The sequence below is a fragment of the Harmonia axyridis genome, chromosome 5 (genome assembly GCF_914767665.1).
Source record: "Harmonia axyridis chromosome 5, icHarAxyr1.1, whole genome shotgun sequence".
NCBI lineage: Eukaryota > Metazoa > Arthropoda > Insecta > Coleoptera > Coccinellidae > Harmonia > Harmonia axyridis.
In genome coordinates, this window is record NC_059505.1 from 3,392,982 (window position 1) to 3,465,070 (window position 72,089).

The 72,089-nt window shown below is 35.5% G+C and overlaps 3 protein-coding genes and 2 non-coding genes across 5 annotated transcripts; all 5 read left to right on the top strand.

The window, feature by feature from the left end:
* The first annotated feature begins 1,897 nt into the window (after window positions 1-1,897).
* LOC123680214 (aromatic-L-amino-acid decarboxylase-like) lies at window positions 1,898-13,415 on the top strand. Its single transcript, XM_045618005.1, has 2 exons — window positions 1,898-2,602; window positions 11,928-13,415. Exons 1-2 carry the CDS (start codon window positions 2,288-2,290, stop codon window positions 13,326-13,328), a joined length of 1,716 nt encoding a protein of 571 aa, XP_045473961.1. The 5' UTR covers window positions 1,898-2,287; the 3' UTR covers window positions 13,329-13,415.
* An 800-nt stretch (window positions 13,416-14,215) lies between these two features.
* Window positions 14,216-14,287, top strand: Trnaa-ugc. The gene has a single exon. It is a non-coding gene; the product is annotated as a tRNA-Ala (tRNA).
* A 196-nt stretch (window positions 14,288-14,483) lies between these two features.
* On the top strand, window positions 14,484-14,555 carry Trnaa-ugc. Its single transcript has one exon. It is a non-coding gene; the product is annotated as a tRNA-Ala (tRNA).
* Window positions 14,556-15,129: 574 nt separating this feature from the next.
* Window positions 15,130-22,533, top strand: LOC123680382 (ATP-binding cassette sub-family F member 3). Its single transcript, XM_045618262.1, has 13 exons — window positions 15,130-15,356; window positions 15,409-15,517; window positions 15,579-15,750; window positions 16,047-16,166; window positions 16,221-16,315; window positions 16,396-16,659; window positions 17,229-17,432; window positions 17,519-17,701; window positions 20,860-21,033; window positions 21,087-21,261; window positions 21,345-21,525; window positions 21,959-22,179; window positions 22,272-22,533. Exons 1-13 carry the CDS (start codon window positions 15,284-15,286, stop codon window positions 22,428-22,430), a joined length of 2,130 nt encoding a protein of 709 aa, XP_045474218.1. The 5' UTR covers window positions 15,130-15,283; the 3' UTR covers window positions 22,431-22,533.
* Window positions 22,534-24,925: 2,392 nt separating this feature from the next.
* LOC123680161 (carboxypeptidase M-like) lies at window positions 24,926-31,879 on the top strand. Its single transcript, XM_045617928.1, has 7 exons — window positions 24,926-25,363; window positions 25,426-25,553; window positions 28,667-29,018; window positions 30,886-31,068; window positions 31,264-31,379; window positions 31,443-31,622; window positions 31,684-31,879. Exons 1-7 carry the CDS (start codon window positions 25,195-25,197, stop codon window positions 31,795-31,797), a joined length of 1,242 nt encoding a protein of 413 aa, XP_045473884.1. The 5' UTR covers window positions 24,926-25,194; the 3' UTR covers window positions 31,798-31,879.
* The last annotated feature ends 40,210 nt before the right edge of the window (window positions 31,880-72,089 follow it).

Sequence of the window (72,089 nt, forward strand, 5' to 3'; positions counted from 1 at the left end):
GGATTTTCCTGATAATTACTGAAGAATTGTTTGACAAGAACAATTTACAATTTTCTTAACTACCAGTTGTTCACCAAAAAAATTACTTAACTTTAACATCTGAATCTCTAAAACAAATTGTCCGCGGACCCATGTAATAGGACTTTATATCTTAAAATGATACGAGGAATCATTTTCGTCTGTACCTCCAATTTAGAAACACCCTGTCTAGTGCATCCGAAACTGATGTCTTCACAAATAAATTGCAAAATGAATGGAACACATTACTGAGATTCATCGACACATATGCTTGATTGTTTGAAATTAATATTTTGTATTGCTCTTTCTCAAAAGAATATATATATATATATATATATATATATATATATATATATATATATATATATATATATTAAATGGTAAAACACAGCAAGACAATTTCTCGATGCGAATAATTCATTTCAGTTCTTTGATAACTGCAGTATTAAAATTTTGTGACAAAATGCAAAAATCACAGATGGCAAAACAAGGGGGACGCCGACAAAGCGGGTAGATAAAGGAAAATAATAAACCTCGGACTTAGGCATGTTCGCAGTGCAATAAAAGTACTCATCATTATTTCTGATATTGTTATAAAGGGTGTTTTTAAAGGGTGAGTGTTTTTTTTTGGGACAACTTCTTTTGTCGTATTCGTTTTGATGAAAAAATGGATGCATTCGATGGAGCGAAGAGAATTACATGAGAAAAGTACACCTATCCAAATAAAGGGTGTTTTTTTAGAGCTATAGAACTTTGAATTGCAATAAAACAACGATGGATTATTCGATTGACATGAATTTTATGTATCCGCAATATAATCTTGTGGCATTACATTTTAAATATGATTTCTGGCATATGACCGCCACGGCTGGCTCGGATGTAGTCCAATCTGGACGTCCAATTTTCGATGACTTTTTCCAACATTTGTGGCCGTATATCGGCAATAACACGGCGAATGTTGTCTTCCAAATGGTCGAGGGTTTGTGACTTATCCCCATAGACCAATGACTTTACATAGCCCAACAGAAAGTTGTCTAGCGGTGTTAAATCACAAGATCTTGGAGGCCAATTCACAGATCCAAAACGTGAAATTAGGCGGTCACCAAACGTGTCTTTCAATAATTCGATTGTGGCACGAGCTGTGTGACATGATGGGCCGTCTTGTTGGAACCACAGCTCCTGGACATCATGGTTGTTCAATTCAGGAATGAAAAAGTTAGTAATCATGGCTCTATACCGATCACCATTGACTGTAAAGCGCACCTAACAGTCAGTTTTTCTGGAAGTAACGGTGTTTCGACATACACTTGAGGATTAGCTTCACTCCAAATGCGGCAGTTTTGTTTGTTGACGTAGACATTCAACCAGAAGTGCGCTTCATCGCTAAACAAAATAAAATGGACGTAGTGCGCGATACGTATTCCGCAAAGAAACATTATTTTCGAAATAAAATTGCACTATTTGCAAGCATTGTTCAGGCGTGATGAATTGCCAAACCAAACTGAGAATAAATCACTTGAAAGCTGTTTAATCGGTCGCCATCTTGAACAGTAATGCCAACTTAAAGTTATATACCTCGAAAAAAAAACACCCTATATAACACCCCTTGAAAGTCGGTACACATTCTTGACGCACCCTGTATAGAAATGTCATTATCGAGTATTCACAAATAAATGATGTGCTTTACTATTGTCTGAAGACTTTTCGTATAACACTTCAAATATAATTGAATACTTACTCCTATTTAAAATTGAAAATCAATGATCTTTAACAAAAATTTTAACCCCACCTATTATAATCGAGTCATACCGAGTAATCTCAAATATAAATATCATGTGATAATCAACATCTGCTTCGTTAATTTTTTGATAATGACCATGCACCGTAAATACAAAAGATCAGGAAAATGCGAAAGATTCGCAATGAAATCGAAGTGCGCTTGTTACCATCCTATATAAATCAATCAACACAATTCTTCAACACGGCAAGGAAGTATATATAACATCAAACACATTATAAATTTGTTTCATAACTCTCTGTCTTCTCTGAGTACGCGCAGGTTCATTCGATTGGTGAGGACAAGTTGCGTTGAACTTGAAGACAAAAAAGAAAGTATTTTATTGTGATCATATCGAAATAGAGGACCGGCAATAAATTTGAGAAAATCCGTGCAAAAATTTTAAAATCGACATGATAGGAAAGTGAACTGTTTGTTGTTTTTATAAAGTGATAATAAAATAATACGTGATAAGTTTTAACCGTTGTGGAGATGGATGTTGAAGAATTCAGATGCAGGGGAAAAGAAATGGTGGATTACATTTGCTCCTACCTGAACAATGTTGAAAAGAAAAGAGTTACTCCTAACGTGGAACCCGGATATTTGAGGAACTTGTTACCGGAAGAAGCACCGCAAGAACCAGAAAGTTGGGATGATATTATGAAGGATGTGGATGATAAAATAATGCCTGGGATAACACATTGGCAGCACCCTAGATTTCATGCCTATTTTCCCAGTGGTAATTCTTTTCCGAGTATATTGGCGGATATGTTGAGTGATGCTATAGGATGTATAGGATTTTCTTGGGTGAGTAAACAAATTCATAAACAACATATGAAAAATATGGATAATACATCCCTCAACTTTTCTCGAGAATATGATCCTAGAAACTTATTAAATAATGCAGTATGAAAAAAACTTCGAGTACTCATATAATATATATCCATTTTCAGAAACCCTGTTCAAAAGTGAGCAACATTTTTACCGAATGACGTGCGAAACTTAACCCAACTTTCCTATTAAAATAATAAGGGTGACAAATTCTCTGTAGAATTTATCATTTTACGTTTCAAAACACACAAGTACAAAATTTAAGTACCATTTCTTTCATTTGAGCTCCTTCAAAATTTCAAAATATGTATTTTATGAAGAGTTGTAAAACTAATGGAATTTTCATTGTGGAAACATTTTCAATTCGAGACAATCATTTTTTGAGAAAAATAACATTTTAAACCCGATGTATCCAATTTCTGACGATTCTGTCAAAATGAATGATTTTCCACGAAAAATAGAAGCTGATACCGGGTGATTTTTTTAGTTGGATATTTAAAAAATCTCGAAAAGGGGACCTCTTACGGAAAAATATTTCGAATAAAAGGTTAATGGTTTTGAAGGGAAAGTCCACTTATGCCAGAACCTCTTTGGAATTTTGAATAGGTACTCTTATTTTTTTATTGCAGATTCGTATTCTACAGAAAAAAAATTCAAAACTTAGGTACGGACAATTTTTCAAGATTCGTCTCAGATGGCTCTGTAATCGAATTTGAAATTTCCAACTAAAGGATCTTAATTTATCCCTTCCATTAATCATTTTAATATGAAATTTTAGTCGTAGATTGTTAACTGTTCGTTGGAACAGTGGAAAACATAAAGATGCGAATAAAGATAGAAGGCTTGACGGAGATTTCTGCTAGATTCCAAGTAATCTTCTTTTAATTGATACATCCTTATTAATTAATGGGTAGTCTATGGTTTTGATGCTATCATCAACTTCAAATTTCACAAGAGGATTGAAGTTGATAGTTCATTTTAGGGATTCACGGCTTGACTTGATTTTCAAGCTACTTGGCTTGAGTTTGACTCTATTTCAAGTCAAGCTCAAGTCAAGCAGTAGTTTTTCGATCTCAAATTTGAATAAGTTTCAGCAGATAAACTTCGTGAAGGCTGCTATTTTATAAAATTATAATGATTTTTTTCTCTGAATGTAAACAGTGTACTTAGGCAACAAAGCAGAAAATATAAAAAAATAAATGATATATTAAATACTAAAATGACATTTAAATTGAAGAGTAAACATCTGGAACTAGGTAACCTAGGTAATTGCACCAATTCACACATGCTGTAATTCACACCGTTTAAAATGTTATATTTGGTAGATATCCCAAATTGTGATAATTTTTTACTAGTTGTTCATGAAGGTTATGCGGAAATGATGAAGTTCTTGCTGAGTTTATAGATATATTAGGTATGCTCCATCTTTGGTGTTGTGATAGTAACGCAGAAAAAAGCAATTGAAGTTTATTTTTGTTGCTTTTCCTAGAATATCAATTCACCAGACCAAATTCACGAAACGTTGCCAGAAAGTTTTGACAAATTTACCCCTATAGCCAAAAATAATTTTTTTCCTGTGGGTTCATCTCAAATCTAAATCTTATATTTATGAATCCACTCACCTGGGGCATTCTAATAGTATATTCTGAAACAAGTTGCAGAATGGGCTCCTATTCCAACACGAATGCGAAATTCAAAAACGAGCGACAAATGAGCGAGTTTTGGAACGCATGAGTGTTGGAATTGCCTTCTGCAAAGAGTATTAGACGATATTTTCTCTATTTCAGTCAAGTTTTGTATAATATCGTTGAAATTCAATGAAAAGTTCAGAGTATACATCCTAGTGACATTTGTATTGTATATTGGCAGTTGGTGTGACTGTTACGAAAATTGACAGATTACGGAATTTCAATTTGAATCGTAAGTTTCGAATTTTGAGATAATTTATAATTACGCATGGAATTCATGAATTATGTCTGACGAAATCAATTCAACAGATATAAAAGAAATTGCGAATAATGTCGGAAATAATTTAACCAAATCCAAATTATATTATATTGACAATAATTGACGTGTGTTGAATTTTAATAGGATTGAATTGTAAACAACCACAAAACGAAGAGTGTTCAGAAGCCCCTAACTTCACTTCAATGCTTTCCTCAGTTTTGTTCTGAAAGCTACAGATAGGATCAGTATGATCGTTTTTAATGTAACATGATCTTTTAATAACATAATTTTGATGTATTTGGAAGAATCCATGTAAGTTGTCATTATTGGAAGGTCAAGCATAAGGAACTTAATTTAATTGAGCGATTTGCGTCTTCTCTAAGCCACGACATTCTTGACGATGTAAAGATTGTAAAGTGATTTAGATATGTGAAGTGAATTTTTTTTGGTTTGGGGAACTTGCAAGCCCGTCAGGTATAGAATTGTAGACAATTTTCAAGATCTCAGATTTAGAACAGAATGACGATCAAATTTACAACATCTCAAATTGAGAAAATTTATTTTAAATTGGAATTTCACGCATTGTAGGTATTTTATTGAACATCATGTGATTCAGAATGATGTTTCAAAGCATACTTCACTGGACTGATCATTCAAATTCCTTGAACAGATTCAAGTGCCTCATAATTGGTATTCACGGATGAATTCATGTGTAGTCGAAAAAATAGATTTCCAGAAAATCACTGACTTAGTTTTAGGAGGTTTTGGGATATGGTTCAATCATGAATTAATTGATGTCGGTGAGTTTCAGAAGTAATAGTCACTCAAGCAGATTCCTATTAGAAGAGATATTTGGAATAATTGCAATTTTCGTTTGAATTTTAATCCATTAAGGTCATCGTTAGATCAATCTGGAGAATCCTCCTTTATGAACTACACATCTTAGGCATTTCGAGAATTCTTGATTAATAAATTGACCTAAATTCATTGAGCACTCTAACTTCCTTGGCATGGAGCGAATGAATGAATCAAATCTTTTAGAAAATTTCAGACTGCAACACTCTTGTTCTTCCTTATTATATTGGAGAGTTGAAAGAGCAATAAAATTACTCCAATACACAAACATTGACTATTTAAAATTTTTTATGACTGAGCAAATATGTTGAAAGGATGGTGTGAATCATTTAATAAACAATAGTATAATTGGCCTCTCGGCCATATCAAATAGGATATTAAGATATTTCCAGACTCATAAATCGTATATTTCGTAACATCACACTTGAGATGCACCTAAGCATCTCTAGTAATCATAGCATCCTGATTTCTTCAACCTAGGACTTAATTTGACATCCTCTAAAGTGTGAGTTGCTGGAAAATCTCTATGATACCTATACTATTAGTATTTGAGCCTTCTCACAACATAGTGCAGAATTTTTGATGATCGCTCTATCGGAACTAGAGAAAAGTCAAGTAGAATATCGGAAAAAATCTTATATTTCAGTTCAGTCAAATTCCACCTAAATTAACTTTTGCATGTACATGTATAATCACAATTTCATGTTTTATGCAAAATGTTTGCAATATATTCGCATTTGAAAAAGGAATACCCGTTGATTTGTCCATTTTTTTGATTCATGACCTATAATTATCTTAATATGCGATCAAAAACTCATAAATTTGGACGGTATGATCTAACACGAAGTTTCTTTGGATAAGTATCTGTTTGCGAATGTTTATAATATGTATGTGCTGCATACAGTTATGTTTGCACATGATTCTATACGTTCTGAAGAAAATGTTTGCTGTGAGATTCTAGTCATTAAATAATTGAAGATACAGTCATATAAAAGAACCGCTGTCGCAATAATTGTCCATTTTCACAAGAACCATTAACGGTATCAGTACAATCTTCATTAAAATTTGTAACAAAAAAAAATATAGAAGAATATAGGGTAGTCCAAAAAGGTTTCATTGCAAATAGCCCGTTATCTTGACAGCTGTTACTTTTGAAGCTGTCGTCTTTTGACATTTGACAAGTCAAAACTACGCCATTACTAAAAATGGAAAGATAAACGCTTCAATACCGCTATGAAATTCCCTGCAAAAATGGTGAAAATTTTGAAATCAATTTTCGCAAAAGTAGAGCACTTTTGAGTTCTCGTGAAACCGGCTGGCAATAGTTAAACTGGTGAAAAAATTCGAGCTTTGAGACAAATTAGTAATGTGGAGAATCGAAAGCGTGTACGTATCTCAAAAACAACTGAGAATAATACTGATGTAGCCCGTAGTGTGGACGAAAACCAAGATTTCAAACTTCAATTGAAATCTATGTCAATCCTAAACAGTCGATTCAAGATCTTAAAGATGAAAATCGTAAAGTTATCGAAGACATACACCTGTGAATATCCGAGTGGGTCATGGAATATTTCATGAAAGGTATATGGTGCTGCAACCATAGCCGTGGCAACCATTTGGGTCGTTTTCCATCATTAATGGCATACCTTCCTCTTTACAATGAAATAAACATCGATTTATTTAGGAAAATATACTTGTTTGTTTTGTAATATGAAAATGAAACCTTTTATAGGAAAACCATTTATGAAAGAATTTGAAAGATTGTAGAATCCATATTTCATAAACCTACAAGTTTCAAAGACTAGATCACTCATCATCCTTTCTATCGAGAAATTAAGAAATCACTGTGTCCTTGGAGACATCAGAACTGTATATATGTATATGTGGTCTCAACGGGCGCAATTTGTGCTCAAATAAATGCTATTCTGCTTGAATATTCTTTGGTTTGCAGTTTCACGTTTTCGTGAGGATTTTTAAAACACTGATGGACGACAGACGAGGACTTTATAGCGGAAACATAATTGAACACTCTACTAACTCAACTGGTCATCGCACCTCGTAACTTACTCCACTGAACTCTCCTTTTCCCAGTTTTATACCTGGGTTACAAACATAAAACCATATTGTACACCGTGAATTTCTTCTTCCTTTTCTTATTATATTCAAAATGGCGACAAATGAAAGTGATACAGATACTAGCTCCCAAAAGGACGGTGAAAATAGTGATAATAAATGTCATTATTGTGTTAGAAAAGTTAAAGAAAGTGTAAAATGTGGCAAATGCGACAACAATTTCCACAAATCTTGCATGCTACGTGCCGCAAACCAAGAAAATGCAACATGTAAACATGAGATGGTCGAACCGAATACGGCGATAAAAATGCTTGAAATGGAAAATACACTTCTCAAAAGGCTTCTACAGGAGATGACAGAGAAAAATCAGGTATTGATGGAAAACAACTCCCTTCTAAGAGGAAAAATATCACAAATGGAGAACCAAAACATTCATAAAAAATCATATGCACAGATAACAGATAACCAAAATAACCCAGTTAATATCATAAACAAAACAAATCCCATAACCAAACCTATAATGAGACCACAGAAGGAAAATAAAACGGACAATCAGAATACAGATCCTTCAAAAGTATTTCAATCAACCTCTGTGAATAAACAACTTAACCTTAAAACGAAGAATGTAAACACTCAGAATCAAGAAACGATAAATAAACAAAGGGAACATGAGCTCACAAATATAGATGATGTGAACGGATTTAAAGAAGTCAAATATAAAGTTAATAAAAGACATAAAGTTAAAACAGGGACTGGAATAAATAATAATACAACATTCAAATCATCCAAATTGAATGAAGACAAAAAAGCCTGGCTGTTTATATCAAGAATACATAAAGATGTTACAGAGACAGATATAATCAAATTTATCGCCAATAAAGGAAAAGTGCAAGAGAATAAAATATCAGTGAAAATATTGAACTTGAGGAATAATGAAAACATACATTATAACAGCATCATGTTAGGTGTCCCTTTTGAAATGAAAGATATTGCATATGAAAACGATTTCTGGCCAACTGGAATAAAATACACAAGATTTGATTTCAAAAGGGGACAACATTTTTTAGACAAAAGACCCCCCATAAACAATCAACTGTAAATGATCAGAAAAAACAAAACAATCAATATAAAATCACAATCTTTCATCAAAATATAAGATCAATTGGAAATTCAACAGAAAAACTAGAAAAACTAACAGACGAAAACCCAGATATAAAAATAGTATGCATCTCGGAACATTGGAAAACGGAAAAACAAATCATGCATCACACCATAAAAAACTTCACTTTAACGGCTAAATATTGTAGACCACTAGGAGAACATGGAGGAACTGCAATATTTGTCAGAAATGACATAGAATCATGGGAAAGACAAGATATAGGGAAAATATCAAAAATAAAACAATTTGAGTGTGCTGCCATAGAGTACCACTTAGACCACAAAAAATGGATATGTCTTGCTGTATATAATGATGGAAATACAGAACAAATTACAACACAGTTAACACCTATTTTAGAAAAACTCACAAAGGAAAACTATGAAATAATAATAACAGGAGATTTCAACATCAATATGCTACAAGAAAACAAAACAAAAAGAGATTGGACGAACTTCCTAAAAACCTTCGGAATCGAGCAAACAATATTTGAACCTACAAGAATAACCCACTCAACATCAACATGCTTAGATGGTATTTATGTCAAAGTAAACTCTCCTTATAGCACAGAGATATTACAAACTCATATATCAGATCACCTCGCACAAAAAATATCTTTTTCACTCAATAAAACTATCAATTATACTCACATAAGAGCGTTATCTGAAAAAAACCTCAACGATTTAAAAAAATCATTATCCCAACAGAACTGGTCATCAGTTTATGAGTGTGATCAAAAAAACATTAATGAACAATTTAATATATTCCATAATATTTATCTTGAACACTTCAATAGCAGCTGTCCTCTCATAAAAATTCCAATAAAATCTAAAAAACACAAACCAAAACACAACAATATTGAAATTCAACAAACAAAACATGAGTTAGATATATTATTTATACTGAGCACTAAAAATAAAAAATTCTGGAATAAATACATAATAACAAAACAAAAATATGATAAACTGCTCACCAAAAACAAAACTGACAACTTCGGAAAACTCATAGAAAATTCAGACAATAAAAATAAAACAATCTGGTCCATTGTAAATTCTCTACATAAAAACAATTATGATACCCAAATTCCTAGGAAACGAAACATGGAAAATTTAGCAAATGAATTTAATGAATACATCTTACATGCTGCTACTAACCTTACTAAAAACATAAACCAGAAAAAAAGGCCAATGACATACACCAAAGCACAATATATATTTACAACACAAAAAATTAATGAACAAAATATAATGGATATTATCAAAAAGTTGAAAAATAAAACCTCAAGTGGAATAGATGAAATCTCAAACAAAACAATTAAACATACCAAAGAGGAAATAATTCAGGTAATAACATATATCATTAATAACTCTATCACAGAAGGATATTTCCCATCAAAACTTAAAACAGCAGAAATACGACCGAAATTCAAAACTGGTGACCCTGAAGATTATGGAAATTACAGGCCCATTAGCATAATCTCATCATTTGCAAAATTATTCGAACAGGCATTCTGCCAGCAAATAATGGAATTCTTCATATCAAAAAGACTACTTGGCTCAAACCAACATGGATGCTTGAAAGGAAAATCAACACAAACAGCAATATTCCAATTTATAAAAAGAATTATAGAAGCCTTCGAAGATTGTGAACTGGCACTAGGAATATTTCTGGACCTGTCCAAAGCATATGATTGTCTTGACCCAGAAATCCTCTACCAAAAACTTGAACACTATGGAATACAGGGAAACGCATTAAGATGGATTAAATCCTATTTCTATGGACGTACGCAGCAGGTTAAAATTCGGATAAATGGATCAGACATTAAATCAGAAGAACGGCAAATCAAGATGGGGATACCACAAGGCAGCGTAGCAGGGACAGTAATGTTTCTCATTTATATTAACGACTTTGGTCATATTTCTCTGATCGAGGACCGAACAGAAATAACAAATGTTCACTATGTAGATGATACAAACCTTCTAACAGTACAACCATTATGGCCTGATCTCAGGAGTATAACTGAAAAAATAATGCACTACACTGAAGAATGGTTAGAGAATAACAACTTAATACTCAACAAAACGAAAACCAAGATGATATTATTCCATCCAATACACTCTAATATAGAAAATCCTAGAAAAATCAACATAAACAAACAAGAATTCAAGATATCAGAACACACAAAATTTCTTGGTATATACATTGATGGTGATATGAAATGGAAAACACATATAGCAAACTTAGAAGACAAAATTGCATCATCATTGTATGCTTTCAGAGTAACAGCTAAATATCTAAATCCTGAAGTAACGAAAACTGTATATTATGCAATGATAGAATCAAAATTGAGATATGGACTGATATTTTACGGATCTGGAAACATACAATCCCTTTTCAGACTCCAAAAAAAAGCTGTGAGGTTAATATGCAGCTTGAATTACAACCAATCATGCAGAGGATTTTTCCGGCAGAAAAGGATATTGACATTATATGGCTTATACATACAAGAATGCATTCTGTTTATACATAAGAATAATGAATTATTTGAACAATACAAGAATCTGAAGGAAAGATATGAAACTAGAACACAGAATTATAACTATCCCAAATATAGACTAACAACAACCCAACAACAAGCAGAATACAGATGTCTACTATTATACAATCATCTACCAAATGAAACAAAGAACATCACAAACTACAAAATATTTAAGAAGAAAATATTCTCGATGTTGATGGATATGGAACCCTATTGCCTACAAGATTATTTAGGAAATAACTAGAAAATATACTACTTTTTTGACACTATTTCATTTCATTTCATGTTGTGAACTTGAGACGATTCTGAAATAAAGAGTATTTATTATTATTATTATTATTATTATTATTATTCTCTAAGTTGTATGCCTGCGCAATGGTATCATGGTACCTGCACTCTACTAAGGTTAGGGGAAAGATATTCTCTATTGTATCTTTCTGAGGACCTTAGGAATGAGAACGTTTTATAAACAAGTTCCACGAAAGACCATTGCTACACTAACGCAGGTACATTTATATGAAGTATTGTGACGACAAATTGTAGTCGCCACATGCTATCGATATGAAAGTTTAAACGAAGCTTGAAATGCGTATTTCTTTCAATTCTCGTATGAAAAAGGCTCAATTATATTCTGGTATATCTCAAACAATCCAACAGAAAGAGTGAAACATAATATATACGATAAAACAGTTGAATTTTCTCCGTTATTTATAAATTTCTTTTTTTTGCAGGCTGCCAGTCCGTCATGCACAGAATTAGAAACCATAGTAATTGATTGGTTGGGAAAAGCTATAGGCTTACCAAATCATTTCATCACTTCTTCCAGAGGAAGTACTGGTGGAGGTGTAATACAAGGATCAGCAAGTGAATGTATTCTAGTTTCAATGTTGGCCGCTCGAAATCAAGCCATCAAACATCTGAAGAAGAAGAACCCAGATGTAGAAGATAGTGCTTTCTTACCCAAATTAGTAGGATATTGCTCGAGAGAATCACACTCTTGCGTTGAGAAAGCTGCCAAGATACTGCTTGTCAATCTGAGAATATTGGATCCAGACGAAAACTGTTCCCTACGTGGTGAAACTCTCAGAGAAGCCATGAAAGAAGATGAAGCGAAAGGATTGTTACCATTTTTTGTATCGACAACTTTAGGAACAACATCTTGTTGCTCATTCGATAATTTATTAGAAATTGGTCCTATATGTAAGGAAAAACCTTGTACTTGGTTACACGTGGATGCTGCTTATGGTGGAAATGCTTTGATCCTTCCCGAATTGAAATATCTTCTAAAAGGTCTAGAATACGCGGACTCCTTCAACATAAACCCTAACAAATGGCTTTTAGTGAATTTTGATTGCTCCTGTTTATGGGTGAAATCGCGAAAAAGACTTACTCATGCTTTAGTGGTAGATCCATTGTACTTGCAGCATGCAAACGCAGATGAAGCAATAGATTACAGACATTGGGGTATTCCTCTAAGCCGGAGATTTCGGGCATTGAAACTTTGGTTCGTTATAAGGAAATATGGTCTAACTGGACTACAATCTTACATAAGGAATCATATAAAATTAGCTAAATATTTCGAGAGTCTTGTACTTGAAGATAGTAGATTTGAAATAATGAACGAAGTTAGATTAGGTTTAGTTTGTTTTCGCGTAAAAGCGAATGATACAGTCAATCAAAATCTCTTAGCTATTATCAACGCAGCTGGAAAGCTGCACATGATTCCTTCTATGGTTAAAGGGAAATATGTTATCAGATTCTGTGTGACCCACGAATACGCAAAACAAGAAGATATGGATGTAGCATGGTCGGTGATACAGAAACATGCTTCAAGACTTATTGATATGCGAAAAGAAATCTTTATCAGACCTCCTCTTACACGCCAAAAATCCAAAAGATTTTCCTTCACCAGAAGTGTTTCTAAAGAACTTTATAGAAGATCTATTAGCAAATCTAACTTGCACGATGGTGCTACACCTATTTTGATTGCCGATACTGATGATGAAAATGAAAAATACAATGATGGCATACTAAATGATTTGGTGAATTCTAACAACTTTGACGAAGATGATGAAGTGTTTATTAACTGCGAGGAACCTGATAAGAGAATTCTAGCAGCAAATTCAATATAAAAGTATTTATTTCAAAACTTTATTTTAATGTGTACAAATATATTTTGAATATTAATTTAAATGAACAATTAAAAAATTTTGAACCGACTTTTTTACTTTAAATCCTTGAACCCTTCACCCTTGTAAATCTTGATCAAAAAAATATTAATCGATCCTCAAATTAAGCACAGTACTTCTCGTAATGCTACCAAATTTAAAAATATTTACCTTTGTTTTTCTAGTATTCACCTTCAAAATATCATTTGAATAAAGTGAGTTGGAGTCATTAGGTTCTTCCAAAGACTTTTCAATTTATGTAATAAAAATCCAAATATCTCCAAAACGGTAGGTTTTGAGCATATGAAACTCCAAAAAAACTTGGGTTCTTTCATTCCGTGCAATCTGAAAATTCAATGAAACTGGGTGTTCCATAAGAAAAAACATATGTTTGGTCATTTACACTTTTTGGTACAGCCTGTGTATTTCTTAACAATTTGAGAATGTGGCTGTGACGAATCCTCATGATACTGTGTCGAAAAAAAATGAAGATTTCAACGTAAAAGAGCATCGCGTCAATGGTGGAACATCCTGTACTCAGTGGCGACGCCAGCTTTCAAAAACAGGGGTGGCCAATATAGGGGGCCGGAATTTTTTGGGGGTGCCAAAATAAAGCGAAAATATAGTTCTGCTAATCTTTTAGCTTTAGTCGCCACTGCCTGTACATAATATAGACCCAGATGAAAGTTTTGAAGAAATTCTATTGTACGATCACTGTTACCTACTCTTGTTTTATCATCCATTCCCAATTTTTGTGTGTCTATCTCAATGAAAGATGCTCTTTAACGTGTACTTTACTAGTACATATTTTACAATCTGCCAACGCAATTGTAGTAGTAGTAGTCAACATCGGGGATGTAGCTCAGTGGTAGAGCGTTCGCTTTGCATGTGAAAGGCCCCGGGTTCGATCCCCGGCATCTCCAAGAAATTTTTTGACCTTATCAAAGGAAATTCGAAAATAACATTTACAATTATGAAAATTTTTTGATTCATCTCTGATTGATTTCCTAGCCTTCAATTTTTTACATTAGCTAGCAGGGTAATCGATAATCAATAATATTTTGACATTTGAAAAATCCAGCACGTGCGAATGCGACTGTAATCCTTGCAGTCCACATCGGGGATGTAGCTCAGTGGTAGAGCGTTCGCTTTGCATGTGAAAGGCCCCGGGTTCGATCCCCGGCATCTCCATAAAATTTTTTGTCCTCGTCTATAGATTTTTTATAATTTAAGGGAAAATTTAAAGTAACCTTCATACATATTATTGTTGATGTATTATGTATTTGAGAGCCTTTCATTTTGTTGATATTAGCCGCCAGGATAACCGATAATCAATAATATGATTACCTGTGAATGCGATTAAATTATCTCTTGTCATTTGATATTTTACTTTTGATGTGGTTACATTTTACTAGTGATGTGGTAGGCATGCTTCGCTCAGTAAGGAAATAGCGTTGTAATAAAAGATAATATTCTTTCTACAATTATTCTATTAATTTGATAATATTGGAATTGGATGTGATTTATTAATCATCTCCTAGACACTCATACAGTTAAGTGGTCTACAAGGCTGCAATTGGCGTATGTATCAACAAGCGCTGAAATGCTCCTGACTGCACGATAGTGCTTTCCTAATTTTTCGTTTTTGAATCTTGGACTGATTCTGAAAAGTGTAAATGGTCAGGTCATCTGGACTGAAGTTTAAAAAAACTTCTTGAAATTCTATGGCGTAGAGCATACTAGATCTAAAATCGCTGTGGTTGCATACTTCAAAATCGGAACTTCGGAAGTCAAAACGTAGAGGTTATACAGTTATACTGTTTTCGTTTGCGTGTAAACGAACTTTTGATTTTTATAATTTATCCTATTGAACAACCTCTTATGTATCTATTCCAATTGAACGAATTTTGAAATAGAAAATGTCTACTTGCGGCGAATATATCAAGACTACATTTCCTCTTATAGACGATGATCTTAAACAATATGTTGAAGGTATGATTAATAATTATTTAGCTCGACAAATGGATTTAATGTTTTCTTTAAGATGTCCTGGAAAACGGAGTCGATGATTTTGAAAGTAGTGATGAAGTATTCGAAGCTGTAGGAGAAGTCTTGCAAGAAGTATCTAAGGACAAAACAGAATCTGACATTCGGTGGGTAGTATTACTATACCCTTACTTTTCCATACGATATGGTGTATTATTCTAATTTCAGAGATATATGTGAGAATCTTCTGAATATGTTGAAACCTGATCATGTGAATGGAACAACACAGAATTCTGCTCGTATTTTGAATGCTCCAGTCCATCTAGCTTCTATGGCTGCCAGATTAGAAAATAATACAGAAGTGAAAAGTATTTGGTTGATGCAGAGAGATGAATCTTTAGTATGTTTTGTTTTTCAAGTTGCCTTTACATGAATATTTCATTAATGACTGATAAATCTACTCAAAACAAATTAAAAATGGGGTTGGCTGTACACCATAAAAGTATATTGAATTTGTATTATTCTACATGATACATTTCATCCTCATGATAATATTTTCCTGAGGAGTTCTCACAAACGTCATTTAAAATATATTTTAAACTTCAATCAGAAACTATTCCTTCTGAGTTTAAAAATGCTAGTTTCCTTTCATTAATATAGTCCACAGTATATATAGATATTTATTGTATCTTTCAGAAAGTTGATGCTAAAAAATTGGAAAAAGCACAAGCCAAACTACAGGAAAAGCAAGAGAAAAGGTCTAAAGATGTAAAAGTTTTTGTTCCTCCAAAATTAGAAACTGCTACAGCTTCTCAGGTTAATATAATTAATGTATATCACCACTAAATTTTCTATAATATTTTTTTTAAGGTCACAAGCAAAAAAGAAAGTAAATTGGAGGCTAAGGGAATGAATAAAGCTCAAGATATTCGGATTGAGAACTTTGATGTCGCTTATGGAGATAAGTTAGTACCAAAAATATTTTCCATCAGAGATTTTCATTTGAATTTTATTGATTTCAACTATTACTATACTTTTTTTTTAGGGTTTTGTTACAAGGTGCAGATATTACACTAGCTTATGGAAGACGTTATGGTCTTGTTGGAAGAAATGGTTTAGGAAAGAGTACCCTATTAAAAATGATAGCTGGGGGGCAACTTCAAATTCCTTCTCATTTTTCAATATTGCATGTTGAACAAGAGGTCATAGGAGATGACACTCTTGCGTTAGATAGTGTTTTACAATGTGATACAGTTAGAGAAAATTTACTAAAAAGAGAAAAAGAAATGAGTACCATTATCAATTCCAGGTATGTTGACTATTCTGATACAATTCGCTTTATTTATATTGTTCTGTTTATTTCAAAACCTTGATGATTTTTACTTGTATGTTCTCTGTTAGTGTATTTAGCAGTGATATAATTAAAAATCTGGGTGAACATGTAGAATAGGTATATGACCTTGAGTCCCCCAAACCTACTACGTCAAAATGGCAGCTACGTTCCCATATCGTAAAAAATTAATCAGGTATTTAAAGTATTCCATAGAAAATAAAAATATTTGTTAGAAGAAGTGAAGGTTTTCTTTGCTTATTTCTTTCCTTCGTTATCACTGAGAACTAATTTGTTTTAATCTGGCAACTCATCTGTCAATTAGCCTTCATTTGAGAATCTCAAGGTCATATTCCTATTCTATATTTATACGAAAATATGTTCTTACAAAGTTTCCTCAGAAAGTACATAGCAGAGAACTTGAAAATTTATCTAATTTAATGTAGTATAAAAGACAAATTGTGGTTTGAAGTTAAACTTTAAAATCAATAAAATGGAATAGATAAAGAAGAAAATATTGTTGTTAAATCCTATTCAAAATCTTTCAGCCAATCTGCTGATCCTGCTTTATCTTCTGAGCTGACTGAGGTTTACAACCAGCTTCAAAGTATTGAATCTGATAAAGCTCCCGCTAAAGCCTCTATAATTCTGAGCGGTTTGGGTTTCACATCTGTAATGCAACAGAAACCTACGAGAACATTTTCTGGAGGATGGCGAATGAGGCTAGCTTTAGCTAGAGCCTTGTTTTCAAGGTGAGTTTTTCATTCCTCAGGTTGTATTTTTAGTGCAAAAATAATTTTTTTCAGAAATTCTTACAATTAACAAATGAACTTTTTAGACCGGACCTCTTACTTCTTGATGAACCAACTAACATGTTGGACATAAAAGCAATTATTTGGCTCGAAAACTATCTGCAAAATTGGCCTACTACTTTATTGGTAGTATCTCACGATAGGCATTTTCTAGAAACTGTTCCAACCGATATCCTTCATTTACATTCACAGAGAATCGATGCGTATAGGTAAGTCCGTTGGGTTTATGCTAATAAAACTATGAAGGTAAGAAATGAAACAAAAATGATATAAAAGTTCAATGCTTTATGACTATAAAGCATTGACTACCTGGTGACTACCTTTCTGTGATTTATATGCAATAATCAAAATTATAAAGATTACTATACAGAATCTATCATGTGGGTAAGCTCAAAAATTTAAACGCACCAACAAATTTTGAAGTTTGGAATAGGTTGAAAAACTAGAAGGATGAGATTTGGAACAAAAATTATGATGCACATTTCATTTTATGTTTGATTTGTTTAACGTTTTTTTTTTGGCTGACTTCCTCATGACTCTGTCGGACCTCTCATAAGCTCAGAGTTCTTTCATTATAGTTGATTATTTTCAGTTCACCGCGGGATTCACATTTCTGAACTAAATATACAGAATGTTCCGAATGAGATTGAATTATTGATATTGATGAGATCGATTAGGATGTGGTTTTTTCGGTTAAACCAAAATGAATAGATTGTCACATTCTAACAAAATCACTGTTTCAATGGAATTTGATCTATTTCACAAAAATAATGTAAATGATATCAGGCCAATTGAAAAGTCTCCGTTCTTCCATAGTAAAACACATTTTTTTGGCAAAATTCGATTTTATTATACAACATAGTTGCCTTCGAGGGTGAAATAGCGATTAAAGCAATCTTTCAACTTCTCGATACCATTTTTGTAGTATGATTTGTCTTTCGCTTCAAAATAGGCCTCAGTTTCGGCGCTGAATTCCTTTCCAGAGAGCATTCTTTTGCGGTCGGAGAACAGGAAAAAGTCGCTGGGGGCCAGATCTGGCGAATACGGTGGATGCAAAAGCAATTCGAAGCCCAATTCATGCAATTTTGCCATTGTTTTCATTGATTTGTGACAGGGCGCATTGTCTTGATGAAACAGTATCTTTTTTTTCAAATAGAGCCGGTTTTTAACGATTTCATCCTTCAAACGATCCAATAACGCTATATAATAATCGCTGTTGATGGTTTGGCCTTTTTGGATGTAATCAATGAATAATATACCTTGCGCATCCCAGAATACTGATTCCATAACCTTGCCGGCTGACTGTTATGTTTATCCTCTCCCAAAGAGAGGATAAACATAAAAGGCATGATGAACCGAATCCAAAATTCGGTTCATCATGAACGGTCCACTCAGCTGACATCTTCACAATGTCTGCTATCTCGATCAACTTCACTTAACGGTCATTCAAAATTATTTTGTGAACTTTTTTGATTATTTTATTGGTGACAGCCTCTTTTGGGCATCCACTGCGTTCGACGTCTTCGGTGCTCATTTCACCACATTTAAACTTAGCATATCAATCAATGATGGTTGATTTTCCTGGTGCAGACCCCGGAAACTCTTCATCAAACCAAGATTTTGCTTCAACTGAATTTGTCCCTTCAAAAAGCAATATTTTATCAGCACAAAAAATTATTTTTTCCATCTTTTTTTCAAATAACAAAAGTAGCTATACTCACAACGCATATCTCACAAACTAATTGTCGGACAAATTTTGACACGTATCGTTTGAAGGTTGGTACTAACTAAAAATTATATGGATTTAATATTAGCACCGCCATCTGTGTATCAGACCGGGGACTTTTCAATTGGCCCGATATTTCGTTATTGTAAATTTAAAACATGTCATTTTCTTGTTTTTATATGAGAATCCATGTTTAATGGATGTATTGATTCATAGAATATAAACTTCCAAGGTGGCTCTCTCGTGAAGTTAAAAATATGGAATATTCTTAGTGCCTGCTTTTACAACTCTATTATATCATTGTTGTAAGTAGTTGGCTACTGTTTCGAATACTCAAAACTAATGTTATTGAATTTTGTATACAAATTCAATGAACCAAAAGAAGGGTTCACCTTCCTTATAAATTTTTGATCTGTCTAGTGTTATGTAGTTGATCCCCTTTGAATTGTTGTATTCATAGGTACAACTATGGGTCGCAGTCAGTGTATCTATCTACTTTGGAACACTCGATGATTGCAAGTCCACATAAAATGTGGATCCACTAGAAAGGTAGGTCTGCCGGCCTCTCGAGTTGTTGTGTGTAAGGAATATGAGACTGATAACATTGATCTTAGTTGAGAGTTCTAGTTTTTGAACGAAAAAAGAAATCTGATTTCGAGAGACCTCCTTATCATTTGTTGTTAAATAAACAACAGATTTCGAAATGGGACACAAACAGAGCCTTAACACAATACAACGATTCTTCTAACTAGTACAAACTCTGAGTTTCTGAATGGTGCCACGGAGTCCTGGAAAGTTAAGATAATAACAGAGAAAAGAGAGAAACTAAATTTATTGATCTTGCAATCAATTGGCTATCAACCACAGTCTTCTATCCAGTTATTTACAGTTTTATATTACATATTAAATTAAAAATTATTACATAATAACATTACACATTCAAAAAGGAATTAATTTTCATACAATAAGATGGAACCTTCTACTTTCAAGAAAACTACTATCTGTATGATGGCAAAACCTAATGCTCATCCAAATAAGATATTTGTAAAAAAGAATTCACTCTTAAGAGGATCTAGAAATTAAGTCAGATAAGTTAGTTTTCCTGTTTAAGAAATGAATGAATAAATAAAAAAAAGGTCAGATGAGTTGAGAGTGGAGTAGCTATGAGTTACTGATATTTATATGTTTCAATTGAAACTATTAATGTTCAAACTACTTATCAAATCTTAACAGATTTCCATAAAGAACAAATTTTCTTTTCATGAATTATTGTTCTTTGGATTTTATCCTATAAACCCTGATTTTCAAATCCCACTGTATCAACTGGTTTTTTTATTGTCTCTTTTATTTGAAATTGATTGTTTATATATAGAAAACTCTTGCAAACAGTCTTAATAGTCTCCCCTCTGGTCCTTATCCTCGTGGTCTGTCACTTATTAGGAATTTATCGCCATATCTAAAAAGATTACCTTATTTAGTTGATATGATCTTGCTCTTCATAAAAAAAGCAATGTAACCAAAACATGTCTTCAGTTCTTAACTACCTGAATATAATAAGCATTCAAAATAGTATACTGGTACAAGTTTCAAACTGAAAATATGTTTAGAGATTTGTATTTTATTCATTTATTTTTTTTTCAGGGGTAATTATGAACAATTTGTAAAAACGAAAACTGAAAAGCACAAGAATCAACAGAGAGAATATGAAGCGCAAATGGCGCATAGGTCCCATGTACAGGAATTTATAGACAAATTCAGATACAATGCTAATAGAGCGGCATCTGTCCAGTCTAAAATAAAAATGCTCGAAAAACTGTAAGTTAAACAATTTGATGTGTTGAAAGTTTTGTTCAAATCGAAATTTTCAGGCCAGAGTTGAAACCAGTTGAGAAGGAAGTAGAAGTAACGCTCAAATTTCCTGATACTGAACTTTTATCACCGCCAATACTTCAACTGAACGAAGTTTCATTTAAATATAATAGCGATAGGATTATTTTTAGTGATGTTAACTTAGGTGCCACTATGGAGTCCAGAATATGTATTGTAAGTAATGGCTTCCGGATTTCATAGCGTTTATTACTTATTAAATTGAAATACTGTACTTGAAAATAATTTTTTTTATTTAGGTTGGTGATAACGGGGCCGGTAAGACAACACTACTCAAAATCATCATGGGTATATTAACACCAAGTAGTGGTGCTTGCAATGTGCATCGTAACTTGAAATTTGGTTACTTCAGTCAGCATCATGTGGATCAACTAGATATGAATGTCAATTCTGTGGAACTGCTTCAACAAGCATTTAAAGGTAAGTTAATGTAAGAAATATTATAAAAACAATTTTTTTTATTCCCGTCTGCCAGTGCCATAAGCTGTGAGTCTTTGGGTGAATTTAATGTATAACTCAAAGACTCACGCTGAATATACACATTTAGAAAGATAGGATACTCAACGGTATTCCAGAGAATACTCATGGTTCAGTAAAACAATGTTCTCCTTCAATGGCTAAGTGGGGATGGTCACCTGCGGCTTGATGGTAGAATTATTGAATTAGTTGCTCTCCAACCGTAGGATTTGTTTTAAGGCATTACCTCAAGTTCGAAAGTGACGAAAAATATCAAAGAAATATTATTTAAAAAGTGAATACTCTACATTGAACAGACTCGTCAATACGATACGAACATATTATTTTATTATTAATTTGAGGAACATATGTATCTTAAACGTATGGTGGATTTTAGGTAAACCTACTGAGGAGTATAGAAGACAGTTAGGTAGTTTTGGCGTATCTGGTGATCTAGCACTCCAAACTGTTGCCAGTTTATCAGGAGGTCAGAAATCGAGAGTGGCCTTTGCTAGTATGTGTATGGGTCGTCCTAATTTCCTTGTTCTTGATGAACCCACCAATCATTTAGATATTGAAACAATTGAGGCGTTAGGAAAAGCTATCACCAAATTTACGGTAAGCCCTTCAATTTATCTGAATCTGTACATTGATTGTATAAGCTGGTTCGTCTTTAAAATTTCAACCATTAAACCTTTTTTTTATTGTAGGGTGGTGTTATCTTGGTGTCTCACGATGAAAGACTTATTCGCATGGTCTGTAAAGAATTGTGGATTTGTGGCAATGGTACCGTAAAAAGTATAGAAGGAGGATTTGATGAATACAGAAAAATTGTTGAACAAGAACTTGAATCGGCCTCCAATAAATGAATATCATCTCTTGAAAATATACGAACACATAGGTTAAAATGAAAATATTAATTAATTTGTGTGAAATAATGTATATTGGTTTAACAAATTTATATGTACAAAACAAGTGTTTTATTGAATACTACCAAATCTTACCATGAAATGAGGTAAGGTTAAAGTACTTACTACAACCTACTAACCTCTCTTTTTTTGTGGAATTTGCATAGACATAGAAATTATAGTGATATTTTATGTCTATTTTAGTCGTTTGTTGACTTGTCCACCTGCTTCACATTTGTTTTGCCCTAATGTTGATAAATAAAATAAAATAGTTCTTTCAAATAATGATGGACCTCTTTGATTTCAACGCTTTCAGCAATGAGGAAGAAGAGATGCGGCGTCCAAAATTCATTCGGTCGAAACCCAACTTTTTCAAAGTTTATAGTGATAATGATTTTTCAATCGTTTAAGGATCTCCCTCAGAATCCGGCAAAACGTAGTAGATGAAAAAAGGGATCATATTGAACATTCTACTTAATGGTATCATTTTTTGAAATATGAATTTTATTTGTAAATTATGATTTGGTCAAAGTGACCAGGTGTTAACTCTAAATTTTTACATCAATGGAGGATAGCTGCCAACATGCCAGGTGTAAGCAAGTAGAGTTATCAGCGTTGTACATCATGAATAGACTCACGCCTGAACAACGCTTGCATATAGTGCAATTTTATTTCGAAAATAATGGTTCTGTGCGGAATACGTATCGCGCACTACGTCCATTTTATTTTGTTTAGCGATGAAGCGCACTTCTGGTTGAATGGCTACGTCAACAAACAAAACTGCCGCATTTGGGGTGAAGCTAATCCTCAAGTGTATGTCGAAACACCATTACATCCAGAAAAACTGACTGTTTGGTGCGCTTTATGGGCTGGTGGAATCATTGTACTTCTTCAAAAACGATGATGGCCAGAACGTTACAGTCAATGGTGATCGGTATAGAGCCATGATTACTAACTTTCTCATTCCTGAATTGAACAACCATAATGTCCAGGAGCTGTGATTCCAACAAGACGGCGCAACATGTCACACAGCTCGTGCCACAATCGATTTATGTCGAAACACCATTACATCCAGAAAAACTGACTGTTTGGTGCGCTTTATGGGCTGGTGGAATCATTGTACTTCTTCAAAAACGATGATGGCCAGAACGTTACAGTCAATGGTGATCGGTATAGAGCCATGATTACTAACTTTCTCATTCCTGAATTGAACCATGATGTCCAGGAGCTGTGATTCCAACAAGACGGCGCAACATGTCACACAGCTCGTGCCACAATCGATTTATTGAAAGACACGTTTGGTGACCTCCTAATTTCACGTTTTGGACCTGTGAATTGGCTTCCAAGATCTTGCGATTTAACACCGCTGTGGAGCCAATGTAAAGTCATTGGTCTATGCGGATAAGCCACAAACCCTTGACCATTTGGAAGACAACATTCGCCGTGTTATTGCCGATATACGGCCACAAATGTTGGAAAAAGTCATCGAAAATTGGACGTCCAGATTGGACTACATCCGAGCCAGCCGTGGCGGTCATATGCCAGAAATCATATTTAAAATGTAATGCCACAAGATTATCTTGAGGATAAATCAAATTCATGTCAATCGAATAATCCATCGTTGTTTCATTGCAATTTAAAGTTCTATAGCTCTAAAAAAAACACCCTTTATAAGGTGTCCCAGAAACGCCCTGTAACTCGAGAACGAATCTATATATCTATGAGATGCTTTCAGTGAGCATAGGATTTGGGCACCCTGTTCCTAATACATCGAAATGCATCGAATGGATTTGTAATTTCAATTTGTTCATCAAAAATTGTTTACAATATTTGTACAATACTTATAAGAGATTCAAGCAGAAGAGTGCAGGCTAAGTAAGCTTGTATACCACACTCTACAAAAACTAAAAGATGAAATTCTCCCTAAATATTTCATTCTGCTGCTCTAAATTTAATATCAACAATTAAAAGAAAGAAATCAACATTTGGTATACTTCTCTGAACCTATACCAATTCAGTACAATGTATGATTTTAGATTATGTCTGTTTCTTACTTCTCAAATTAAATGTCTCCTAAATGTAATGAACAACAAAAATCAACAATTCAACTTGTAATACCTATGTGAAATAGGTAGAAATTTCGGCAATGCCCATCATTTTCGAAAAATAGTTGAAGAATTTTCCATTTTGGTATATTGGGACGACAGTATGCGTAGACTTGAGAGATGTTGATTATTTTCCCAAAATTATTTGCGGTTCCTATAAAGAATTTTCACCTACAATAACTATCGAAACTTATAACCAAAAATTCTGATTGGGCTAGGGCCAAAGATAATAGCTGAAGATTATACTTTGTCGGCTATAAATACTCCTAATGTCCATCTGTAATGTATCCAGTGACATTCCATTATTAATGTTCACATCTTTCAGGTATTCATTAGGTATGAAATTTGCATCAGTTCAGTTTCATGAGTTCATGACACCGGTCATTTGTGCGTTAAAGATATAGAAAGTATAAGAAGAAAGTGAATTACTGTAATACAAAAAGGTCTTGACGTATTTTGTCTTATTCATTTTATTTGAACCGCCTATTGAAGCTGATAAACACAATTATACTAATTATTATGACTCTAACAACAATTCGATATCTTCTTTCTGTGTAAAATCATTTATTTCCCGGTCATAGGATCAGTTTAAGAATTCCTTGATTTATGTGGTGTAGTTCATGATGCGATTTTATTATATTCTGCTGTTATTGTTCTTTGCTCCAAGTGAAATCTTGAGTGGGAAATCGAAATATCACAGCAACAATGAGATTCTGGGTTTCTTAGATCGTTTTTCTGAAACATCTTCCCTCAAAACACATGTTTTTTCAATAGGAAAGTCGGTTTCAGGTGAATATATCTTCTATTAGTCAATTGATTCGTTAAGTTATGAATACTGAATTTATCTTTAGGGTTTCCTCTGAAAGTTTTGAGAATCAATCAACCAGGAAATAGGATAGGTGTTCCGAGCATTAAACTAATTGCAAATATCCATGGAAATGAAGTTGTAGGAAGAGAGGTTCTGTTGCATTTCATTCAGGTAAGAAAGATTTTCGAGTATCGAATTGAATCAATTTGAACAGTACAAGGAGTTTTCTCAGAAAGAATTGCATATTATTACAAATGAATATAATAGTTAATTAATAATTTTGCATTGAAAAACTCCAGGTCAACTTTTAATGTGCACCCCTATGTGAAATATGTTGAATTTTTAGGTTATTATTGTTGGATTTATCGTTGATATCAAATATTCGTAGAGGGTTTCGCGAAAAGTGGTTTGATTTTGAATAGCCCGCTATTTGGGCAGCCGTCACTTTTGAAGCTGTCATTATTTGGCATTTGACAAGAAGAAACTACGCCATTATTAAATATGGAATTTTATTAGGCTAATTGGAAAGTCCCCGGTCTGATGCACAGATGGCGGTGCTAGTATTAAATCCATATAATTAACCTTCAAACAATACGTGTCAAAATTTGACAGCAGTCCGACCATTCATTTGTGAGATATTGCGTTGTGAGTGTAGCTACTTTTGTTATTTGAAGAAAGATGAAAAAAACAATTTCGTGTGCTGATAAAATAATGCCTTTTGAAGGGAAAAATACAGTTGAAGCGAAATCTTAGCCTGATGAAGGGTTTCAGGGGTCTGCACCAGGAAAATCGACCATCATTGATTGGTATGCTAAGTTTAAACGTGGTGAAATGAGCATCGAAGACGCCGAACGCAGTGGACGCCCAAAAGAGGCTGTCACTGACGAAAAAATCAAAAATGTTCACAAATAATTTTGAATGACCGAAAAGTGAAGTTGATCGAGATAGCAGACATTGTTAAGATATTATCTGGACGTGTACATCATATCTTCACGAATATTTGTTCACGAGAAAGCTGATTGCAAAATGGGTGCCTCACAATTGATCAAATGCAACAACGTATTAATCATTCTGAACAGTGTTTAAAGTTGTTTAAGTGCAATAAACCTAAATTATTGCTTCGATATGTGACAATGGATGAACCATGGCTCCATCATTTCACTCCGGAGTCCAATCGACAGTCAGCTGAGTGGACTGCACACGATGAACCGAATCCAAAGCGAGATAAAACACAACAGTCAGCTGGCAAGGTTATGGCATCAGTATTCTGGGAAGCGCAAGGTATAATATTAATTGATTACCTCCAAAAGGACCAGACCATCAACAACGATTATTATATAGCGTTATTGGATCGTCTAAAGGATGAAATCGTTGAAAAACGGCCCAATTTGAAGAAATAAAGGTGCTGTTTCATCAAGAAAATGCGCCGTTTCACAAATCAATGACAAAAAATGGCAAAATTGCATGAATTGGGCTTCGAATTGCTTCTGCATCCACCGTATTCACCAGATCTGGCCCCCAGCGACTTATTACTGTTCTCAGACCTCTAAAGAATGCTCGCCGGAAAGAAATTTAGTGCCAATGAAGAAGTAATCGCCGAAACTGAGGCATATTTTGAAGCGAAAGACAAATCGTACAACAAAAATGGTATCGAAAAGTTGGAAGACCGCTATAATCGCTATTTTGCCCCCGAAGGCAACTATGTTGAATAATAAAATCGAATGTTGCCAAAAAAAAAGTATTTTACTATGGTAGACTGGGGACTTTTCAATTGGCCTGTTACATGCTTCATGTTCGTGATGAAGCACCTTTTCGGCCAGCAATAGTGAAACTTTTGTTAAAATTTGAGCTGTTGGGACAAGTTAGTGATGTGGACATCGAAACCGTGTGCGTCGCTCAAAAATAACTGACTATCTATTGCTACTGTAGCCTGTAGTGTTTATCGATTCCTAATCGATCTTGGGAGTAAGGCATTCTAAAAACGAAATTATACCGTATTTTGCAAAAAGACTTAGGTCTTAAGGCTTTAGATTTCCATCAACTCAAGATCCCAATCTCGTCGATGATCCGCAACGTCGTATATTCGCGAATTGGGTCCTTGTAGTGCATCAAAATGATCCGGATTTTCTCCGGAAAATCATCTTCAGTATTGAGGCCCATTTTCACCTCGGCATAGGCATAGGCAGAATTATCGCATTTGGGGCTCGGAAAATTCAAAAATGATTGTTGAGAAGCCTCAACATCCTCAACGATTCAATGTTTGGAACGGTTTTGTGTCATTGGACATTAGGTACCCCTAGAGGTGATCACAATTGCTTTTCGAGATCTTGTGATTTAACACCTTTCGACTTTTTTATTTGAGGCCGCAAATGTGTACTTATTTTCAAAATATTGTTGCTTTTGTTAATATCAAAAGAAACCTCTTATTGGAAAACCCTTTACTTGGAGTTATTGAGTAGTGAAATCTTAAAATCATCTAGAATCTAGAAACCGTAAGAATGTGGTTCAAGAATTTTGAAAGATGGAAAAACTGTAAATTGTGAAAAGTCCTTCAAAAACTGTCAATCCACAAAAGCCAAACACATTATACCTACCTACTTAAACTCTTAATGCTAAGACTCAATCTTCGATCTCTAATCACAGATCACGCATCATTTTATAAATATGTTTTTGTGGAAGTGTTTCGAGGTTTGATTAATTGTGACACTCTTCAAAATAATCGTAATAAGAAACCAATAAATCAATCTCTTGACGCCCGATATTCTTGATAAAATGGATATAATTTGTGGAAGTATTATTTCGGCGATTTCCATTATCCATTATCAAAAATATCACGTCAACAGATTGATTTATTGTTTTCTTATTAAAATCTCGAATCTACAACGATAATCTACCAAACTGTAGATACCTACCTGGCAAAACAATTAGAGATGCATTCAAGTCAAACTAGTTTGATTTTACTCACAAACTTGATTTGACTTGAAAATCAAACTTTTTATGTTAAAAAGTGATGATGAAGTTAATTGAAAAAAGTTTAAAATAATGTATTTTCTTTTTGTTATAAATCAATGAAAGTATTTGTTGTACCTACTCACTATATTCCGCATAAATTTTTCACCCATTCAAAGAATATCTACTAAATAAATTATTTTTCAAACTCTTTCAACTAGTTTGACAAACAAATTGAATTTTCAAACCTGTAACCGTTGTCCAGTTTGATTTGACTTGAATCATCTCAAACATTCCAGTCAAACTTGTGCAACTCTAAAAACAATCATTTTCAGTTTCTTGACAAAAACTACGAAACCAACAAACAAGTGAAATGTTTGGTTGATAACGTGAGGATTTACATCTTACCAACCATGAATCCTGATGGTTTCTCAGAGTCAATCCAGGGTCAATGCGAAGGTGTAACAGGCCGTCATAATAAGAATGACTTCGACCTGAACAGAAATTTCCCAGATTACATCTATGGAAATGCTTATGGAGTACCGCAAGATGAATATAGAAGAATGATTCAGCCCGAGGCTGCAGCCATAATGAAATGGATGAATAGGACCAGATTTGTGTTATCAGCTAGTTTGCACGGTGGAGCAATGGTGGCGAACTACCCTTTCGATAACTATGGAAGTCCAGGTGAAAATCAGATGATTTGTCTATAGCGGGGTTTAACAAAACTTTGAGTTTGATTTGATTTTTGCATGTCTCTATAAGAAAACATGTTGCAGTTCAACTAACATATGTATACTAACTGACGAAGAAATTGCAACAACCCGAAGGAGCTGTTTAAAATTTAATATCTTTTTTTTGGTGAGACATAGATAGTAAAGCAAGGAGTAAATTATTGAAATTTGGAGAGAAAAACGGAGGGTTCACAATTTGTTTTTAATAAATTTGTTAATAATGTGTTTGTCCACCGCGATTATCTATACACTCCCCAACACGTCTCGGCATTGGAGCAATAAGATGGTCTATTTTTTCTTGATACTATTCCAAGCTACCTGCAGTTCATGTCTCAGAGCTGCCAAAGTCCATGGGGGCTGGAGTAAATTTCCAAGCCTTCTACCCATGATGTTCCAAATATGCTCTATGGGCGGATGATCGGGAGATCTGAACGGTCAAGACGAAATATTCACATGGGTCGCTTCGAAAAACTTTAAACTAACTCTGGCAACATGGGGTCGGGAATCATCTTGCTGAAATATTGAATTCTCGAGCCGGTTAAGGTAAGGAAGAACATATGGCTCCACTATTTCTTGAAGGTAAAGCAGCGCAGTCATGTTGCCACGAAAAAAGCCTAAAAGTGACCTAAAAGTGTATGCGATAGCACCCCATACCATAACGCCTACTGTCCGGTGTATATGACGCTTAACATCAAACTGAGGTTCACGTCTTTCTCCCCGATGTCGTCTAACCCTTCTCCGGCAATCATGTGCACCCAAGGAGAATCGAAATTCATCAGAAAACACGACCTGATGCCATTCCACATTCCAATTTTGACGTTCTTTGCACCTTTGTAATCGCAGATTATTATATCGTGCCAGGAACTCAGCTTTCATTTCGGTGACATTAAATACCTACTACCAGCTCATACCGAGAAGGGAAGGAGGAAGTGGAAACTGATGACGCTAATAGAACTGACTCAAGCATTTTTTGAAAATGCCTTAAAAAGGGTGTTCCTAAATTGAAGATACCAACGAAAATGAAAGATTTCTCTGATCATTATAACAAAAAAATTCCTCACAAATTCATGTGCTCGCAAACGCTTTGCTTTCTAGATACAGGGTGTTAAAGTTTCATTTTTTTCTCAAGTTTTCTCTCATAGCACCTTCCCATCACAAGATGTTCAATTTAAATTAGGCACAGATGTTCCAATTGAAGTTTTCATCATGTGATATGCTAATTTTGAATGCTAATTTAAAGGGTGATATTTTTTCTGGATCAGTGTCGGTTTCTTCCCTCCAGAACTTTTTGTTGATGGACCACTGGTAGTTTTGAAAAATCTAAAGATAAACTTTGGTCCTGTACTACTCTTTTTGGCTTCTTTTAGTTTTGTCATATCTGCTATACGGATTCCGGGAAAAAATTTCAAATATAGTATCTAATCCTCAGGAATATCCAAATTATTATAAAGATCAAGTTAGTAAGCTGTGAAGAATAAATATATTATAAGTTTCGATATCTATTCAATTAATTTTTAGCGAAGTTTAATAAAGATTCGTAAAACTGGTATAGTTATCACAAAAAAGTAGGACAACAAGAAAGACCCTGTATCTCGAAAACAAAGTGTTTCCGGACCCATGTTCATAGGACTTTTTTATTGAAATTATCCATGGAATTTTCTCCATTTTCCTTTGTACCTCCAATTTAGGAACACTCTGTACGATAATTCTAGTTTTCAATGTATACATCAGTATTTTTCTCGAACTTAAATATTCTCTAAATGAAAATAACATCTTGATCTATCTAGCATGAATGTTGTGATTCAAATTATTCCTTCCAGAGGAGCTTAATAACAAATATGAAGCTCTTACACCCGACCACGATGTCGTGTATCATTTGGCAAAAACATACGTACACTCCCACAGGAGAATTTCCAAAGGTGTTCGATGTCCTTGGGATGAATTTGGGCTTCTTTATTTCGAAGATGGATTGACCAATGGTGCGAAGTGGTATACTGTGAAAGGTAATGTCCATATTAAATATTGTATCATTCGAATTCAATGTATCGTGTGTCCCAAATTCGTTGTCTTATGAGGAGATCTCAGAATCTCTGGTCTTACAAGATGTCATCTTCCTAATAGCAGCTTTCTGAGGCTTCTAGCTTTCCTTTTATTTTGATTTTGACTTTCACAAATAATGATATTGGCTAATGATTTAGGAGGAATGCAAGACTATAATTATGTGGCAGGATGTATTGAGTTAACTCTCGAGATATCTTGTTGCAAGTATCCACAACCAAAAAAACTATCAATGTTCAAGAAGGAAAATATACAGGTGAGTCAATACAAAGAAAATAAAAATGATGTTTGTGAATAAACTGTTTGTTGTGGTTTCTAGCCTCTATTGAAATTTGGATTACAAGCTTTACGAGGCATTAAAGGTAGAGTTTTCGATAGCCAAACGCAAAAACCCATAGCTGAAGCAATCCTGCACATTGTTGGTCGTAAATTTACTTTCAGAACTAGTAAGAAAGGAGAGTTCTGGCGCATTTTGAGACCAGGAGCATACAATCTAAAAGTGAGTCGGGTACCTAATGTATAATAAAATCTAGATATATGATTGGTTTGTTGAATTCTAGGTAGAAGCTGTTGGTTACGAGTCTGTTACTGAAAGAATAACTGCTGAAGAATATTCGGAAGATGAATGCCCACAAATTCCTATGATATCCATTTCCTTGAAGCCAAAGCAGTGAAGATATAGATTTTATTTTTGTAGTCACATTGACTCAACTCTATGAATATAAAATATTACGAAATTGGGTATTTTTTTGAACAAAAATATGAAGCAAAGTAGCAGTCACTTTTCTAAGAATTATCGAAAATTTATTTTTAGCGATTAAACAGAAATAAAAAAGAAAATATCAATACGATATTGCAAATAACCCTTGAAATGTAGTTGGTAAAGCGGAAAATTTTTTCACCCCTAACATTGAAAAGTAAATATAACATTTAGGAAAATATATATCTATTTTAAGAAGAACAACACATAATTACTGAATTCTCTTGATTTCACAAATTATCGATAGTAGATTATACTTTGGAAGACCGAACTTTAAGAACCCGAGGACCAGTAAGCATAGGTCTACACCTATTGGTGAGTTTTTTGTATGTTTTTTTCTATGATTAAAGGTCAACATTTAAGATTTGAGGAGGGTTTCTTTGTACCGTGATCTTATGATCTATGGTGCCTACCATCCGAGCTATTCTCACCATTAGTCATTATAGTCTACAGCTCGCCGTCCAGTCTCTTGCCCAAATTATGCGATGGCGAGGCATTCCGTCAACACGTGATTTGGAGTTTTTTCCTCTTCCCCAATCTGCATTCCTCGTTTTCTGCTAGACTCGTTCTCATGAGGTGCTTTTTGAGGCGACAATGTCAGCAATCCAGTGAGTAGGTGCAGCATATTCTTGCTAAGACCAAGATACTGCTTAGATCTCGCAAGTTAAAAGGAAACTTTTTGGAATGTTTCAACACAGTAAGATTCCGGTTATTCCTTCTCCTGAAATGTTTTCTTTGAGGTTTATTTACCTTCACCACAGAAACGTTCTGGGACAACGAAAGAAGTTTATGCTCTTTTTCTGAAACTGTGTTTGCCTTTTTATTTCCTTCAATTCCTAAGTAACTGGCAACTCAGATTAAACAAACCTTGTTTTTCTTGCTTATTTCTTTGAGTTTTCTGTGGCACTCCAATACCATCTTAAAATCGATGACATGGGTGCTCAATGCTTTGATTGTAGCCTGACTGTCGGAATGTATCGCTTTATCTCATCTCTGACAGTTTCTTACTAGGTTCTCTTCCTCACATCTTTCGTTTGGAACTATATCTGCCTGAAAGACACTTGGACAGCAGCCTAACGATAGTGAGCATCTGGTGATAGCCCCGTTATAGTATAAAACCATCTCTGTACCATTTGATGGTATTCTTTTTGAAAGCTGGAATTATTGACTCCCTTTTCCAATCTTCTTTTATACTTAGCAGTATAGTGAAGGTTTTCTTGATGCTGGATTTCTTTATCATCACGTCATTAGTAAGTTTCACTGATGGTGTGTAATTGGTAAGAGATGACCAGGATCTCTGATTCCCTCATTGCTGGTGCCTTCCCTAGATAGTCTTAGAATGTCCTCAGGGGCTATCTGTCATAAAATGAAGACCTGTGACATCTGTAATAATCTCCAATGCCCTAGGTACGTTCTCATAGCTCCACTTATAAAAACATAAGCTAAACTTTTACCTTTGTATTCAATAGAGGGTTCTTCTCGGGCAGTTTTGACTTGCTTTGGCATGTTGGACTATTGCTCCATCCTGAAAAATGACTCTTCATGGAGGGGATTCCATTAATCTCGTGAAAGATTGGCGGCTATAATAGACATCCAAATTCTTCGTACAGAGATGAACTCAGCTGATGCAATAACACCAACAGATTGGTCGGATGAACTTTAACTCTTGCATCTTGAAAACGAAATTGGGAGGCTCAAAGGTAAGAGAATTCCTGTTTTCAGATGAACAATCTATCCCTATAACGTTTACTGTTTCAACCCTGTGTCTCTCTGTAGATTAAATGTTGTAATAAAGGGTGTTTTTTTAGAGCTATAGAACTTTAAATTGCAATTAAACAACGATGGATTATTCGATTGACATGAATTTTATTTATCCGCAAGATAATCTTGTGGCATTACATTTTAAATATGATTTTTGGCATATGACCGCCACGGCTGACTCGGATGTAGTCCAATCTGGACGTCCAATTTTCGATGACTTTTCCAACATTTGTGGCCGTAAATCGGCAATAACACGGCGAATGTTGTCTTCCAACTGGTCAAGGGTTTGTGGCTTATCCACATAGACCAATGACTTTACATAGCCCCACAGAAAGTAGTCTAGCGGTGTTGAATCACAAGATCTTGGAGGCCAATTAACAGGTTTAAAACGTGAAATTAGGCGGTCACCAAATGTGTCTTTCAATAAATCGATTGTGGCACGAGCTGTGTGACATGTTGCGCTGTCTTGTTGGAACCACAGCTCCTGGACAGCATGGTTGTTCAATTCAGGAATGAATAAGTTAGTAATCATGGCTCTATACCGATCACCATTGACTGTAACGTTCTGGCCATCATCGTTTTTGAAGGAGTACGGACCAATGATTCCTCCAGCCCATAAAGCGCACCAAACAGTCAGTTTTTCTGGATGTACCGGTGTTTCGACATACATTTGAGGATTAGCTTCACTCCAACTGCGGCAGTTTTGTTTGTTGACGTAGCCATTCAACCAGAAGTGCGCTTCATCGCTAAACAAAATGAAATGGACGTAGTGCGCGATACGTATTCCGCACAGAACCATTATTTTCGAAATAAAATTGCACTATTTGGAAGCGTTGTTCAGGCGTGAGTCTATTCATGATGAATTGCCAAACCAAACTGAAAATAAATCACTTGACAGCTGTTAAATCGGTCGCCATCTTGAACAGTAATGCCAACTATATATACCTCGAAAAAAACACCCGTTAGAATATGTTTTATCAGTCTTGTGGTTGCAATTTCCATCTGACATTTTCGTCGGATAATTAGAAAGTATTCTTCAACTTTTTCGAGCTATTCCTCGAAATACATGTTAAAATTGTGCCGTGTCGGCACGAAAGAACGAGCAAGGACTGTACTTAGAACCGGATCTTCTCATTAAATCCAGAATCCCTAATTAACGATATAAACCTATCCGATTACGAGGCAACCGATATTCTTTTCCAGCGGGCAGCATCTTTACCGTACTTGGACACCCGACGAATTCCGATATTGTATTATATAAATCTTTGTTTTTCAGCTAATTACTATACTCTAAGGACATTGAGGCATCCGAGCCGTTCAATTAAAAGTGTTAATTAGTGTCTTTTCTTAGGTCCTTTTTGGCCGAATCGCGATTAACGAATTACAGGAAAAGCTAGCATGAATAAAAATCGTCTCTAATTGATCTCTTGTAGATGGTGTCTGCTCTAATGAATTCGATGTAATTTTAACGTTTTTTGAGCGATCGATTCGTAGAACGAGCGCTCAAATATTTCATCACAATGAGTGTTAAAGGGTTTTCTGATAAGAGGTTTCTTTTTGAGATTGAAAAAATATAGTATATGTTATTTTAAGATAAATCAACGGATGTTTGTTTCATTATAAAGAAATGTGAATTATGCAATTGACGATGGAAAATGGCCGCCAGCAACAGTTGCTGCACCATATCCTTCTCAAGAAATTCCCCATGACCAATTCGCTCATTTGGGGCTGTATGTTCTAGATAACTTCACGAATTCTATCATTAGGGTCTTGAATCGATTGTGGAGAATTGTCATAGACCTTATCTTTCACGTGGCCATAAAGAAAAAAGTCTAAAGGTGTTGAATCATAAGATATTGGTGGCCACTTGTGATTACCCCTTCGAAAAATAATACTGCCAGGAAACTTTTCTTGCAAAATGGTGATTGTCTTGTTACTTGTGTGCCAAGTAGCACCGTCTTGTGAAAATAGACATCATGCACATCATCTTCGGAACATGGATAAATTCCAGACCATACCCGCTGCATCTATCAGGGAGCCAGTGAGAAAGCTGAACACCTGATTTGTGATTGTAAAGCTGTCCCCAGGTAAAGACGACAACGCCTCTGGTAGTGGTTCTTTAAACTGAAACCAATATGAATGTAGCACTTAGGTGAGTTGTGAAGTTGATTGAAAATTTAACCCTCCAAGTGGTAAACAATGCGATGTACCACAATAAATCTTCTTTAGGTCAAAGTTTTCGCAATGCTGATATGGCCTTATTGCCCCTTGAGCTGATTTTTTTTTGATAATGAAAATATACCAACTGACAAAGAAATCGCAACACCCAGAAGGAGCTTTGAATTTTAAATTATTTTTAGTAAAAATAGATAGTATATCAAGGAGTAAATGATTGAATTTCATATAAACAATTTTTGTCACTTAAATATTGAAGTCGTTTTTTGCAAGTTTTTTTGAGTTTTACATCAAACCAGCTGTTCGAGGAGATCCAAAGTCGATGTTCAATCCAACTACTGTTATAAGATGTTGTCAAGCCTGGTTTGATAATGCCCAAATTCGAAGAATAGTAGGCACCGGACGTTGAAGGGGCACAAATGAAGTTCAAGATAGTCGTCTAAGATTTATAGCCTTTAGAGACCGATTTGCGACAACTCGATCTTTGGCTGATGAGTGGTTAGGAGAACAAGGCCGTCCTGTTACTGTCCGAACGGTTTACCGCTGGATAAGGTCTTTTGGAATGCAGCATTATCGACCTCATATTGTGTTACCTCTGACGGTTGAGCATCGCCGGCAACAATTGCAGTGGCGCAGAGAACGTTAACATTGGATTGTGCAATGGCATCAGGTCTTTTCTGATGAATCTCGATTCTCTTTGGGTGCACATGATAGCCGAAGAAGACTTAGCCGACGTCGGGGAGAAATACGTGAACCTCAGTTTGAGGTTGAGCGTCATGTACACCGGACAGTAAGCGTTATGGTATGGGGTGCTATTGCACATACAAGTAGGTCACCTTTAGCCTTTATTCGAGGTAACATTACATCACTGCGTTACCTAGACTAAGAAATAGTGGAGCCATATGTTCTCCCTTACCTTAACCGGCTAGAGAATCCAATATTTCAGCAAGATAATGCCCGACCTCATGTTGCCAGAGTTAGTTTGAACTTTTTCGAAGCGACCCATGTGATTTTTTTTGCTATGGCCGCCCAGATCCCACGATCTTTAGCCCATAGAGCATGTTTGGGACATCATGGGTAGAAGGCTTGGAAATTTACCCCAGCCCCCACGGACTTGGGTGGCTCTGAGACATGAAGTACAGGTAGCTTGGGATAGTATTCCTCAAGAAGAAATAGACCATCTTATTGCATCAATGCCGAGGGGAGTTTATAGATAATCGCGGTGGACAAACACATTATTAACAAATTAATTGAAAAAAATTGTAAACCCTATGTGTTTTTATCCAAATTTCAATCATTTACTCCTGGCTCTACTGCCTATGTTTCACCAAAAAACATTTAAAATGTAAACAGCTCTTTCTGGGTGTTGCTGTTTTTTTTCATTTAATATATTTATTTGAAATCAGTTTCTATAAAAGATGACAGATTCAAAATGTATTGTGGTATTCTATTTAATTTTAGGTCCACATTCTAGAGGCCTTAGTCTCCCTTACATCCTTTAATGAACCAACGTTGAATCGGTAGTTACAGAAATAAAAAAACTTGAGATTCTATGTGGATCAAAAACTGAGTTTCCACTTTTATCGCATAAACTGTGTATACTACAATTGATCGCAATATTCCCATTATTGAATGAGTGTTCTCTCTCATATAATTCGAAGTACGTAAAACAATAAGCCGTGGAACATTTTCAGCTAGATGTGAGATTTATATTCCACCGTGTATCGATTTGTTCGAACCAATATTAACGATCTGTTTGATTCTCATGAATGTGTTAATTTTGCGTTATCTCACGAACTCGCCACACCTTTAACCGCACCAGAACATAAACTATTTCTATGAAACGTAATCTGAAGCTGCCATTGATACCACCTTGAGGTTATTGATTATAACATCAGGATCAGCTATCGATTCATATGTGATAAGTCATGAGTCTTCCAGGGTTGGATTGTCGGATTATGGATTCCCTTAGACAATGGGATAATTAATTACTTACCCCCAACACAAACTGGAAAACAAAAGGCTAAGTGTTTGATCTCTTGAAAAGAACATCCAATTGCAAAACTTCCTCCTATACAATGTTGGTAACGATACGTTTTGATATTGTAGATATCCAATGCCAGGAACAAAGATTTTTATTTTATATCCTTCATCGAAATTTACTATCTACTCTTCACAAGTTATAAGTAAATGTGTTGAATTTAAAATGACATGTAGAAGTTATCAAACACATTGACACTTCTTATTCACACAACTTTAATCGATTGGCTAAGTTTCCTGTATTCTCCTTCTGTTGTACGGGTTTTCTGCTAGTTGGTCTATGATACTGTTTTCATGCTCTTCCAGATTTTGTTGATACTTTCTTGATCGTTTTTTATCATTAATAAAGGGGATTTTCAAATCATTATGCATGGTCAAATTGAAAAAGTACCATGGTGCATCTGTTAACGATCGAAGTATGGATTGCTGTCTCTGTATTATTTGGATATTTGATGCCTTAGTACATCCATAGAATTGAATGCCATATGTCCATATTATTGGTGTAATTATGGCTTTATATCAGTACCTTGTTTTGGATTGATAGCTTGGATTTTCTGCCTATTAGCCAGTATATGGCTCTCATTTTCGATATATGGGGTAATGGAAGTGAAAATAACATTTGAAAAAATGGTAATTTCAACTACTACAGGGTACATTATTTATATACTAACTGACAAAGAAACTGCAACACCCAGAACATAGATAATATAGCAAGGAGTAAATTATTGAAAATTGGAGAAAAAAATGAAGCTTTTTTTTAAAATTTTGTAAATAATGTGTTTGTCTACCGCGATTATCTATACACTCCTCAACACGTCCCGGCATTGATACAATCAGATGGTCTATTTCTTCTTGAGGGTTACTATCCCAAGCTACCTGTATTTCATGTCTCAGAGCCGGCCAAGTCCGTCGAGGATGGGGTAAATTACCAAGCCTTCTACCCATGATGTCCCATACATGCTCTATAGGTGCAAAATCGGGGGATCTGAGTGGCCATGGCAAGAGATTCACATGGATAGCTGCGAAAAAGTTTGAACTAACTCTGGCAACATGAGGTCGGGCATTATCTTGATGAAATATTGGATAATCGAGCCAGTTGAGGCGAGGGCGGACATATGGCTCCACTATTTCTTGAAGGAACCGCAGAGCTGTCATGTTACCTCGTATAAAGACTGAAGGTGATCTACTTGCATGTGCAAAAGCACCCCATACCATAACGCCTATTGTCCGGTGTACATGACGTTCAACATCAAACTGAGGTTCACGTCTTTCTCCCTACGTCGTCTAACCCTTCTTCGATCATGATGTGCACCCAAGGAGAATCGAGATTCATCAGAAAATAGGACCTGATGCCATTCCCCATTCCAATGTTGACGTTCTCTGCACCACTGTAATTGTTTCCGGCGATGCTCAACCGTCAGAGGTGACACAAGATGGGGTCGATAATGCTGCAGTCCAAATACCATATCCGGTGGTATACCGTTCGGACAGTTACAGGATGGTCTTTTTCTCCTAACCACACATCAGGCAAAAATATAGTTGTCGCAAATTGGTCTCTAATGGCCATAAGTCTTTGGCGTCGATCTTGAACTTCATTTGTGCCCTTTCGACGTCCTGAGCCTACTCTTCTTCGATTTTGGGCATTATCAAAACACGCTTGAAAACATCTCATAACAGTAGTTGGATTTTTGTTCGTACGATTAGCGATTTCTCGAAATGAGAACGCTGCCATTAGACCAATAATTCGACCTCCTTCAAATTCACTTATCTGGCGATACAGTCCGCGTACACGTGCTCTAGGCGTTTTAACAACAACTAAACATCGACTTCGGATCTCCTCAAACAGCTGGTTTGTTGTAAATTAAAAAAACGACTACAATATTTGAGTAACAAAAATTGTTCACATGAAAAAGCCCTCAAGATTTGTTTTTCTCCAAAGTTAATCATTTACTCCTTGCTATACTATCATTACTATCTATGTTTTACCAAAAAACAAATTTTAATTTAAACAGCTCCTTTTGGGTGTTACTTGTTATTATTTACTGAAGAAGGAATAACCAAGGTACTGTGTAAGTAATGTGCAAATGAGAAATTGTAACCTAAACTGCTTTTTTTTTTTTTTCAATTTTCCTTACACGGCTCCAATTCTCCCCAACACCATGGGTTGATATAGATCAACGAAAAGGGTTGAAACCCTCATTAATTCACCCAATTACAGGAATTGAATGTTTTCTTCTTTGGTGAAATGCATGATTGACGCTAATAAATATCAGTCACTCCGTTCGATCATTTTCATCACTCAACTTTTTGTAGTGATTAATGTGCACTCCGCCTCTGTGCACAATTAAAAGGCAACGTTGTCAACCCGTTCGCTAATGTTATAATTTATAAGCAGTGACAATATAGCAAAGTAGATAAAAACATCAACAGCTGAACGCAGTGGAAGAAACGTATAAGAAGACTTCCGATAGAAAAAGCTGCCCCGAAACGAATTCATTCCAATGGCTTTGCCAAAGATGCAGCTGAATGCTATCATCGTCCAAGTAACACACGACGCATGCCACCGCAGTTGCCAGCAAGAAATTCTGGTGGAATTCAATCCATTCAACAGATCTGTTGTGAGAAAACTGATTGGTTGGTAATTTTTTCAAATTAGGAATTTTATGAGTTAGGATTTCTTATCTGCGTGTCGTGTGTTTATCTATTATTGTACTGATATTATGAAGGGTTGTAATTTTATTTTTCGTTGTCGTATAATCTCAGAAATCATTAGGTGTATTCTGAGAACATTTACCTACCTACAACAATTAATAATACCAGCAAAACATTATAAGATGCATTTCTAGAAATACAGAGTGAATCACCGAGATGGCCTATTAGACGTTTATGGAAAACTTATCATCATTTTTAAATGAAAATTTGCATGTTGGGGTTTGAGAAAATGATCTTTTTCCCTGTAGTATTTTCACATCCCTAAAATTTCCGGTTATACCGGAAACAGACCACTACTACTCTATTTCAGGTTTCTTCAGGTTTATTTCGACCGTTATAAAACTGAGCTTGTAAAGGGTGCTTTTTTAGAGCTAAAGAACTTTAAATTGCAATAAAACAACGATGGATTATTCGATTGACATGAATTTCATTTATCCGCAAGATAATCTTGTGGCATTACATTTTAAATATGATTTCTTTCGACGACTTTTTCCAACAATTGTGGCCGTATATCGGCAATAACACGGCGAAAGTTGTCTTCCAAATGGTCAAGGGTTTGTGGCTTATCCGCATAGACCAATGACTCTACATAGCCCCACAGAAAGTAGTCTGGCGGTGTTAAATCACAAGATCTTGGAGGCCAATTCACAGTTCCAAAACGTGAAATTGGGCGGTCACCAAACGTGTCTTTCAATAAATCGATTGTGGCACGAGCTTTGTGATATGTTGCGCCGTCTTGTTGGAACCACAGCTCCTGGACATCATGGTTGTTCAATTCAGGAATGAAAAAGTTAGTAATCAAGGCTCTATATCGATCACAATTGACTGTAACGTTCTGGCCATCATCGTTTTTGAAGAAGTACGGACCAATGATTCCACCAGCCCATAAAGCGCACCAAACAGTCAGTTTTTCTGGATGTAACGGTGTTTCGACATACACTTGACGATTAGCTTCACTCCAAATGCGGCAATTCTGCTTGTTGACGTAGCCATTCAACCAGAAGTGCGCTTCATCGCTAAACAAAATAAAATGAACGTAGTGCGCGATACGTATTCCGCACAGAACCATTATTTTCGAAATAAAATTGCACTATTTGCAAGCGTTGTTAAGGCGTGAGTCTATTCATGATGAATTTCCAAACCAAACTGAGAATAAATCACTTGACAGCTGTTAAATCGGTCGCCATCTCGAACAGAAATGCCAACTTAAAGAGTTATACCTCGAAAAAAAAACACCCGTTAGTTTTTATATGTAAAATGTCAAAAGATGACAGCTTCAAGAGTTACAGCTGTGCAGATGGCGAGATTTACGAAATAAATCCAATTTTTGAAAATATCTTCCGAATGAAAATGGATATTAAGACGTGGTAATTTCAGGTTTAGAAAGGAAAAAATCAACTGGAGCAATATCAGGGAAACGGGTGGTTAATATAATGCTGAATGCTTATACGGCTGGCTTTTTCAAATAATTAAACCATTCTGAGAAATTTAATCGTGGTTTCCATTTGTTAATAGTCTTCCATTCGTTTTGAAATGAATTCTCAGGAACCATCTTCTGGAAGGTGGGTAAGAAAGAATATTACAGGTATAGCAAACTGTCATTATTTCATCATGTAGAATCCCCCCTGAAGTTACACTTATTCAATAACATCCTGTATAACTAAGCACTCTTATGAAAAGCGCATCACTGTATAAGCACTCAAACCAAGTCGGGGTTTTTGTCGAAGTGAAAACATTTACTATCCAAATATCCCAATTCAATTTATGGACAACCTCCCTACATACAATTCATCAAAAGTTTTCGACATCAACATCTTGATTCCAGAGAGATAATATTACCATCACAAAAAATGACAAATTCTTAGTCAAATTGAAACCATCCTAATAACTTCTCTCGAACTGGATGAAAATCCACAGCTCATAAACTCTTTTATCAACCGCAATTGATGCTACAGATTCCAATTCAATTTTCCATTGGGAGAATACTGTTACGACCTTCTTTATAGCATCTTGTGTCCAATAAAATTTGAATTTTTCATCTGTAAATATCCCTTTGGGGCTGCACTATGTCCAATTGAATGAATTGAATCGTTTGGACTGTGCTCTCGATTAAGATCCGGATATACCAGAAATGACCCTAGAAAATGAATAATCTGGAGCATATCCAAGTTGTCTTGAAGAGAATGGAGATGACGATATTCTCTAGACAGAGCGGAAGTTTGAACTGAATAGGGGAAATTATGTTATCAGATTCATTTATATTCATTAATGATAACAAATTTGTTTTATAATTTCATATGTTTTTTTTCACCCTGTATAAATAAGTCATCAACATTTTTGGAAAAGATTTCTCGAGTTTGTTTCAATACCAAAGAGTTATACTGAATGGCAAAGAAACTGCTACACCTAGAAGGAGCTGTTTAAATTTTGAATTTTATCTGGTAAAACATAGATAGTATAGCAAGGACTAAGTGATTAAAATTTTCAGAAAAGAACGAAGGGTTTACAATTTTCCAAGCCTTTTACACGTGATGTCCCGAACATGCTCTATGAGCGAAAGATCGGGGATCTGGGCGGCCATGGCAAAAGATTCACCTGGGTCGCTTCGAAAAAGTTCAAACTAACTCTGGCAACTTGAGCTCGGGCATTATCTTGCTGAAATATTGGATTCTCTAGACGGTTAAGGTAAGGAAGAACATATGGCTCCACTATTTTAAGGTAATGCAGGGCTGTCATGTTACCTCGATTAAAGACTGAAGGTGACCCACTTGCAAGTGCAATAGCACACCATACCATAACGCCTACTGTCCGGTGTACATGACGCTCAAGATCAAACTGAGGTTCACGTCTTTCTCTCCGACGTCGTCTAACCTTTCTTCGGCCATCATGTACTCCCAAGGAGAATCTATATTCATCAGAAAAGATGACCTGATGCCATTCCACATTCCAATGTTGACGTTCTCTGCACCACTGTAATCGTTGCCGGCGATGCTCAACCATCAGAGGTAACACAGGATGGGGCGCAGTCCAAAAGTCCTTATTCGGTGGTAAACCGTTCGAACACTCACAGGATGGCCTTATTCTCCTAACCATTCATCAGCCAAAGATCGATTTGTCGAAAATCGCTCTAATGGCCATTAGTCTTAGACGTCGATCTTGAACTGTTGTGCCCCTTCGACGTCCGGTGTCTACTCTTCTTCGATTTTGGGCATTATCAAATCACGCTTGGCAACATCTCATAACAGTAGTTGGATTTCTGTTCGTATGGTTAGCGATTTCTTGAAATGACAACCCAGCCTCCAGTAGATCAATAATTCGACCTGTGTCAAATTCACTTAGCTGGTGATAAATTCCGTGTAGACGCGCTCTAGGAATTTTAACAATAACAAAACATCGACTTTGGATCTCTTCGAACAGCCGGTTTGTTTCAAAATGAAAAAATCTCCTTGCTATACTATCTAAAGGATGTTTTTTTTAGAGCTAAAGAAATTTAAATTGTAATAAAGCAACGATGGATTATTCGATTGACATGAATTTTATTTATCCGCAAGATAATCTTGTGGCATTACATTTAAATTATGATTTCTGGCATATGACCGCCACGGCAGGCTCGGATGTAGTCCAATCTGGACGTCCAATTTTTGATGACTTTTTCCAACATTTGTGGCCGTATATCGGCAATAACAAGGCGAATGTAGTCTTCCAAATGGTCAAGGGTTTGTGGCTTTCCGCATAGACCAATGACTTCATATAGCCCCACAGAAAGTAGTCTAGCCGTGTTAAAGCACAAGATCTTGAAGGCCAATTCACAGGTCCAAAACGTGAAATTAGGCGGTCACCAAACGTGTCTTTCAATAAATCGATTGTGGCATGAGCTGGGTGACATGTTGTGCCGTCTTGTTGGAACCACAGCTCCTGGACATCATGGTTGTTCAATTCAGGAATGAAAAAGTTAGTAATCATGGCTCTTTACCGATCACCATTGACTGTAACGTTCTGGCCATCATCGTTTTTGAAGATGTACGGACCAATGATTCCACCAGCCCATAAAGCGCACCAAACAGCCAGTTTTTCTGGATGTAACGGTGTTTCGACATACACTTGAGGATTAGGTTCACTCCAAATGCGGCAGTTTGTTTGTTGACGTAGCCATTCAACCAGAAGTGCGCTTCATTGCTAAACAAAATAAAATGGACGTAGTGCGCGATACGTATTCCGCAGAGAACCATTATTTTCGAAATAAAATTGAACTATTTGCAAGCGTTGTTCAGGCGTGAGTCTATTCATGATCAATTGCCAAACCAAACTGAGCATAAATCACTTGACAGCTGTTAAATCGGTCGCCATCTTGAACAGTAATGCCAACTTGAATTTATGTTTTACCGAAAAAAAAAATTTAATTAAACAGCTCCTTCTGGGTGTTGTAGTTTCTTTGTCAGTTAATACAGTTTCTGATTCCAAGTCAGCGCCTTTCTTAATTTTTTTTGCCTTTGAATTAAAAAAATATGTTAAGAATGCTCTAATCCAGCCCTGGTCTGTCGTGTCCTGGATCCTGACGACTGGAAAACTATGTCCTATGACTCAGCCACCCACGCATAATGATATTGATCTGCATGAATGGAACTGTCGGGTGTAGATTCAGCTGAATGGGGCACGTCCCAACATTAATTATGCAAAAATGAAGAGTCAATGGGGAATGTAAGAATTTGCGCTGTTCTTGGAAACACGATATAATGTTCAAGGATAACGAATACTCGAAAATAATGAGGGTTGGAATATAAAAGAGGAGCTCGATTCAGTTGTGAATTACACAATATGAAATATGCGATGAGTAGCGGTGGTGTATATTTGAGAAAATGTATAGAGAATTATGTATATAAAGGGTGTTTTTTTTCGAGGTATATAACTTTAAATTAGCATTACTGTTCAAGATGGCGACCGATTTAACAGCTGTCAAGTGATTTATTCTCAATTTGGTTTGGCAATTCATCATGAATAGACTCAAGCCTGAGCAACGCTTGCAAATAGTGCAATTTTATTTCGAAAATAATGGTTCTGTGCGGAATACGTATTGCGCACTACGTCCATTTTATTTTGTTTAGCGATGAAGCGCACTTCTGGTTAAATGGCTACGTCAACAAACAAAACTGACTCATTTGGAGTGAAGCTTATCCTCAAGTGTATGTCGAAACACCGTTACATCCAGAAAAACTGACTGTTTGGTGCGCTTTATGATCTGGTGGAATCATTGGTCCGTACTTCTTCAAAAACGATGATGGCCAGAACGTTACAGTCAATGGTGATCGGTATAGAGTCATGATTACTAACTTTTTCATTCCTGAATTGAACAACCATGATGTCCAGGAGCTGTGGTTCCAACAAGACGGCGCAACATGTCACACAGCTCGTGCCACAATCGATTTATTGAAAGACACGTTTTGGACCTGTGAATTGGCCTCCAAGATCTTGTGATTCAACACCGCTAGACCACTTTCTGTGGGGCTATGTGAAGTCATTGGTCTATGCGGATAAGCCACAAACCCTTGACTATTTGGAAAACAACATTCGCCATGTTATTGCCGATATGCACAAACATTGCACAAATATTTAATGGATTCGGTCCTTACTTGGCGGAAATTCATTATAAATAAAATAAAACGAAGTAATTTCCACTATGTTATTTAATTGTTAGCAACAATTGTTTCGCCACACTGTGGCTTCATCAGGCTACATTTCTGAACTGATTCTGAACAATTGTTGCTAACAATTAAATAACATAGTGGAAATTACTTCGTTTTATTTTATTTATTGCACAAATGTTGGAAAAAGTCATCGAAAATTGGACGTCCAGATTGGACTACATCCGAGCCAGCCGTGGCGGTCATATGCCAGAAATCATATTTAAGATGTAATGCCACAAGATTATCTTGCGGATAAATAAAATTCATGTCAATCGAATAATCCATCGTTGTTTTATTGCAATTTAAAGTTCTACAGCTCTTAAAAAACACTCTTTAGAAGGATATTTTATCTCATTACACCTTCAACTCACAAGATAGTCAATTAAATTAGACATAGATATTCCAATTAAGGATTCATCGTGTCATTTGATGCAATTTAGAGGGCAATATTTTTTTCCTCTAGATCTTTTTTGGGTGGACCACTGATAGTTAATAAAAATGTGAAAAGAAGCTAATGTCGATTACTTTGGTTTCTTGTAATTCTGTCGTATCTGCTACCGATTTCAAGAAAGCTGTGATGAATTATAAGTTTTGGTACTCATTTACCCAATCTATAGCGAATATAAATAAATATTCGATAAACTGATATAAAATCATCAAAAGAAAATAGGACTGAAGAAAAAGAAACACCCTGTAGGTATCTCGAAAACAAAGCGTTTGCGGGTTTATGTTCATTTACCTATTTTTCCTAAAATTACCCGGGCAATCTCTCATTTTTTAATCAAAATCAGTGCTCATTTTGTGAATACCGTAGAGTTATAAATATAGATAGAGGGAGTATACGCAATTTTTACATGTCCCCAACATGGTTAGATTACGTTGTCGGATTGTGATATATTTTCAAATCCACAATTTTACTATATCCCTATGAATGTATATTATATTGAAGGAAATGTATTTATTTGAGTGCTTTCCGATTAAATGTGCAAATTTAAATATTTGGAATCTGATATTCTTCCTAATTGATGAATTTATAATAAGCAGAATATTTATTATTTTCTGTATCTACCTGCTGAAATCCAAGGTTTGGCAACTTTTGCTCTCCTAGTGTCATCGGTTGTTTCACGTCGTTTGTCGCGCTTGAAGTGTGTTTTCTGAATCTCTGATATATTTAGGTATTTATTTCAATATATTTTGAGTTAATATAAAACTTTGATTCACTTTGGGACGTAAGAAGTACATTCTTTGTAGAGAAACTCGCGAATTGAGTGAAATATCTAATCACTAATATGTTTCCATTTCGGCGCGCTTCATGTCAAATTTGATAGTTCATGTTGGAGACAAAATCTGCTTACTGAAAACTACATGTGCTCCCTCTATCTATGTTTATTACTCTGAGAGGCTATCCAATATGAAACCTCTTATTGGAAAACCCTGATACTGATAATGCAGATATCCATTAATCATTATTCAAGAGTTGAGTCAGAACTTCTCTCAAATTGTCTCACGAACCGCCGCGTTGTTTGCAATGTATTAAAACTCTGTAATATTTCAATCAAATTATTATATGAATATAACTTCTGCATTACACTACGTTCATGTGTTATTCATGGCGCAGAGCCATTCATTTTTCGAGATCAAGGAGATTAGCCTGTGTTAGACGGTCTCAAGACATCTGCAAGACATTTCCTGCGGCCAGAAGGCCCTATCACGGCATTACTTCAAATTCTGGATTCATATTTGTACAACAGCCAGAGACTCGTTCGATACATCATGTAACCTGCCTCACTACAATCGCACATTAAACTGCTACTCCTGTATAATCATTAGATTGAAACATACATATTACCGTTGCTTTTATTTTTGCAGTTGAAGGATGTGAGTTTCTTAATGGAATAAAATTTCCATTACAATATTCCGCGTTATATACAAGTCGAGCGTATTCCTACGATGCAATTTTTTTCGGATTCATTCAGTTCTTCGAAATCGGAGCTGGTGTATACGTGGACGATTTGTTTATAGCCGTTTATTTCTTGAAGTTGATCTATTGAATGAAGAGATCAGCGTTGAAAAAAGCTGGATCTGGTATGAATGCTTGCCTGTCGAGATATTCCTCTATTTCTATCGATGGAAAATTTTCAAGAAAATGAATTCAGAAAACTTACTCTCTTTTCTAATTTTATTTTTGAAAAGGAAGTCATATACAGGAGGTTTGTTGAATAGTTAATGCTTCCACTGCTAATGTTGGAAGATTTGGATGGTCTGAAGCAGTGTTGATTATTGTTATAGGTCTATTCGTTTATGAGATACAGAGAGATTTATGCATTATATCAAAAATTTTTAAATAGTGTAACTCTCGAACGCTTTTATAGATTGTCATAAAAAATTTCTAGGATTAATTCTTAGACAATGACAAATATTCAGTTCCAAATATTAATGTTTAACGCAGGTTGAGACTGATAATATTAAATTTTTGTTGATACGTTCAGTGAATCTCAATAAGAGGTTTCAATTTTAATTGCCTGATATCTGGGCAGCTGACACTGTTGTAGCTGTCATCTTTGGAAATTTGTCAATTAAAAACTACACCATCACTAAAAATGAAAGATTAAAAAACGGATTGAAATTGTTAAATTCACTACAAAAATGATGAAAATTTTGCAGTAACAGTTCGCAAAACTAAAGCACTTCTGGGTTGTCGTGAAGCACCTTCTCTTCCGGTAATAGTCAATTTGGTGGAAAAATTTGAGCTGTTGGGGCAAGTTAGGGATGTGAAGAATCGAAAACCTGGGCGTCCCTCAAGAAAAACTGAGAATACTGCAGCTGTAGCTCTTAGTGTGGATGACAAAATCCAGGTTTGTCAATTCTTCGTCTATCTTGAGAATTAGGCATTTCACAAACGACAATACACTGTATTTTGCATAAGAACTTAGGTCTTAAGGATTGTAAAGTTCAGTTAACACAAGAACTCAAACCAGTCGATCACCAGCAATATTGTATCTTCGCTGATTGGGTGCTTGAAATGCTTCAAAGTGATCCATTTTGCATAACAATTAACGAATGTGCTGCATGTCCCATTCAGGTCAAATACAACAATTTTCTGAATTAAGGTGTTGCTTTTCCAGGTGGATACGATTTTTTCTGCTGCAGTGAATTTGATTGAGGTGACTCATTGCTAGCTCGAAAGATGGCGACGCAAGGTGCGCAATTTCCGTCAAATTAAACCGCTTGGGATATAAACCCAACCGGTAAAGTCCCCATGTTCCACCATAAAGATGGTAGGTGCATAAGGCAGGGACACTGAGTTGCCATATTGATGATTTCATCAGTGGTTGATGTAACACCTCAATTCCCTGAGACAGGGCGCAAAATGAAAATTGGTTGAGAAACCTCCTCAAGAAATGAACGTGAATCATAAAATGATCAGGCATTCTATGATCCCGATAACGCAAATTACATGAAATTTTGCAGGTAGGTAGAAATCGATATTTTATATCTACACGCAAAATCTGAATACCGTGAGATCTGTTGTCACGGAAATATTAGGTATAATTATTTCGTTATTCTTCTCGAATTTTTTCTAGTTCTAGTAACGCTATCAAAAAGAAATTTGGAATGAATACTGAAATTCTTATTTTACATTCACCTAAATGCGAATTCCTCTGTAATAAAATCTTTATTATTCTCACTATTATATGTTCTTGTATGATTTATTTTGATTCTATGCAGAAAACGCTTGATGGATTCTTTCAATTTTTGAAAAAAACAGTTTAAAATAAACTCACTAATTTTATTCACAGGAGAAATTCATAGTGTTTGTTGTCTATCACCTTGAGAAGTTTTTCAATCGTATCTTAATTATTACAATGATGAATTTCAAACTCCCATAAGAAGGTTTTTCCAAAAAATTCAAAGAATCGATCTAGCTATTTCCTCACACAGAAAGATGGTGTATACCCTTAAAATGTAGAATTTATCATTCAGTATGAACTTCCGGTTCCCAAGTTACGTAATCTCTGCTCGTCTTGTTCAAACCGAGAATCATCAGAATGATAATCCGAAATATTATCTGAATCGACAATCAAAATAATAATAACTGAGTCAATGAAAATTACCTACCTCCAATAATAGGTAACATTGTTGAATCAACATCGAAAACAAAAATTAATGATCGAAATACGTGTTAAAATCAACAAGTCATCGACGGAAGTCGTAATAAAATTTCTATTACTCTTCTTAAATCATATAATGAGTATGAAATCAATTTCGAAGTATATAAAACGGTATTGAAATGCAATGAATCACTCTTAGTTGATTTGAAGTAAATATATATGACTAGAGCTGGTGGATGACGAATAAAATGAAACGATTTATATCACCCATTACCGGATAACATTGATTTACATAATTGGATCTATTATTTTATATTTCAGTTGCGTAAATCCTGCAGAAAAAAATCATGGTAATGTCGCTTATATTTCTTGAAATATTTGTGGAAAAGGACGACAGTCAATCACGTATTCTGTACAAGGTGAATTTATTTAACATTTGAAAGTGAAAAATTTTATACTTGGGTTGTTTTCTTGTTAAATGTTGATGATTTTTATTTTGGTTTGAGAAATATTTAGTTCAAGTGGAAAAATATAGGTTTTACAGAATCCTTGGTAGTTTGATGGCTATAATTTCCTGTTTATAAATAATTATTTCACATATTTTACCTATCACTCTATAGAATTCAGAGTTAGATATTATAATTTCGAGACTAAGTACTCAATGATATATCAATAAGATTTTGATTATCATTGATTATTACATGAGACTCATGACCTCAGAGTAATAAACAAAGATAGAGGGAGCATATGCCATTTTCAGTGAGCCAATTTTGTCCCCAATATGAACTATCAAATTCGACATGAAGCGTGCGGAAATGAAAACATATCAGTGATACGATATTTCACTGAATTCGCGAGTTTCTCCACAAAGTACGCACTTCTAATGTCCTATAGTTAATCAATGTTTTATATTAACTCAAAATATATTGAAATAAATACCTAAATATATCAGAAATTCATAAAACAAACTTCAAGCGCGCCAAACGACTTGAAACAACCGATGACACTAGGAGAGCAAAAGTTGCTAAACCTTGGATTTCAGCAGATAGATACAAAAAATAATGAATATTCTGCTTATTATAAATTCGACAATTAGGAAAAATATCGGATTCCAAGTATTCAAATTTGCATATTTAATCGGGAATCACTCAAATAAATATATTTTATTCAATATAATATACATTCATAACGATATATTGCAATTGTGGATTTGAAAATATATCACAATCCGACAACATAATCTAACCATGTTGGGGACATATGACACTTGTCAAATTATTTATTAGTGTAGACATGGAGTATGTTTTTTTAATTAAGTTAAGAAAACCGTTCTCACCTTGATGTCTCCGTCTACATTAGCAGGTAAAAGTGACTCATTTTGGCTCAGTTAAAACACCAATGATTCATGAGAAAGCTGGTGACACGGTTGTCTAGGCCCTTTCTCTCGAAGACAAGTTAGGTATTGCAGTAATAGTTAATGGCAATATCCACTGATGAATCAGTTCGATCCCCAGTTACAATAGTAGTTTCATAAGGACGGCGCCACTTGTCATACCACCGGCGAAGCATTGACTCTCTTGTACGAGTTCTTTCCGAATATCGTCACATATTGGTTTGATTACAAGCCTAACACTTTTGAAATTTTTGCTGTGGTGTACTTTACGTTGAGGTTTTTGTCAATTGTTCGCGACTGCCGCATTTGGCACATGACAAGTGACTTGAAACCTGTTTATTACAAATGTAAAATCAAACCTAATATATAAACTGAAACTTCCCAAAGGTGCTTAAATTCCAGGACATATTATGGCTTGAGGATTTTCTTTGCCATTTATCCAGAAATGACTTTCATCACTCAACACAATTCTTCGGTAAAAATGTTCATCTTCTGTCAGTTTCAAATTTGTCCAATCAGCAAAAATGCTACGTAAACGATGGTCATTTGGCTTCAATACTTGCACTTTTCAAGTAATGAATGGACAAAGGCCAGCAAGTTGAGAACAGCGACGTATCGAGTATCGACATTTCGGCGTCTTCTTCAATACTTCTCACTACAGTCAGGGCCGCCGCCAGGACCGGCATACCTGACATTTTGCCGAGGCGCCAAGTTGTAGGAAAGCAAGTCAGTTAACAAAACAATGACACACAAATGTTCTGTAAGAGGAAATACCACTCAATGTAGTAAAATATAGGCTAATAACCACTCTCAGCTAGATATGAAAATACACAAAGTTACTAAAATTCACTGCATCATCTTACTATAGAGCGTAGTACTTTTAAACAATTCAAGGCATTAGATGGATTTGATATGGTGATTTTACTTTCAAAAATACGATTTCATTTGGAATTGAGATGCTGACTGAGAGAAATAATAGAGGCTCCTTTGAAAAAAATTAGATTGATGAGGCAAAGCAGGGCAGCGAAATTTTATTTTGTCGGGGCGCCAAAATGTCTGGCGCCGGCTCTTACTACATCAGCAATATTAGAGCCAAGACGATCAAAACCTGCACAAATTTCTTGCTGACTAGGGCGATTATTTTGAACGTAAAATTGGCTCTATGAACTTCGCGAACATATTTATTTTTTCAAAGTTAATTTCCACCATTTGAAGGGTTGGTGGGAAGAGGCTGATTGGGAAAGAGTGCACTGAGCATATCTTTCATGTGGACGTCTGTATACAAGGGAACGTCGATCACAATGGTAGAGGCAGAATCTAGACTCATCTGTGAAGAGAACTCTTTCCCAATCAGCCTCTTTCCAATGGATATGCTCTCTCGCAAAATCCAAACGCGCCCTTCGATGGGCTGCGGTGAGAGCTGGGCCTCTTGCCGCGACATGAGGCCTTAAATCATATTCTCTGAGGCGATTTCTTATTGTCTAATTTGCACCCCATGAGTTTGCTCAAGCTGATTTTGAAGGAGGCGAGCGGTTGCAAACAATCAATCAATCAAAACCGTTGTCTCAACGAAGAAACTCTCAAGTAACGTTCTTGAATGGCAGTTGTTACCCGTGGTCTACCCTATCCTAGTCTTCGGAGATTCATACCTTTCTCCCTGAATCGCTGCAACATTCTGGACACACTTGTATGGGAAACTCCAAACCTTCCTGCAATTCTTGTGTTGTCCACCCTTCTTCTCGCAAAACTACCGCTTGGGCACATTTCTCTTGGGTCAAATTGCGTGTTTCACGTCGCATATCGATCGAGTGTAGAAAATCAATCACTAGAATTGATCGAGAACAACTGAATTCAGAATGGAGCCAATACATTCAAAATCTGATAACCTCATATGTTTTTATTCCTGCTGGGAAAAAACATCTGTATTGAAGAAAAACGTTGAAAGTGGATAACATATGCATGCGTAGTTCTGATAAAAATAATTATCATTGAGAACACCTTCAGTTGTAGAATAAATTTGAGATTTCTATAATATGCGTTAATTCTGTTGCGCAGTGTAGAATTTATGGGGTGAAATAGGGCTCGACTCATGAAAAATTATCTCCCCATAGCTTATTACAATCACTCGGCATACCAGTTGATTTTAACCCTATAAAGTAACTTATATTTCAAATTTGTAAAACCTAATCTAACATAACCTAACCTGACCTATATTTCAAATTTGATTTTAATATCTCAAAATCTAAGAGACCTATAAAGAAAAAACTGAAAATCTAAAAATCTTTAACGCTCTGTATTTCGGTAACGAAGCGTTTGTGGATACATGATTATGCAAAAAAGTATTATTTTGACTTGAAAAATATCTGATAATGAATTTTGAATCACCCTGTACATACATGAGCTTATAAAAGATCATATCGCATACATAATAAAATGGCATTAGGAACGTCACACTCTTTTTCTCATAACCTTGTACGATCAAGTATGTAGGTAAATATTTGTAATAAAATATCTAAGAATTTGCCTTGTAATAACTCAGCTAGACATACGGCAATGCCGCTATGATATTTCTGTCTTCAAAGAGCCTTCCACTCTATTGCGGCAGTAGAAAATTCAATATGTTATTAAAAATCGACAGAAGCAATAAAATCAAGAGACGAATATGATTGTTGACGAACATCAAATAAAGTCAAGGTTCCCAATTGGGTGCTCAAACTTGTCTCGAGCTTTGAACTTTGACGATTCCTGAACGACGAATTAGGAATTAGAAAGCATTTGATAATAATTGTTCTTTAGCGATACATAAATTTTTACGAGTGATTTTCACGGTGATGGCTTTATCTACCCATAAACTCGAGACATTTGCATTCATATAACGACTCGCTTGATTTTATTACTCACCCTTTTGGTATAGGATCTTTTATATGGCGATAGGAATGCCGAGTTAGATATAAATAGAATCGTTTAATTATTTTGAAAAACAAAAGCCAAAAATCGTATAGAGAATGGATGCATTAGATGTTCGTTGTCTCTCTTTTTTTTCAAATTGAGGGTTTTTTTAGGTGCTTGACAAGTTTGGATGTTTGTTGTCTATGATTTGACAGTTGAAAATGTCAAACTCTGTTGACATTTCTGTCCAGTGGGCAGTTGGCAACACTTTACAAATTTCTTCTGAAAAAGCAGAATCAGATGAATGCCAATGTGTAGAAGAGATGGCGCAAATATTGGAAATGTCATTGAAATGAATCTTTTTGAATCGAAACTAATGGGAGATATGTTCTACTTCCGAGGTCACACATTGGTATAGACCAAACAATTTATTCTTGTTCTCAGAACACCGGTAACGGAAGCAGTATTTATTTATTTTCGATCCCAATAGAATAACAAAAATATGTTATAGAGAGATTAGATGATGCAATGAAAAAAAATTTGTAACCCTAGATGTCTAGACGAAAAGTTGAAAACAAACAGCTGAAATCAAATAGAATTGCTTGTACTTAATTCGTTTGGGTTCAGATGGTAGTAGGGATGATGACAGTTTTACAGAAGAACCTTCGATTTGAGCAAATAGAAAGAGGTGAACTCATAAATATCCTGGGTAAGCTATTCAGTGAAGTATCTAATCATCATGTCACTAAACCTATTCGCAGGTTAGATTATTGATTCCTTCGTTGATTCTATGGTGGATCGGAATATGAACTGAAAAAGGTCACAAAAATGATTTGATACAGCCCGAGATAAGGATTTGACAACCCAAATAGTTTTTCATCAGTCTATGGTTACCATAGACTGATGAAAAACTATTTGGGTTGTCAAATATTCCAAATATTCAAGTGCGATAGCGGTTGATTGGGTTCTTCCTCAAGTCCGTAGAGGAGGGTGTTTTTTTTTCGAGGTATATAACTTTAAGTTGGCATTACTGTTCAAGATGGCGACCGATTTAACAGCTGTCGAGTGATTTATTCTCAGTTTGGTTTGGTAATTCATCATGAATAGACTCACGCCTGAACAACGCTTGCGAATAGTGCAATTTTATTTCGAAAATAATGGTTCTGTGCGGAATACGTATCGCGCACTACGTCCATTAGCGATGAAGCGCACTTCTGGTTGAATGTCTACCACAACAAACAAAACTGCCACATTTGGAGTGAAGCTAATCCTCAAATGTATGTCGAAACACCGTTACATCCAGAAAAACTGACTGTTTGGTGCGCTTTATGGGCTGGTGGAATCATTGGTCCGTACTTCTTCAAAAAAGATGATGGCCAGAACGTTACAGCCAATGGTAATCGGTATAGAGTCATGATTACTAACTTTTTCATTCCTGAATTGAACAACCATGATGACCAGGAGCTGTGGTTCCAACAAGACGACGCAATATGTCACACAGCTCGTGCCACAATCGATTTATTGAAAGACACGTTTGGTGACCGCCTAATTTCACGTTTTGGACCTGTGAATTGTCCTCCAAGATCTTGTGATTTACCACCGCTAGACTACCTTCTGTGGGCTATGTAAATTAATTGGTCTATGCGGATAAGCCACAAATCCTTGACCATTTGGAAGACAACATTCGCCGTGTTATTGCCGATATACAGCCACAAATGTTGGAAAAAGTCATCGAAAATTGGACGTCCAGATTGGACTACATCCGAGCCAGCCTTGGCGGTCATATGCCAGAAATCATATTTAAAATGTAATTCCACAAGATTATCTTGCGGATAAATAAAATTCATGTCAATCGAATAATCCATCGTTGTTTTATTGCAATTTAAAGTTATATAGCTCTAAGAAAACACCCTTTATCTAATCATCATGTCACCAAACCTATTCCTAGGTAATATTATTCCTTCGTTGATTCTAAGGGGATCCGAATATAAACAGAAAATGTACACATATTGATTTGATACAGCCCGTGATTAGTTATTTGACAACCCAAATAGTTTATTATCAGTCTATCGAAAAACTGAACTGGGTGTCCATCAAAACAAAATTGTGAAGTTAATGTTATATTGAAATATGCCACTGTTCTCTGTGAACCTTTTCTTCGGTGGGGGTCCTCACAAGACAAACAAGATCATCGATACCTCTTGTCATTGCGTCTGTCATTTCACCAACAAGCTCTCATTTCCTTGGTATTCATTCTGCAACATTACTAGCAGGTGGTTGACGTAGGGTTAAAAATGAGGCAGAATGTACGTAATAACATAGACAGATGTATTTTACATTATATTATATAACCGCCTAATTTCACGTTTTGGACCTGGAATTGGCCGCCAAGATCTTGTGATTAAACACCGCTAGACTACTTTCTGTGGGGCTATGTAAAGTCATTGGTCTATGCGGATAAGCCACAAACCCTTGACCATTTGGAAGACAACATTCGCCGTGTTATTGCCGATATACGGCCACAAATGTTGGAAAAAGTCATCGAAAATTGGACGTCCAGATTGGACTACATCCGAGCCAGCCGTGGCGGTCATATGCCAGAAATCATATTCAAAATGTAATGCCACAAGATTATCTTGCGGATTATCTTTACAACTTCATACCTTTTACAACTGAAATGAGTCCATTGAAAAAATTGTAAAGTTAATATTACATGTATTGAAATTTACTAGTGTTCTATGTTAACAATTTCTTCGACGGTGGTTCTCACAAGACGAACAAGATCATCGATACCTCTTGTCATTGCGTCTGTCAAATCACCAACGAGCTCTCATTTCCCTGGTATTCATTCTGCAACATTACCAGCAGGTGGTTGACGTTGAGTTAAAAATGAGGCAGAATGTACGTAATAACATAGACAGATGTATTTGATTCTAAGAATGTAATAAATATGTAGATAGGACAATGACATCCACGCGCGGCTTAGCTTTCAATACCACACCTAAAAGTTATATGACAGCAGAACAGTGCACCTGCATGTATATAAAAGCCTAGTAGACATGCTGTATAGGCAATTCACCGTTCAAGATATTAACACACAGTGCGTTACACAGAAGCAGGATAGTATATGTTGAAAGATCTCTAGGTTTTAAAAGATAATTAGATGTTTCATATTTTTCGAATGATCTTTATCAATACAAGCTGAAATATAAAATAGGAAGTGAACAGTAGCAAGACTTTCTTCTTTCTATCCAGAGTTGACTCAGATGAAAAGACACAGCCGTTTAAAAATTGTATTTCTGTTGCAGCTTTTACGTGATCATTCATTATGAAATGAATTTTAGGGTGAAGTTTTCTGTAACTAAAATATATTCTTTTATTATCAATGAAGGCAAGTATGAATCTTTTTTCAGAAAAAGCATTGAGGAGTTAGAGGAGCGTTCGAGTATAGGTACAGAGTGAGTTTTAAGCATGGTACGCCTCATTTATCTCGGAAACCGATAGCACGATTTTTATAGATTTTGATGTGCATGGTTTTTGTCATATGACCAATATAATGGTTGTATTCCCATCGGTGTCAGATCTTTCGTTTTTACGAAATAATAATGAACTTTGTTGATCGAAATGTATTTTTGTTGCTGAGCATTAGGCCAATTGAAAAGTCCCCGGTCTGATGCACAGATGGCGGTGCTAGTATCGAATCCATATGTTTTTTAGTTAGTACCAACCTTCAAACGATACGTGTCAAACTTTGATAGCAATCCCACAATTTGTTTGTGAGATATTGCGTTGTGAGTGTAGCTACTTTTGTTATTTGAAAAAAGATGGAAAAAGAGAATTTCGTGTGCAGATAAAATATTGCCTTTTGGAGGGAAAAATACAGTTGAAGCTAAATCTTGACTTAATGAAGAGTTGTCGGAGTCTGCACCAGGAAAATCAACCATCATTGATTGGTATGCTAAGTTTAAACGTGGTGAATTGAGAACCGAAGACGGCGAACGCACTGGATGTTCAAAAGAGGTTGTCACCGACGAAAAAATCAAAAAGTTCACAAAATGATTTTGAATGACCGTGAAGTGAATTTGATCGAGATAGTAGACATTGTTAAGATCATCTAAACGTGTATGTACATCATATCGTTCACGAATATTTGTACATGAGCAAATTGTGTGCAAAATGGGTGCCGCGTGAGCTCAAAATCGATCAAAAGCAACAATGTGTTAATGATTCTGATCAGTTTTTGATGCTGTTTAAGTGCAATAAACCTGAATTTTTGCGTCTTTATGTGACAATATATGAAACATGGCTCCATTATTTCACTCCGGAGTCCAATCGACGATCAGTTGAGTGGACTGCACACGATGAACCGAATCCAAAGCAAAGAAAAACACAACAGTCAGCTGGCAAGGTTATGGCATCAGTATTCTGGGATTCGCAGGGTATAATATTCATTGATTACCTCCAAAAGGGCCAGACTTTCAACAGCGATTATTATATAGCGTTATTGGATTGTTTGAAGGATGAAATCGTTAAAAAACAGCCCAATTTGAAGAAAAAAAGGGGCTGTTTCATCAAGACAATAAGCCGTGTCAATTGGGATTTGAATTGCTCCTGCATCCACCGTATTCGCCAGATCTGACCCCCAGCGACTTTTTCCTGTTCTCGAACCTCAAGAGAATGCTCGCTGGAAAGAAATTTAGCGCCAATGAAGAAGTAATCGCCGAAACTGAGGCCTATTTCGAAGCGAAAGACAAATCGTACTACAAAAATGGTATCGAAAAGTGGAAAGATCGCTATAATCGCTGTATCGTCCTCTAAGGCAACTATGTTGAATAATAAAATCGAATTTTGCCAAAAAAATGTGTTTTACTATGGTAGACCGGGGACTTTTCAATTGGCCTGTTAGCATTGTCCAATATCAACTGTGTTTCTCACATCTTTCGATATCCTGCCCCTTAATTAACAAGTCATCAAGCTAATTCCACATTGCACCACAGAAAAACGCAAATGACCATCGAAGAGCATTCGTTGAATCTATTGACAAGTTCAAAACCCTTACACGTCTGGAATTCGAAATCGATTTCGTGATTTTAGGCAGATGATCGTGAACGAAAGCAACGTTTCCTTTACTTTTTTGCGCTGATTCGTCGGGAGGAGTGCAAAAAATAACAATTAGTGATTTTTAATTAGGATTAAGTAATCCGTATTGCTAGAAGCGAGTTTGAATGGTCGATAAAATGCTCTTTGTCGGTTTTTCGATGTTATTGTCGGCGGAGGCTTTGCATACTAATATCAAATGGATTAGTTTATCGGCATTTGTTGAACATTCCGACTGCAGCTAAATGGGCGCCTTATGTACATATGATTTGCAATGTTAAATTATTAGAAGAGATTTATCACTTTGAATGGTTATTCAGTTGTGTGTTTATTGTGGGTGCATGGAATCTCATTTAATTGACCTATTTATTTGCGGATTTAACCACAAATCTTAGAGGAGTAATAATGCACTATTCAATTTATGAGTGGAATATTAAAGATTTTTTTATTTTTTGTCATTTTGTTAAATAATTTTTTCCTCGAATTCCAATTGTTCAAAATTCGGTTTCAAAAAACTTTCTTTTAGGTCACTGTTTTGAACAAATTAGTTTTTAATTAGACCACCGTGTCAACCGGTGGTGAAAATATAGTGATCACTTTTTGAATGAGAAAGAATTTTTCTTCGATTTCAAATTTATGAAATGTAAAATGCATTTCAGACTATCGTGAACAACTTTGTATTTGTGGGTTATTGTTACTTCTGTCTTCACATTCTTGTAAAAGCCTCAACTTCTACAATTTTCCACAATCCAATTTTAATGAAATATAGTGTTGGTATTTACTTTGAACCAACTCGAAAAAAAAATCGGATAACTCTTCAAGTATTAATTTAAGGTAAAGGGTTTGCTTAAGTAACCCCTACTATACTTTTTACGTAGAATCGAGTGAAATGATAAAAATATAGGTTCTTATCTGAAAATCTTGAGTTTTGATGAATTTGAGATGTACAAGTTTATGATCTTGTTATGAACACCATGTACACTTTTGATCCAAACCGCAAACAGTCTTATAATACTACGCATTTGCAGAATCTAAAAAAAAATTTGTAAAAAAGCTTTTTCTTCCGAAAATTTCAGAAAAATGTGAGTTTTCACCATTTTTTCATGAGAATCTCATTAACTCATGAACTGTTAACTTCATACCCAAGGTAGGTAGGGCATATTGCTGAAATTGTCATCAAAAAAGCTATCTAATGATGTAATAATATCCTGGGTGTGCCATTCGAAATAAGGAAGTAGTAATCTGTTTCCGGTATAGCCGAAAGTTGTAGAGATCGAAAAAAAATTTAGGTAGAAAGATCATTGCCTCAAACTCCAACATGAAAATTTTTAGCTCAAAATTATGATTAGTTTTCCATAAACGGCTAATAGGCTATCGCGGTAATCACCCTGTAAAGGGTGTTTTTTTTAGAGCTATAGAACTTCAAATTGCAATAAAACAACGATGGTTATTCGATTGACATGAATTTCATTTATCCGCAAGATAATCTTGTGGCATTGCATTTTAAATATGATTTCTGGCATAGGACCGCCATGGCTGGCTCGGATGTAGTCCAATCTGGACGTCCAATTTTCGATGACTTTTTCCAACATTTGTGGCCGTATATCGTTAATTAAACGGTGAATGTTGTCTTCCAAATGGTCAAGGGTTTGTGGCTTATCCGCATAGACCAATAACTCTACATAGCCCCACAGAAAGTAGTCTAGCGGTGTTAAATCACAAGATCTTGGAGGCCAATTCACAGGTCCAAAATGTGAAATTAGGCGGTCACCAAACGTGTCTTTCAATAAATCGATTGTGACACGAGCTGTGTAACATATTGCGCCGTTTAGTTGGAACCACAGCTCGTGGACATCATGGTTGTTCAATTCAGGAATGAAAAAGTTAGTAATCATGGTTTTATACCGATCACCATTGACTTTTGAAGAAGTACGGACCAATGATTCCACCAGCCCCTAAAGCGCACCAAACAGTCAGTTTTTCTGGATGTAACTGTGTTTCGACATACACTTGAGGATTAGCTTCACTCCAAATGCGGCAGTTCTGTTTGTTGACGTAGGCATTCAACCAGAAGTGCGCTCTACGCTAAACAAAATAAAATGGACGTAGTGTGCGATACGTATTCCGCACAGAACCATTATTTTCGAAATAAAATTGCACTATTTGCAAGCGTTGTTCAGGCGTGAGTCCATTCATGATGAATTGCCAAACCAAACTGAGAATAAATCACTTGACAGCTGTTAAATCGGTCGCCATTTTGAACAGCAATGCCAACTTAAAGTTATATACCTTGAAAAAAAAACACCCTATATAATAATAATAATAATAATAATAATAATATAAATTTATTTTCATAATCAAAGTACATTCCGAATAGAAAACAAGTCAAAGTACAAAAAGACCTTAAGGATGAAACAGAAGAAAAAAAAAATTACAGAAGTAAGTCTCAAATATGGAGGTCGTTATCCAGGTATTCACTTATAGAGTACGGTTCAAGGTTCAGTGGTAGCTTTCGAGTAGCATTCTTAAACTCTCTGAAATCAGATAACGTTTGCAATTTTTTTGGTAGCTTATTGAAGAATTTGAGGCACATATATTCAACATTTTTTTGAGTTAACACAAGAGAGCACATGGGAAAATGGAAAGGAAAAATTCGTCGTGTATTATTCAGATTTCTATAGCCCTCGAAGTAGTGATCATATTTCTTCAGGAAAAGGATACATTTGAAGATATAAAGTCCCGTGGTTGTTAGGATTCCTTGGCTTTTGAAATGCCCTCGACAAGATGTTTTGGCGGATAAGCCGAGCATGGTTCTCAAGGCTCTCTTCTGAATAACAAAAATTTTTATGATGTCAGAGCTATTGCCCCACATGATAATTCCATAAGACAGTACAGACTGAAAATTGGAAAAATACACTGTTTTGAGTAAATCATAGTCTGCTTGTTGTTTCAAAATTCGCAGTGTATAGAGAACAGAGTTTAATTTACTCCGTATAGAAATTATGTGTTCTGACCAACACAACTGATGGTCTAATATTATTCCCAGAAAATTGGTACTGGTAGATACGTTTATGGACTTTCCCATAAGTTCAATAACTTCTGGTTTTATGATTTTTGAATGCGATGTACCAAAAATCACACACTGCGTCTTAGCAGAATTTATGTAGAGTTGGTTTTGTAGACACCAATTTGAGACTGTGGAAAAAGATCTTCGGGCCACCTCGTAACTCTCAGCAATATTAGGTGCGGTGATCAGTAGGTTCGTATCGTCTGCGTACATGTAGCACTCTTCGACGATTGGTGCGATGGAAGGAACATCCCGTTGAACTTTTTCATGTGTCATAACGTTCTCCGGCAAGTCATTGATATAAATCAGAAAGAGGAGAGGCCCCATGATACTTCCCTGGGGAACACCAACCTCCAACAACTCATCAGATGACTCGTAGATAATTCCGTTTACCTCAATGGACACTCTTTGACGCCGGTTTTCTAAGTAACTCCTCATTAGATTTAACTGTTTGTCTCTTATTCCATATTGTTGTAGATTACGAAGCAAATTATTATGTACCACGCAGTCGAAAGCTCTAGAAAAGTCGATGAACAGCCCCACCGGGACACCACCTCTCTCCACGGCTTGGAGAATTGAGCGCGTTAGTTCAAAGATCGCAGTTTCTGTACTCTTGGTCCTCAAAAACCCATGCTGATATTTCGAAAATATGTGAGACTTATGAAAAAAATTCAAAAGTCTATCTACTAGTATTCTTTCAAATACTTTGGAGAAAGAAGTCAACAAACTTATCGGACGATAATTTTCAAGGTCTTCACTGTTTCCTTTCTTGTAAAAAGGCTTCACCACTGCTATTTTCAGAGATTGTGGAAACACACCTTCTCTAAACGCCATGTAAATTATATGAGCTAAGGGCTCCGCGATGATCCTGATGGATTTTTTTATGACAGTCATCGGTATTCCGTCATAGCCAAAGGAGCTTTTATTTTCCATTTTACTGACAGTTTTGATAACCTCTTCTGCAGAAATTTCGAACAGATAAAAGGATCGTAAGTTTTTACTAATCGGACGAATTTCTGAAACAGAAGTGAAATTAGTGGAACTCTGAGTTTTCAACGTCTTAGATATATCTATGAAATATTTGTTGAATGATTCAGAAAGATGTTGAGGATTGTCAGATGTTATATGTCCATTACTTTTAGTTTTGCGGCCAGTTATTTGGTTGATTAGATTCCAAACTGTTTTATTTTTATTTCTTGAATTTATTATTTGATCTCTGATAAAATTAGTCTTATTAATTTTGAGGCTTTTGTCATACAATTTCTTAGTTTCTCTATATAGACCTGAATATTCTTGGCGAAACAGAGACACTGTGTATAGATAGTCTAGTCGGTGTTTGATATTCATTATCTCTGGAGATCTATCAACATATCTTTTGTGGAAATTCTTAACTTTGATGTTAACAAGGGGAAAAGCTCTATCGAATATAGATACATATCTTTCAAAAAATCTATCCCAAAGATAATCCACATTAATATTGTTTTGAATAATTGAGTGATCGTTCCAATTTTCGGCAGAAAGCAATTCCAGGAACTTTTGCATAGTAAATTCATTGATCAATCGAATTTGTTTTGAGTTAATTTTAGAAGCAGTATCTGGAATTGTGAATGAAAATTGTTGGGAGGTGTGGTCAGACAAATGAGATTGGATTACAGCAGTTTCGTAGTCTTTCAAATTTGTGATTACATTATCAATGCAGGTCGAAGAAATTGGTGTTATACGAGTTGGTTCAAAAATAGTTAGACTGGCATTATAACCTTCCAGAAGTGAAATGAATTTTTGTGTTTCTAAATTACAAGAAAGTATATTGATATTAAAATCACCAGTGATAATATACTGACTATTTTCAGACGTGAGTTTTTGAAGAATTAAATTCATTCTTTCAAAGAATAAATCAATATCACACCTGGGATAAGTATTTGGTCTATAAATCGACAAAATCACATAATTTTCTTTACGGATAGAAGCCTCAATAGCAGAACACTCAAAAACATAAGGCACACTCCACCCAACAAGATCTGCGCGCTCCTTGCAGACAAATTCATTTTTACAATAAATTGCGCATCCACCATGACTTCCAATCGCTCTGCAGTATTTAGATACTAATTTATATCCTGTCATATGGAGTACATCGAGTTCAGAGTAACTCTGCCAATGTTCTGTGACAGCTACGAAGCATGCGTTATGATTGTTTACAAACTGTTCTAACCTAAGTAAACAATTTCTTAAAGATTGAACATTTTGATGCAAAATTATGCATTTTGTATTGTATTCGGTATTTTGCCTCTGTTGAGACGGAATAAAAAATGATTCAGTCTACTACCTTCAGGCCATAGATCTGGACTTTTTAATGCTTCGAACTTATCAGCCGGAACCGTAATCTTGAAGGATGAGTACTCGCCAGGTCTTTTGGACTCCAACTTCTCGCATAAAATACCAGTGAAACCTTTTTTATTGAGATGTTTTATAATCATTTCGGATTTCAGTGTAGGATCCAATTTACAAACGTGTAAATATCCATATTTTGGAACACCTTTAATAGACATTTCTTCAGCTTTCCCACTTCCAACAATAGTTCTGTCACTACGTCTGGATTTTTTGTTTTTAACAAGAATAAATTCTTTCTCCTTTTCACCTGCTGACTCGATCACATTTGGAAAAGAACCTATAACTATAAGTATTAGGTATCCAGTTACTGTATCATCAATTTCAAATGGCGTTGAATAACTGATATTTTACGGAATGGTATAATCATATCTGCCAGAGACTTTATCTGAAACCTAGTTATATCAATGAGAAGAAAGTAATCTCATACTGCTATCATTCTCCCATAAGTTTAACTGCAACTTGTGATAGAATGTAATGAATATGAGGCAACAATAATAGAACAAAGAGCCTTCAATTATGTATTGAGCCTATCGTTTTAATAAACAACAGAAATTTATGATTTCAGTAATTCCAGAGAAGAATCTATAGTGAGAAATTATAAAAATTTGTTTAGAATATACAAAAGGAAGGTTTTTCAATAAGAGATTTCATTTTGTTATGAAAAGTGAGTATATTTCAAGAGAAATCAATGATGTTCATTTTTAAACAGGCAAATGTATGATATTAATGATGGAAAACGATATCAGTCAAATGCCGCACATTGTGCAATTTTATTTCGAAAATAATGGTTCTGTGCGGAATACGTATCGCGCACTACGTTCATTTTATTTTGTTTAGCGATCAAGCGCACTTCTGGTTGAATGGCTACGTCAACAAACAAAACTGCCGCATTTGGAGTGAAGCTAATCCTCAAGTATAAGTCGAAACACCGTTACATCCAGAAAAACTGACTGTTTGGTGCGCTTTATGGGCTGGCGGAATCATTGGTCCGTACTTCTTCAAAAACGATGATGGCCAGACAATACAGTCAATGGTGATCGGTATAGAGCCATGATTACTAACTTTTTCATTCCTGAATTGAAAAACCATGATGGCCAGGAGCTATGGTTCCAACAAGACGGCGCAATATGTCACACAGCTCGTGCCACAATCGATTTATTGAAAGACACGTTTGGTGACCGCCTAATTTCACGTTTTGGACCTGTGAATTGGCCTCCAAGATCTTGTGATTTAACACCGCTAGACTACTTTCTGTGGGGCTATGTAAAGTCATTGGTCTATGCGGATAAGCCACAAATCCTTGACCATTTAGAAGACAACATTCGCCGTTTTATTGCCGATATACGGCCACAAATGTTGGAAAAAGTCATCGAAAATTGGACGTCCAGATTGGACTACATCCGAGCCAACCGTGGCGGTCATATGCCAGAAATCATATTCAAAATGTAATACCACAAGATTATCTTGCGGATAAATAAAATTCATGTCAATCGAATAATCCGTCGTTGTTTCATTGCAATTTAAAGTTCTATAGCTCTAAAAAAACACCCTTTATGTTCTCGATGAGGTTCTCAATAACTTCACGAATTTCATCTTTTAGGTATTGAATCAATTTTGGAGTATTGGCTAGACCTCTCCTTTCCCATGACGCTGAAGAAAAAAGTCTAAATGTGTTAAATCACAAGATCTCGGTGGCCAATTGTGATCACCTCTTGGAGAAATTCGCGAATTGTGTGAAATATCATATCATTGATATGTTTTCATTTCCGCGCGCTTCATGCCAAATTTAATAGTTCATATTGGGGACAAAATTTGCTTACTGGAAATGACAAATACCCCTTCTATCTATGTTCATTACTATGAGATTTTAAGTAATGGCGTAAATTTCATTTGTCGAAAGATTACAGCTTAAAGAGAGACAATTGCTATTCAAAATGACACTTCCTATTGAAACACCTTCTATTTCATAAATGAAAATTGACAAATGAGATCAATTCTTCCTTGAACGGTAAGGAATTCCATAGTCCAAGCCATTGTTGAGACTAGAATGTGGAATCTGATTCCATTGGAAACAATTTAATTTATGAGACACGATATCAATTATGAAGCAATTAGATGCCAATTTCTATGCATGCATGAATATCTGATCGAAGTATTATGTCTCCATAACAATATAATCTAATTATTATTAGACATACATATGCAAATAAGCGAATAGACTTCTTAATATTTCAACCATATAGCAGTATTTATAAGACTGGATCATTCGATAATGTCATGTTAACATTTTCAACGGAGGAAAGGCTCCAGAGGAATTTTTTTCTCTCACATTTATCACTTGGAAATGATATACGTAATACCACATTGTAGCTCTGGTTATTGAGTGTTCTCTCTATATCAAATTTTCAGTATGTTTTGGATTGCTTCTTCAAACGAACCACTTCAATTTTTATTCAATAGACCTCAATTCAACCATTTGAACTGAATAGTTAAAATTTAAAATGAATATCAATCATGTTCGGTTATTATACAGTGTGATACCATCTACCTGTCTTATAATATAACGGATGTTTTTGTCGAGGTATATAACTTTAAGTTGGCATTACTGTTCAAGATGGCGACCGATTTAACAGCTGTCATGTGATTTATTCTCAGTTTGGTTCGGCAATTCATCATGAATAGACTCACGCCTGAACAATGCTTGCAAATAGTGCAATTTTATTTCGAAAATAATGGTTCTGTGCGGAATACGTATCGCGCACTAAGTTTTGTTTAGCGATGAAGCGCACTTCTGGTTGAATGGCTACGTCAACAAACAAAACTGCCGCATTTGGAGTGAAGCTATTCCTTAAGTGTATGTCGAAACACCGTTACATCCAGAAAAACTGACTGTTTGGTGCGCTTTATGGGCTGGTGGAATCATTGGTACTTCTTCAAAAACGATTATGAACGTTACAGTCAATGGTGATCGGTATAGAGCCATGATCACAAATTTTTCATTCCTGAATTGAACAACCATGATGTCCAGGAGCTGTGGTTCCAACAAGACGGCGCAACATGTCACACAGCTCGTGCCACAATCGATTTATTGAAAGACACGTTTGGTGACCGCCTAATTTCACGTTTTGGACCTGTGAATTGGCCTCCAAGATCTTGTGATTTAACACCACTAGACTACTTTCTGTGGGGCTATGTAAAGTCATTGGTCTATGCACATAAGCCACAAACCCTTGACCATTTGGAAGACAACATTCGCCGTGTAATTGCCGATATACGGCCACAAATGTTGGAAAAAGTCATCGAAAATTGGACGTCCAGATTGGACTACATCCGAGCCAGCCGTGGCGGTCATATGCCAGAAATCATATTTAAAATGTAATGCCACAAGATTATCTTGCGGATAAATAAAATTCATGTCAATCGAATAATCCATCGTTGTTTTATTGCAATTTAAAGTTCTATAGCTCTAAGAAAAACACCCTGAATAATGTTTCAATTTCAGTATCATTAGTATTGGCGGAGATAAGCAAAAGGAGGTGGCCAAAAAAAAAATACTACTCTTGTTAATTTCTCAGAAAAAGAAAACGAATGGAGTATCTCCTCTAATTCAAAAGTTGTAGTGCTAAAACATCGAAATTTGCCCACCCTGTGTAATAATGAGTAAGATACATCCTTCACATAATAAATTGATTTGAATTGAAGAAAAAAATAAACGTCAGTCTTGTGAAAACCCCTTCAGTTTATTATAATGAAGAAATTTAGAATCTATATCACTTCAGAAATTATTCACAATGTGATTTAAATTATTCCATTTGACAGTACTCATTAATAACATTTCAAAACACAAATGAATCATTCTGTATTCTCCTCACATTTTGCAATGACCCACTTCCTCATATTCCTAATATTATCGGGACGAAAGTGAGTGTACATGTACAATAAGAAATCATATTGTCAGTTCCATATGACTAATCGGGAGGTTCAGATGTATCTCGCTCTTCCAAGAACCCCACAAATTCGAACAAACGATAATAAAATGAAAATACGACATGTATGATTGTTTATCTGTTTTTATATATCATCGTTTCTTAACGGTTAGTCATTGCAGTAATAATATTGTTTTTCTGGCAAACCAAGGCGATGTGTATGAAGAAAAGTTGCATTGAAGGAAGTGCTCTGAGCTTTTTGCAGTAATTCAATACTACGCTGATGAATCAGATTTGCGTCTATTGGTACCTACCGTCCTGACTCCTCTGTATGATTCAACCATTATCCAAGAAACTTTTCATTGAATCATTTCCTGAAAGATGTTTTCATGTACATAGGCTTATGTTATATTCATTTCAATTTTTACAGAAGAGTAAACGTGTCATACTCGTTGTCATATTTTCTTGTTAATTCAACACGCAATAAAAACTGAAAGATGTAATACCTATGATAAATGCTTATTTTGGTAAGGATATGAGCATCATTACTTCAATAAAAATGTTGAAAATGAATTCTGTTATAATAAAGGGTGTTTTTTTCGAGGTACATAACTTTAAGTTGGCATTACTGTTCAAGATGACGACCGATTTAACAGCTGTTAAGTGATTTATCCTCAGTTTGGTTTGGCAATTCATCATGAATAGACTCACGCCTGAGCAACGCTTGCAAATAGTGCAATTTTATTTCGAAAATGAAGATTCTGTGCCGTGTGCGGAATACCTATCGCGCACTACGTCCATATTATTTTGTTTGGCGATGAAGCGCATTTCTGGTTGAATGGCTACTCCAACAAACAAAACTGCCGCATTTGGAGCGAAGCTAATCCTCAAGTGTATGTCAAAACACCGTTACATCCATAAAAACTGACTGTTTGGTGCGCTTTATGGGCTGGTGGAATCATTGGTCCGTACTTCTTCAGAAACGATGATGGCCAGAACGTTACAGTCAATGGTGATCGGTATAGAGCCATGATTACTAATTTTTTCATTCCTGAATTGAACAACCATGATGTCCAGGAGCTGTGGTTCAAACAAGACGGCGCAACATGTCACATAGCTCGTGCCACAATCGATTTATTGAAAGACACGTTTTGGATCTGTGAATTGGCCTCCAAGATCTTGTGATTTAACACCGCTAGACTACATTCTGTGGGGCTGTGTAAAGTCATTGGTCAATGTGGATAAACCACAAACCGTTGATCCTTTGGAAGACAACATTTGCCGTGTTATTGCCGATATACGGCCACAAATGTTGGAAAAAGTAATCGAAAATTGGACGTCCAGATTGGACTACATCCGAGCCAGCCGTGGCGGTCATATGCCAAAAATCATATTTAAAATGTAATGCCACAAGATTATCTTGCGGATAAATGAAATTCATGTCAATCGAATAATCCATCATTGTTTTATTGCAATTTAAAGTTCTATAGCTCTAAAAAAACACCCTTCACAAGTCTCTCGCCCAAATTATTTTTAGCTCTGGCTAGCAATGGCAAGGCATCTCATCAGCAGGTGATTCTGTGTTCCTTCCTCCTCTCTACAGAATCTGCACTCATCTTTTTTTGCTAGACTCATTCTCATGAGGTGCTTTGTGAGGCTACAATGACCTATGGAAATCCAGTGATAAGGTGTAGTATATTCTTGCTAAGATACAGATACTTCTTAGATTTCGTATTATCAAAGTTTCGAAGAAACTTTTTGGAATGATCCTGCCCAGGAAGATTCCACCAAAGTGTTTTTTTTTCTCCTGAAACTCTTTCTTGTAGGTACATTTAACTTTATCCCAGAACGGTTGTGTGTCAATGAAATGAGTTTGAGCTCCTTTTCTGGCAAATATGGTGGAATTTTCATTTGGCCTGCTGATGGTATGTAATTGTAACAGAGAAAACCTGGCTCTCTTACTGCCACATTGGCTACAGCTTCCGCCAGAAAAGTTGCTGATTTCAACGCAGACAGTGAACTGTTTATTTTTCAGGAAAACACATACCCAGATTTTTTGCAATGATACATGGGATTTTGTGAAATGTGTTTTTTTTAACTGATTGTATAGTATAACGATCTCGTCTATAGTTCAGAAAGAACATTTTCTGTACCATTCTGTTGGCCTGAAGTCATGTAGGTATTCTCTGATCATCTATTCCTTTATTCTTCATCAACAATTGTGAAAACACACTTTTTATCGATTTTTGTCTCTGGTACATTCACCAAAAGAACTGATTCCTTATCTTCTACGTGAGTAACTGGCATATTCACAAGTTCTTGCCGTCGGCATTCTCCAAATACACTGAATATTGATGTAATTTTGTACATTAAAATAGTCTCATTCGGTAAACCATGAATACATTTCAGAACATCTTCTCTGGACTTTGTTGGATGGTATTTTTTTGATCCTTGCTTCAAATATTCGATCAAGTTATGGTAATTACCGATGTTAATATTCTCATTTACCATCAAAGTCTTCTTTATCACTGAATATTTGGACCACGAGGAACTCGGGGAAAATGATTCAGAGATATAGGTGAAATATTTGAAAACAATTTGATTCGACACAGTTTTTTGCCATCCACTCTACAAAATTGAGGCACTCTTTTCACCAGTTTCGTGATATTTTTGGCATTACGTTTTTTGCTATTTTTTTTTAATTTCAGTATTATCATTGAGTTGAAGAGATTATTCCTTTTGTGAACCTATAACACTTTCAATGTCTTGAAGTATATGTTATTGAATAAATAGTTGAATGATGCACTTAGTTCAAAACAAACGAACTTTATTAATGCAGTTGCAATGATTCAGGATGTTATTCACTGCGATAGTGAACTTTCAGGCCATAAAATGAAGAAACGAAATTATTGAATTATGAGTTTATTGAATAATTCTAGGAATTATTTATCGAATTTGCTTCTAA

Coding starts and splice junctions, on each gene's coding strand:
- LOC123680214 (XM_045618005.1), top strand. CDS start 2,288: ATGGATGTTGAAGAATTCAGATGCAGGGGAAAAGAAATGGTGGATTAC. Junction 2,603..11,927: donor GATGTATAGGATTTTCTTGG/GTGAGTAAACAA, acceptor TTTTTTTTGCAG/GCTGCCAGTCCGTCATGCAC.
- LOC123680382 (XM_045618262.1), top strand. CDS start 15,284: ATGTCTACTTGCGGCGAATATATCAAGACTACATTTCCTCTTATAGAC. Junction 15,751..16,046: donor TGCAGAGAGATGAATCTTTA/GTATGTTTTGTT, acceptor TGTATCTTTCAG/AAAGTTGATGCTAAAAAATT. Junction 16,167..16,220: donor AAACTGCTACAGCTTCTCAG/GTTAATATAATT, acceptor ATTTTTTTTAAG/GTCACAAGCAAAAAAGAAAG.
- LOC123680161 (XM_045617928.1), top strand. CDS start 25,195: ATGATGCGATTTTATTATATTCTGCTGTTATTGTTCTTTGCTCCAAGT. Junction 25,554..28,666: donor TTCTGTTGCATTTCATTCAG/GTAAGAAAGATT, acceptor AATCATTTTCAG/TTTCTTGACAAAAACTACGA. Junction 31,623..31,683: donor CAGGAGCATACAATCTAAAA/GTGAGTCGGGTA, acceptor GTTGAATTCTAG/GTAGAAGCTGTTGGTTACGA.